We start from the raw sequence: 72,089 nt of genomic DNA on the forward strand, positions 1-72,089 counted from the left end.
GGTGTCACAGGATCTTTGGTTTTGGCATGCTTTTTTTTTGGTGTTGCTGGGTCAAATAACGACCTTAATGTTATCGATCAGTCACATTTGATCAACGACCTTATCGACGGGGTTGAACCACCTCAATCTTTTGTTGCAAATGAAGAACTCTTCAAGTACGGGTACTATCTGGTCGATGGTATTTACAACGAATGGGCTGTGTTAGTTCAAGCTTTTACAGATCCAGTCACCGACAAACGGAAGTATTTTACGAAGAAGCAAGAGTCTGCTAGAAAAGATATTGAAAGAGCTTTTGGAGCTATAAAAAAACAATATTATGTTCTGGCGAACCCGATACGTTATTGGACTCGGGAGAGGATAATGGACGTCGTCTACACGTGTCTTATCCTACACAACATGACGTTAGAAGACGAGGGCAAAGCTATATGCCAAAACTACCAAGGTGACATTCCGCCACAACCGTCCACAATCAGTGATCAACAAAAACTTCATAACATAGCAAATATCAAGAGCCGTGAGATACACGGGGATCTTCGACATGAGTTGGTTGAACATTTGTGGGCGAGGCGACCAGAGGATCTTGTATTAGATTAGTTTTATTATTAAATATTATTGTTTGTTTAATTTTTAGTATGTTTTTTTTTATTATATGAATTTTCAAAAAAATGTGTGTTTTTTTAAATAATTTTTGCGTTTTTTTAATAATACGTTTTTTTACTACATTTAAAAAATAATAAAAAAAAAAACCGCTCGCGCCCCCTCTCGCGCCCCTCCACACCATGTCCCGGGGCGCGAGCACCACTACCAACACCCATCTTATCAACTTTCTCTCTCTGCCACACGTCACAATATTATTGGCTGGCGCCCCCACTCGCGCCCCCTCTCGCGCCCCCCACACCCCTCAGCCTTAACAAGTCATACCATGCGTAATTGTTTGATTATTTACAAAATACCAAACTCCAATGATAACCATTGTGGGATACGACTTTGGTAAAAAATTGTTTTATGTAGTTCATCAATGGCTATTATCTAGGGTGGGTAACATTAAATAATATATATGTTTTTAATAAATTTACTAGGAGACATTGTATTAAAATATCACATGATATATATTTAAAAATAAATTATGTACGGTTAATGATAGTATTTTGGATGTTTATTTACACCCCATGTGTGAAATGTGTGATGTCTTATTATTTAATTACAAACAAAGTTTTTGAGAAGATAATCTAATTAAATTGTCATTGCTAATATGTGAGGATAACTCATAAAATTATACATCCCAACCTAATATATAACTATTCAATGTCACTTGTTATATTTATGTAAGTCTAACTTACATTTTTCTCGCTTATTTTATTTACCTTTAACCTCTTCATAATATATAAATGGATAAATTTGATATTAATAATTCAAACTATGACATACGGGACAATAATAGTTTAACTGATAAAAATGAAATTTTTACTATTGACGGCAAAAGCAATCTCCTTAGCATAATTCATAGATTTTACACTCACTTTACATTTGATTTATACTCGATTTCGCTTGTAGACATCAACACTCAAATCTTTGATAAAATATTTGAAGATTAATTGATTATGGATGTAATTGGATGTCTTGAATGTAAGTTGTTCATTTTATTTTTAACTTCATCTTCATTGTTCCTGTAAAATGATGTTTGACTCATGATAACTTCATGTTTTTGGTTTCATGAAAAGCCGCACTCCGACGTCAAGATGGTAGCGACGCCTGTGGTTAAAAATCAAACATATTTTAATGAAATTTTGAGGTTGAAAAATAAATGTATAGAGGCAGAATTCAAGAATGCATACAAAAAGTTTACGTTGGTTAAACATTTTAAATTTATTTATTTTATCAATAAAAATATTTTAAGCTTTTCTCAAAGTTTCTTGGATATAATAATTGCATGATGTATATGACATCGACCAGTTAATATGTAATTTGGATGTTTGATCTCAATATTCACCAGACCCGATATTTCAATATATGGACAATATCTTTAATCTCAATATTTTTCACCAGCCATACCAAAATACCGACTATGGCCCGCTACTTAACCGTTTGACCCTCTTAAAAAGCCTCTCTACATGTTTAAAAATTTTAATTGTTTATTTCACGTGTCATTTTCCCGGGTAGCATTCTAGTTCATTTGGCTGCATCAGGAGAAGAGGGGGGGGGGGGGGGGGGATTGTCTTCATGGCTTCATGGCAATGCAGCCCGACATATTTAATTTGTGAATTATATCGAACTTTATTTGCTTGTGTAGTTAAAACTTAAAACATCATATTGTTTGACAATCTCAATCTCATCCACCATATGCACACATGGGAAGTCATGTGTTTGACTTTCAGCCATTGCCACATCAAAACCAAGTAAAACTGCTTAAGTTTTGACATATTAGATTTTTTTATGTAGGTTTTAGATTATGCAAGATTCTAACATTGGATAATAGGCAAATAGCATAAAATTAGACTTCAATAATGAAACTATATATTACTAGCACGATATTTTGTGTAGCTTGGGAAAGAATATTGTATATTCAAATGTTCAAAACAATGATATAAACTTTACCGTTATGTATTAGGGGGGAAGGTTAACGTACAAATGAAATTAACGTGCTAAACGTGATAATCAAGTAGAGTAATTATGTATACAAGTAGAGTAATTATCTATGATGTAATTACATAATTACTCTACTTGTATACATAATTACTCTACTTGATTATCACGTTTAGCACGTTAATTTCATTTGTATTGGATCCAAACCCTATGTATAAATAAATTCGACATTTTTTTATAATAACTAATACTCCCTCTGTCTCATTTTAAATGTCTATTTTTTCATTTTTGGTTGTCCCAATTTAAATATCATTTCTATACATATAAATTCAATTTTCAATTGTGCCCTTACTATTACATATACCGGATATTTCAATTTCCAATTTTTGGTTGTCCCAATTTAAATGTCATAATAACTTAAAAGATATTATTGTTATTTTACAGCTCATAAAATAAAATGATCATACATTTCTTAATTTGTGTGTTTTGAAACCCATGACATTTAATATGGGACGGAGAGAGTATTATTGTATACACTTATGTTTTCTTGATTCTTATTTCTTAGAGCAAAGCTAAAATACTATACAGATTATGATAACATAATTACATAAAATATATCAAATCGGTAAACTTACACTACCTTATACTTTTTTAACATGACCTATTATTTTTCTTTGGGGAACTTATTCATATTCCAGTTATTTGCTTGATACTTTAAAGTAAGTGGAGCTATTTGTAAATACTAATGTACTAAAAGTGATTAAAATAACTAAATATAATACGAATACATGCAAATGTTATCCGGCTAAATACTTAAGGATGTGCTTGATTCTAATGATTAAACATAGGAATATTATCATCAATATTTTAATACATACACTATTTATTTTTCCTGAAAAAAATACACTTTAACATCATTTTAATATATTATAATCTGTAATCATGTTAGAACGAAAAGGCCAATAACCTAAATTTGCTATATCACAGTCTCTAAACTTATCAAAATGAACCTTCAACCAGTCAAAATTTGATGAAGTGAAATTATAATCTTATTTTGATCGATTTAGTGGTAATATATTTTTAACAACTATATGGACTTCATACAACCGCAATGGTATTGCTGGACTTTTTCGTGATATTTATTTATATTTGAGATTTTTTTTTTCACAAGAAATTGAAAGCTATGTCGCTTTTTTATTATATTAACCTTAAAACTTAACTATTACAGTTAAGCACCCTATAATAATAATAACAAAAAAATTAATTTGTATTATAGGCATGCATGAGTCAGTTTTGTGCTTAAACTGAACTAAAAGCTGACAACTTGATTTTTAAGTTTTAGAAAACGTACGATTTTAGTCTTTTTCGTTTTATAATAGGTTCCATTTTGTCGGTTTTACCATTCATGTTTAAAAATTTTGGGGTTAAAAAATAGCCCAAAGTAATTACTTTGGGCTTGATTTTTTTCGTTGTTTAATTAATGATTGTTTAATTTATGATTAACTTATTACACATTTGACTCCAAATTTCATGTGTTACACTTTTTATTAATTTCTTATAGAATAACTAAAACTGATTTTTTCAGTTCAATTTTTTAGGACTACACTAGTAAAATCGTCTTTTAATAAAACATAAACTAAATCACCTTATTATATTGATTCGATTATTTTAGTTTCATGCACTCATCTAATTTATAAAAATAATTGTGGACAAAGTCCTATTTTTTGTAATGCATATCTGTTAATGCCTTGAAAGTGGATAATCCGATTAACTTAACTAGAAACCGTTAGTGTCGTGATTTGATTACGAGTTAACTAAAAAGTAGACATAAATGAACGAGTCGGCTAAAAAAATAAAGGAAATTTGGATTTTAATAATTCCAACTTAACGTAGTTGGCCGATAATAATCCCAACTTTGAAAATAGCTGTCACTGATCCCAACTTTCACACTATTTGTTTTCATTGGACCACCGTTAAAAAAAACTTAACGGCGTTAAGTTTTTTCCAAATTTCAAACTGATATTTTAGGGCTTTTGATCGGAATGAGGATACGAGTCGATTGATGTAAAATTTACCATCAAACGGTCGTCCAAACGACTAAAGGATGCTTCAATTCCGATGTTTAAACTTTTAATTAACAAAAATCAAACTGTTTAAAGCGCCATTTCGAGTTAAGTGTTACATCAGTCGATTCATATTCTCATTCTGATCAAAAGCCCTAAAATATCAATCTGAAATTTGAAAAAAACTTAATGTCGTTAAATTTTTTTTAACGGAGGTCCGATGAAAACAAATAATGTGAAAGTTGGGACCAGTGACAGCTATTTTTAAAGTTGGGATTATTATTAATCAACTGTACTAAGTTGGGATTATTAAAATCTAATTTTCCAAAAATAAATAAAAACAACAAAAACATGCAAAACCCAACAAAGGAAGTGGTGACCCAACTTTAAGCAAACAAGAGTGCTGATTGGAGCCTATAAATATGCAAAATATTTGTTATTTATTCATTAACATATTTTAAATAATTATATAAACAGTGAAAATAAAATAACTTTGTAAAGTTATTTTGATGGAAGTTACAAAATATCTTTATCTTGTTAAATATTAATTTTATATCATGTAACATTAAGAACAAATAAATAAACTTCATAACTATTTTCAGAAGATTAATATCATTATTTCTTTCACTAACCAAAAAAGAACCTATAGAAGAAATATTATAAGGAATGTGACTCCTCAAACGTCTACCGTAACACCAACGCTTTGAAAGACCGTCAAATACGATTCGTTCGAATCCAATATGTCCTCCTTCTGCATTGGTGACACATGTGTGATCGTTTTGGTTGATAGAGCCAAAGGTATAGAGTATGAAGTTGAAGCATTTTTGTCATACATGCAAAACTTTTGTAGTTAAAACTGGTTTTGGTACCCGATTCCAAATTGAACAAGTCAAGATAGAGTTGCCTTTGGAATCTTGAATATTATTCCACATATTAATTGAGAGGTATGATATTGACTTTTGTCAAGGACATGCCTAATTCATATCTTTTTAAATAAACAATGACACGTTGGATTAAACAGAAGCTTGATTAAACACCCCCCGAGTCGTTTAACTTGGTTTTGAAAAGAAATTGTTGAAAAGTATTAATTCATTAGCAAATATATCTTGGTTGGTGTCTAAATTATTTTATTTTGGTTGTAGGATGTTAATTATTGATGAGGTAGCTGACTAGCTATGGGGCTTATATGACTGTTTTAAAAATTGAAGGGCTAAATTGGGCATTTGGAAGTTTGGAAAAGGCTGGAATTGCAGTTTTGGTCAAAATTTAGAGTATATAAACTCAATGGGTGTTTGGTAGCCTGATAATGATTTCATTACGAGACTATATCTAAATCGTTAGAGGTAGAGCATGCTTGGTTCATTTTTAAAAACATTTCCTAGTGATTTATGGAGCATCTTAATGAGAAAGTTACTGAACAATTCAGATGCTATCTCTTAATTGGTCGCCTCTTAATATCTCAACACAATATTACCAGACAACCACTCAAGTAAATTGTGGAAACATAAATATTATTTTTGAGGGTTTCGATTCTTTGTTTAGAATTTCCCTAAGTTTTACACCTTTCACTATGTGTTTTCTACTTCTCTTTCTCATTTTTGATTCTTGATCGTTACACATCGTAATAACCGTTCACAATATAGGTGAATCACAGTTGTATTTAAATTTAATAATCGGTCATTGTTCGTTGAATTTCTAACCTTGTCTGTTTATTTGAGAAATTTTCAAACGTTGTATATGAATAAATCTGTGAATTAATTTGTGTATTCACCCCCTAAATTTACAACCACCTCCCATATTAATAAATATTGTTTGTGCTTTGTTAACGAGTAGTTTGTTAATTTATTCGTGTTCATGCACATGATATCCAACACCAACGCGGTTGCCTCGATGCTTTGGTGGGCAAAGCCCAACTTCACGAATGTTGGTATACCAGTTTTAACCTAGTGTATCTAATAATATTGGTGCTTTTTAGATGATGGGACCATTAGAATGTGTTAGATTTGGCTAAAAAAAGGTATAACTCAAAACTAATCCATCCACATAGTTTACTAATAATATTATATACGGGTACCAATAGGAAACCACCTTACATGACAAAGAAAAGGATAGCATATTAATGGTCAAAATTTATAGGTCGGCGAATAATAACAGACAATATTTAGATCACTATATAAAATTACAAGAGACAACTTTAGCTGATTAATGTTAAAAATTAATCGGGCTACTTCTATTTTTAATAAAATAACTGAAGGCCTAAAATTAGTCAATTAAGTTTGTTTTTCTTCAGATTTATTCAATATAGTGCCAAAAAAAACTAAAAAAAATTCTATGCTTTGTCTTTGGGTTTGTGTTTAGTTTGATCACTCGTGCTAGCCTGGTTTTATGGTTTAGAATTTAGATGGTTAGCCTATTTTGTTTGTACATGTTTTGGTAGCTCTCTCCATCTTGGATACGTCTAGAGGTGGGTGTGATATAGGGGTGTTTGTGGTTGGTTTTGAACTTTTGATGGATTTTGAATTGAATCCAACAGAAGATCAAAATTTGGTCAAATTTGGTTTTCACATTTTTTAAAAAGTTGTTCGGCTTCAGTTTAATGTATCGAACCCCCTTCTCGCTCCCCGACGTTTTCGTCCAACCTTTGCCATCGGCCATAACCCGTTTCGGCACCGACAAGCAAACTCCAATAGATGTTGTACGCCGGATCTAAGTGTGTAGGCACAATTTCTAAATATCAGCATAGAGATTCTTGTTTAAATTACTACATATTAGGTTTTCAAAATTCTTAATATACTAACCATTATGTAATGTCCCAATGTCTACATAGAAAATGGTAAGCCACCTAATATTATTTGATGTGAGTATTTGACTAGAAGATTTTGATTCCAACTTTCACATAAAAGACAAAAAATTAGTAAATGTGTAAAAAATCAAATTGATCATTGAGAACAGATGAAAGAATTTTAAATAATCAAAAGTATAAGTTTGGTATGAGCATCTAGAGTACTTGACTCAATGATATATTCTCCTTAAGCTATTACATTTCTTATAATTATGCTTATTTTGGTACAAATACATACGTTATTCGTTTCTTACTTTTATAGTTTTAAGTCAATGATCATAGTATTTCTATTTAATATTATGACAATAAGGCTAAGGGTAATGGGGTTTGATTGAGCCCCAAGTGAGCCAAGCAAAATCTGACACGTAGGCGTTGATGTGGCACATGATCAAGCCCATCAACCAAGCCCTAGACGATGTAGTGGTCCAGGTGATCAGGGGCTTGATTGATTTTTTTATTTATTATTATTTTTTTGTTATATACACAAATATAAATTAAAATACTTCATTAAAACATAAATAAAAATGAAAATAAAAAGGAAAATAAAACGTTACATATAAATAGCGCTTTTATTTTTGTGTTGCCAACTCCTTCCAAATACGTTCTTTTTCTTCCTCCATTAGCGCTTGGTCGTATGGCGGTAGGTGGCTAAAGTCTTTGGCTAGAAAAGCCAAACTCTTGAAACGGGTTCTTTTGTGTCGAGCTTCACCAATCGATTGGAGGCCACTTGACAATTCCTTAATTTCTTTTTTATAGTCGCCATCAACAACCGTTTTTTTCCCACGATCCCTACCCGGAGGGTGGCTACAACCTTGGTATTTCAAATGACATTCGGACAAGTTTAGGTCGAAGTCAATATGATTCTCCGACCCGCTCGAAGAGACGTATGTGCCGGATGCACTAGTTTTTGTACGTTTTGCCCCATCGCCCATGTCCTCCACACATAGTTCAATCCATTTCAAGCACTTTCTTAACACCTCCCACAAGTTGCCATCGTCAAACGTCTTCACCACCCCATACCTCCGCAACACCTCTTGTTTCCATTCATCACAAGTGAATTGGTAAACCGCGAGATCATCGGACCCACTTGGCCGCATTCGATTAGCATTGCGGTTATGTATGTTGGTAAACAATCCTACATATTTACGAGTATCGGTCCACCGACCCGATATCATATTATCGATACGAGCCCTACTCCCCACTTGTTCATAAACACATTCCCGAACCTTGGCCCAAAAAACTCTAGCTTTTTGAAAGTCGGCTACAAAATAAATAACAAAAAATGTAATAAGTACACATAAAACTTAAAAGATATATTAAACAATAAAATTCACGAAATAATTTACCCGCGTTCCGATCTTGGGATATTTCAATCCAAGCTTTCGCCAACGCAAGCTTCTCTTCTTTAGACCACGGAGTAGTCTTCCGCTTCTCTGGTGCTGAAGGACCATCCGCTTCGCCGGTCTTCTTTCCCTTCTTTTTGTGGGATCGTTTTGTCGCCTCCGGTTGTGTTTCCGGGACCGAAAAATCAGGTTGTGACATCCCAATGAACTCTTGAAACGAATCGTTGTCCATGTAGTTACATTCCTCGGGAAATTGAGTGTCGTTGATGTTGCCCCAACCCGACATGGTTTGTAACTTGATAGATTCTAAAATTATTAGAGAGAAATGTAGTGAGAATGATGTGTTATTGTTATAAAATGGGGTAATTATTTATAATGTGTTATTTATTTAAAAAAAAAGAAAAAGAAATTAACTAGCCAGCGGCTAGTTTTTTGAAACCCACAGCCCAACGGCAAGTTTCTGTCCCGCGGTCACAGCCACGCCGCCCAACCGCGCCTGCTTTCACCTGAGGGGTGTAGCGGTGTTCGCGAGCCACGTAGGCGGCCGCGCCCACCGCTCACTCCCCACTACTCTCAGTCTAAGAAAAATAATATTTTTCTTAAAGCCATCAAAATTGTTGAGACGATCATGTAACATAATTTTACGTGACACAATTTATTTAATGTATCGTCTAATGTAAGTATTGTTTCATGTGGTGTAAGAAGATGTACAAATCACATCTCATTAGTAGAAGGATAGTGAGGGTTGCTGGTGAGGTCGGCATCACTTATTCAACATGTCTCAAGTTTGTGGATTCCATTGGCTTCACATAGCATAACCAGAAAAGGACGGTGACATGATCAAAGTACAACTACGAACTAGGAAAAAAAACAAGAAACAAAGGATACCTTTGGTTTTACACTCGGGACCAGTTACATATTCCACCAACTTTTCGACACATGAGATTTCGTATAGATACTTAAAACAACTAGGGATTCTAATCTATCCTTAAAAACAACTTTCAATGCGTAACTTAAATATTGAATTTTTAAGACTTGAGCTTTCGACATTTGTGTGTTTAAAATATTTTGTGTCTACCACCGTGTCACCAACCCTAGGATAGAATTATAAAAATAATTAAGTTAGTACTCCCTCCGTTCAATTAAAAGTGTCCACATTTTCTTTTTTATTTGTTTCATTACAAATGTTCACTTTCAAACTTTATTAGCTAATTTCCAAGTTTACACTTAAACACACAATTAACATTAATAAATAATATTTATGAACCTAATTTCCAAAGGTATTATTGTCATTTGGTATGCAAAAAAAAAAACAATAATTTAATTTACCTTAAACTTTGTGTTTTTTAAACTAAGACACTTTAAACGGGATAAAGGGAGTATTATTTTAGTCTATATATGTAATATCTAAAACACCCTCCCGAGACCCTGCTAATAGCTATGCTATTAATGGGATTTTTACTGGGTATGATTGATTGATTTATAAAATTTAACTAAACCGAAAAGGTTACATAAAACCAATGTTGTTATGATAGGACCGGATTGGCTAGTCGAACCGGTATTTGGTCCACCAACCGGTCCGGTTCTATGCAGCCCGTTCGGTTTCAGATTACCGGTCGGTTTGAACCGGTTCACCGGTCCGACCGAAAAACCGGCGCGGTTGAACCAGTTTACTATGAAAAACTTTTAATAAAAAAATGCTTTTTAAGTCCAAACCACCATTTTTTAAGGAAAATTGTTCGGCCGGTCCGACCGGTAAACCGTTTGCCCATCTTGTTTGGCGTCCGATTCGGTTATGAAAACATTGCATAAAACTGTACAATCATATGCCGTGTATAATATTTTGAGATTATAAGGTCACAAATAAAGTTGTAACTCACCCGTATCCAACCACATATAGCTTATTAATAATAACATCATATACCGGAACCAATATGAAACCACATAACGAAGACAACGAAAAGGATAGCAAATTAACGGTCAAAACTTATAGGTCGGTGAAGAACAATATTTCTAGATCTCTATACAAAATTAGAGGACACAAATTTATCATATTTTTGATAAAAAAAATAACCTCATACCTCTAGAGTCTAGACACCTGAGTAGATAGTTTTATTTTAAATGAGTTGAATTTTATGGCATGTGGTTTCACTTTTAAGTGATGATCTATGATTTGCCTTTGTCTAAGTGGTTAGTTGATAAATGATGTTTTTTAATTAGACTGTATTTTTAATCCAAGTTTTATCAAGCTCCTCCTCTGACGGGTTGGGCTGGGTTAGGCTGGGCTGTACCGTTTTACTATTATTTAATCTATAAAAATTATCACTTATAAGTACAAAGCAAACCATGATTCATAAGGCCTAGGGATATACATTCCTTAATATCATTCCACACATTCGTCATATCAGCCTCCCTCCCATCATTCAACCAAATAAACACATCATTCTCCACCATTTTATTATCTAATAAAAACTGAAAAAGAATAGAAAAACAATATTTTTTTTATTGGTTAACCCTCAAATGACGAGGGTCATTATGCTCAAGTCATGCATGACAAAAGGAGGGGGTGGGGGGTGGGGGGGTTGGTTCGGGGAGACCCCTTGCGTGAGGGAAGCCATGCCAGCTTCCATGTGGGACTACCCACCATCCACCTCATCTCTTGCGTGAGGTATACCGGATGGCCTAAACAAACAAACTATTGTTATCGACACACGCCAACCCAAAGAATGACAATTCACTTATAATTTGAAACAACAAGATGCAATTTCTTTTTTATGCACCATACATAACGCCATGAATATGACAAATCATATAAATATGGCACCACACCACATTTTATAAATCCACCCTTTCAAAGGTACTACAGTAGCTTAGAAAGAACGGTTTTGAACAAATGCTTAGCAACGATACGGTTGGTTTTCTCGGTAGGATGGAAAGAATCCCAGAAAACATATTTGTTGGCATCTGAGCAGGTAAATGGATTATATTGATTGCACATATATCCCATCTCAAACATTCCCGTTGAACAACATGCCACCGCTGCTGACTCGAATCCTGCGTAAAATTCAACAATGATAACTATATTGTGAGCTCAGTTGAAAAGTTCTAGTTCTTAACTGTTATTATTATTTAAAAAGACAAAATCCAAATCAAATATTTATGTTTTACGGTGTAGGTAGAGATACTGCAATGTATACATGCGGGTGGCGAAGCTTGGACTAAGACACCTGCGGGGGGGACTCAAAATGAATACAAGATTTCACAAACGATGGAGGACGGGCTCAAATTTTCGGCCGTAAACTGTTAAATTATAAGATATTTCGGACGAAAACGAACAAATTTACAATACTACAAAAAAAAACAGGGGGCCGCCACCCCCGACCCTAACTAACCTTCGCCTCTGTATACATGACTAAGAAAGCTCGGGTTGAACTAGGGGTCGTGGGGTCCGCCGACCCATCATAAAAATTATTGTATCACCAAAAAGTGTCAAATCGTGTTGCATTGGTGGGCTTTGGGTTTAAATCATTAGATCCGAACGCAACCGGTTAACAAAACAAGTCAAATGGGTTGAAGTGTTGTAACTTGTAAGCAAGTTTTAAACGTGTTAAATGAGTCGGCGTACAGTTTCTAGGTTGACCTGTAAAATCAAACGGTTTTAAACAGGTCAACCTAAACAGAACCCATTTAACTAAATGAATAGATCCAAACACGACCCAAAAAGAGAAGAAAAGATTACCAAAAGAAGACGGATTTCGAATAATTTGTTGTAAAATAGGATACGGGTTGGAAAACACGATCTTGCTCCCAGGAAGCTCAGCATTTAACCGTTTGAGTAAACCACTCAACTTTAGATTAAACACCCTGGCCACTTTGCTATACTTAGCATTGCATTTTCTTCCATTTCCAGTTATGAAACTCGTGGTCCGCTCCAATGGTAAACAACCCATAGGAGGAAGACCCCCGAGTGAAAGTTTTCTTGCACCGAGGCCGTAGAGCCTCTTGATAAGCGACCCGGCGATGTTGACTAGAAAATTTTGATATTGGGTGACGTTGTATTGGGATCTCCTTGTGGCAAGTGTGTAGTAGTTCTCAAGGAAGTCATTTGTGCCCATGCTTATAAGGTAGACTGCTTCTGATATAATGGTGTTGGCCTTTTTGACACCCAAATGGGCTCTTAATTTTTGCTGGTATTGCTTGTAGTACTTTACTTGCTTCCATAGAGGTATCACTGACTGTATTTTAAACAACCCATAAGTTTAGTGCTTTAGAGGATTAAAATTATGATGACCGATATTTAAAACATTTTTTTTATATATTTAGTGGATACATTAATAAAATATTCTGAAAGAGAACTAAATTTTGATATAAATACATGCTTTAAATATGCTAATGATTTTGTTAAAGAAAAAAGGTTAAGATTAAACTTACCGGAGCAAATTGGAAACATTAATTAGGAAAAAAAAGAGAGTAAAAACTCTATAATAATCAATAAAGTTATAAATTTTATAAATAGTAAAAGCAACAAAATATTTGAAAATTAAAACCTAAGAAAACATTAAACATTTAATGAAGTGGTAAGACCTTGAAACAAGTCTATTTAAAGCATGCAATTATATAAAAAATAAGTCTATTTAAAGCATGTAAATATATCACTTTTTGACTTCTTAAATATTTGCATACTATGGGGTTTGAACCCCTAACCTCATATTTCATATCTTAACACCTTACCATCTAGGGATTGCTATCCAATTGATATCAACATTTTGAGCTTCGGGATCGCTATGGTACGGTATTTGTATTTCCCGAATTTTTATCTTCAATATCGGTACCGTCTCGGTAGTGGTACCACACCGGTAGCGAACTTAATATTTCGGTACCGGTACCGGTACCAATACCAAGAATTTGTGATTTTTAGGATCGATATTTTTAATACTGATACCGGCCGGTAACGGTACAGTACCGAGCTCATCCCTATTACCATTTCATCTAAGCGGGAATGATATTTTTTTGACTTCCTATTAAAATTTTAAAATAATAAGAAAATACAGTAAATGTATTGGGAATTGGTCATATTGATTTTTAATAAACAGCCTATCTCATTTTGCAAATTGACTAAATTCATTTTTAGCCCGAGAAAAATGCCTATTACTTCAAAGGCTTATAAATGTATAGAAAAAAAAAGTAACAACTTTTCTAAAAATAACATACGTTGTAAAATGTAATCAACTAATTATACAACTGGCTATTAATGCTACATTCATTGCAAAAAATATGTACACATGCATCACATCTAATATAGGTATATATGTTTTATTATTCTAATTTTTCATAAAGTTATAACATTTATTATTAGGCAAATTAGCATAAAAATTCACATGGAGAAACTTACAAGTACATCAGAAGTAGCATTATCGTAACCGGTACCAGCAGAGGCAAAGCAAACACCAATAGCGAAATCCGAAATGTTGTAAGCAGGATCTAAGTAAGCCGGGACAAACTTCCAGAGACCAAACGATTCGGACATAAAATCAGTTGGAACACGCCCGTTTGAAAATCTTCCAGTAGCCTTTCCACCGAAAAAATCACGACCGTATGGATGGAAATTGCTTTTCAAAAGCGTTTCGATATGGTTGTTGTTGCCGGCATCCACCGAGGAGTCACCAAACACGATCACTGCCGGGACCTTGGCTCCGTTGGTGCAGATTTGCATGAGGAGCATAGCGAAAATAATGAAGGTTCCCATTTGAAGAATTTAAGGGAGAGTGCCTAGAGAAGAGTGGGTGTAGAGGTGAGTATAAATAAGAAGAAAGTGTGGAGTTTGTTGGAAATAATAAATGGCCAATTATATTATTGCACTTTTTGAGGTTGTAATTAATAAAATAATAAATATAGTTGTCTTTTTGACTTGTAATATATAAATATACTAGTCAATCTCTGGTCTTTAATTTTATCAATTTTAATTTCATAGGACATATATTCACCACAAGGATTGTTGGTACGTTGTTGGGGTGTCGTTTTTATTCGAAATTCGAATATTGAACTTGACCTGAATTAATCTGAGCTCAAATAACTTGAACCTGATTATATGGACTCCAAAACTCGAAGGTGGTATTCGATTCGTTAATTGAGTTAAAAACTATTTCTTTTGGAAAGATGATGATTTATTTTTTTTGTTTACACTTGATACGATTTGGCTTTGGATTTGTGTTTTTTTATTTGACATAAATAAGTCAATATATGTGTTTGAACCAGCGGCCACTATATCCCTCCGCCGCTGACACTGTTTGGTTGTACGAAAGTCAATTATATTAGATGGATATATCTCATATATAACAAAGTTTCTTAATTGTTTTTGGTTGATTGTTATCACTTTCATATTGTTACAATCTAGGGGTGTTTGGGGTTTTTTTAATTGGGTTTCAGGTTATTCAGATTTTATGTTTATTCTACCCTTTTAACGACCTAAATAAGATTCGGCTTAATCGGTTTTGAGTTATTTAGTTTCGGGTTTATTCGTATCAGGTTAATCAGTGTTCAGTTTCTAAGTACAAGTTAAAATGCATACTTTACAATTTAACTTAGCATGATGTTCATTAGATAATAAGTGCAAAATGCCAAATATAAAACTCTCATTATGATTATTCATTCAAACTTGTACAACAATTCGTTTCTTTTTGGTTTTATATTTAATCTATGGTATTGAATTAACAAGCAACAAGCGAACCCATTATCATTTAATAATATATATATATATATATATATATATATATAATCTATCTATAATATATATAAACGAAGACATAAAAATCTTACGTGTCGCTATGCGGTCGCTCCACCTTTTTTTGGAGTCACCATATTTGCTTCACTTTTAAATGGAGGCTTCTCATGCATTTGACCCGAATTTATGGGTATGGTCTTACCGAACCCAGATATTCCTTAAACGGGTTATAAAATCTCATTAAATAAAAAATTATTCTCACCAAATTATTGATGTAAAAATTCTATAAAATAGGATATACTAAAAATTAATATCTTATTTATTTTAAAAAAGATATATATATTATTTAAAATAAAAAACCAATTTTATAGTAAAAAAAAATAAACGGGTCTTGGATCTCATCAAACCATAAGTATATTATTAACTTTCATAAATATCATTTATAATTAAAAAAACCAATTTTATAGTAAAAACAATAAACGGGCCTTGGGTCTCATCAAAACCATATAGCTTTTAAACCGAGTTATAACATCTCATTTATTTGTGAAATAATTTATCATCAAACCATAAGTATATTATTAACTTTCATACAATAAAAAAAATATAAATTCAAAAAATAAATAAATTTTTAGAACAAACAATATAAAACACTCACCGTAATACGGGGGATAAAAACCAATATATATATATATTCAAATCCATTGAATATGAAAAAATTAGTTAAAACTTTTGGGTAATGATTTTTTATAAAAAGTTTTAAAAAAACTATAAAAAATACTGACAAGCATTATAAATGAACCAATAAAATATTAGTCTATAAAAAGCTGAAAATTATTCATATAATTGGTCAATAAGCCCAACCCAATTAATATATATATATAATACCTAAATAAAAAAAAACAATAACAAAGAAGCGACCAATAAATTCTGATCGCCTCATCGCCGGACTTCAACAAGACAACAAACGTTGGCCGACCAAAAAGTCACGATTTAAGATGTTATGAGACTAGCATCCAAAAGCGGCCAAACACTTGGTGTCCCAATCTTCTACTAGCGTAATGGTTTGATAATGAAACGTAGGTTTTGAGAACGTGAGGTGACAAGGAGTTGCGTCCACCAAGCGGCCAAACACTTGGTCTAAGAATTTTAATAATAATATCATTATCAGCCAACAATATAATACAATTCAAGTTGCATTAAATATTGGCAGGATACTCCCAAACATAAGAAGAAAATTTTGTTGTTGAGTACGGGATACGAATGTGTTGGAAACTGTCAATGAAACATATGTTGGATCGGATGGTCACCAGCCAACCACTACATGGACTATATGCATGAAATCATTGTATAAATACAGACGTGAAACACATTAAGTTTCTCATCTTTTTTCTTCCTTCATAATGGCTTCAAAGGCATTCCTTCTTGTGGCCCTAGCTTTTGCTATTGTTCTTTTGCTCATTACCTCACAACTCGATGCGGCTGAAGACTTAACGTCCAAACATGGCTGAAGACTTAACGTCCAAACATGATGGTAAGTAGCTTCATTAGTTAGGTTTTTAGCTTTAGTTAGGCCAAATGTTGTGGAGAAGTGATGTGGCATCACTCTCTGTCACCTCATCCATTTTAGCCACTAAAACTATTACACTCCTTTGTCACTGCATCTATTTTAACCACTAAAACTATTACACTCTCTGTCACCGCATCCATTTTAACCACTAAAACTTTTACGTTCATAAAACAAAGAGATAGGCGCCAAAAGGTGAATATATGCCTCTTTGGGCGCTAGTCTAGTTATGATGCCTACGGAAAATGCGGTTAGGACACATCTAATTTTTTCAACCAATCAAACTATCTCACTCTTACTTTCATAAAAAAAGGATTAAATAATACTTAACGACTTGTTTTAACCATTACACAGTTTTGATGGTTTAGTTAGTGAATGACCTTCCTTCTACGCGGCATTCAGTAGCAGTGATATGACGTCACTTTAATTAACCAACCATCATCCACAATACATAGTCTTAGTTTAACAGAACTATAAACTTCTGATTTGCAATGGACACTAAAATGCAGGTGAGGTTGACAGCCGTGACGATCATGGACATGGAGGATACCACCATGGTGGACATGGAGGAGACGACGATGACGACAATGATGGTAGTGATGGTGGAGGAAGATATGGAGGTTGTAGGTATGGTTGCTGTGGATGGGGACATTATCACCACCACCACCATCACGAAGGAGGGTGCAAGTGCTGCTCATCGTTTGAGGAGGCAACCGCTTATAAACAAACCAAAAACGGGTGAGAAGGTTTTATATATATGTAACAAGACTATAAGAGTGCCTTTGTAAACCATTTTCATTGAAAGATTGAATGATATTGTTGTATTTTGACGTATGTAATATATGTGTGATTGGTATATATGATTAATAAAAAATTTGAGCAAATTACCGAAAACGTCTTTTAATGTTAAATATTTAATCTTCAAAAATCACATTGAAAGTCTATAAGTAGAGGGAAATTAATGTATAAATGAAATTAGCGTGTTAATCATTTATTTAATTATTTTATGATTTAATTACATAATTACTCTAATTGTATATATAATTAATCTACTTGATTCTCACAATTAACACGCAAATTTTATTTGTATTCGATCCAAATTCATTTAATACATATTATATCGTTTTGATTTTTTTTCTTTTGCATTTCTTTTTTATTCGTTCCTTTAATTATTTTAATCACTTTTATCCTAAAACTAAATCATTAGTTAAATCAATTTACCCTAATATGTGATTATAAATCACAGGTTAACTTGCTGTAATCACATGTTTTCTTATTTTTAACCATTCAACATATTAACCAAATTAGTTATTTAATGTTAGTTTATATACGAGGGTCAAATTATTTTATAAATGTGGAATAAAAATGAGATTGATGAGAATGATTTTAAAAAACACCTCAAAAAAATTAATAAAAAAATCATAACTCAAAATTTAATAAAAAAACGAAAATATAAAAACACAAAAATGTTTCTACCGTCTTTCTCGTTCTAAAAAAAGACACAATAGTGAGTGAAAAAGAACATTGTGTCTTTTTGTTTATCACTGTGTTTTGTGATTTTTTTTCGTCATTGATTGTGTCTTTATTCTTTAACATTGTGTCTTTTTTCTTCTTTATATTATGTTATATTACTCAACATTGTGTTATATTTGGTTCGACATTGTGTTATATTTTGGATCTATTGTGTCTTTTATTCATTTTCGTCATTGTGTCTTTATTCTCGACATTGTATCTTTTAAAAACTATGTTAGAATAAAATTAAATTTTTGGACTCAAGTGAAGCATTAATTAAAATATAATATTTATTTAACGGCCCGTGATGAAGCTTCACCAACCCTTGCATGGCTCGACTCAACGTTTTTACACCCCTAAATCAAGTATAATTTAACTTGTTTTTTTTAAACAAGAAAAATATATAGAAAAAATTAGTAAACAAAAATAATATACTAAAATAAGAATCTATAATGAAAATTTTACATTTTATAAAAAAAATAAATTGATTAACTAATTAATATCTTTAGAATAATTCAGAATATAAAAGTGGAGATAAGAATTAAAAAAGAAAAAAAATTACGAAAAGAAAAAAAATTAAAAGAATAAAAAAGCAGTTTTAAAAACTACTGTAAGTCCTGAATAACCACAAACGAATCTGTTCGAACACAAATAAAGAGACAGAATCTCAAGCTTTGTGTGAATTGTAATTAATAATGAGTATGAACACGATCGATGTTCAAATGTGTGTTACATCAAAGCCCCTAATATCTTCTCTACAAATAAAGAGTATTACATTGAAACTCCTATTTATAGTATACAAGTATCTTCACAAGTATGCTCAAACACTTAAAAGTACCCCTTGATAAGCATCGGTCATAATTTTGGACAACCTTACCTTTGAGGCTTTGACATTGACCGATGCTATCAAAACCCAATCAATCAGCACTTCAGTTTAACCTTCTTTGCTTCTTTGAAAGATCCACGAAGTCTAGTTTACGGGGAAAGGTTTAATATGTACAAACTAACGTTTATTATTTTTATTATTAAGTAATTAGTATTTAGGCTAGATTAATTAGGATGTGAGTCATGGTTATTCATAAACGTCGTACCCTTTTACATGGGATGTATCAGATCGATCGTATTATGTTATGTACATGCGTTAATATATAATCCTTTGTGACCGTGATTACAATTGAATACAACAAATATCTCAATTCTCGGCATCTACTCTTCATGATTATAAGTTGATGAATATGATGTGATTCTTGATTTAAAATAATTATGTTTAGTATTGGTGGAGACGTGAAGAAATTACCATAGTTATATCACTTTAAGGAAAAAAAAAGAACGTTAAAAGAGAAGTAATTTTATTTAGATTAAAAAAACAAATCAGTTGGACCAACTTAATAAGGTAATGGATAAACTACTAGAAGTAAACGCAAACAGCTAAAAAAAGATGGTAACTTCTCAACAACTTTTGTTATTCATAATAACGTTACCCACAACTTGATAGCCAATATGACTATTAGACTATAAAGATGGTTACATAAAACTTAAAATAATTAAAAGCTAGAACTACACGTATTTTCAAACTTCTCTTTTATTTTACTGTGTATATACATAATAGCTGAAGGGGGGCAACGATCCTGTAATAATCAATTTTATATCCAAATATGTTAGTTGTTGTTTAATAGCTTTTCTTATTTTGTTTATATTTGTTTTGGGCTGGTCACCGAAGAGTTATGGGCTTAAAGCTGACGTCTTGGATTTGGGCTTGAGGCTGAAAGATTTGGATTCGGGCTTGAAGTTGAAGTTATTGGGCTTATATGCTTGCATTGTGAACTGTCAAGGCCTAACTCGGATTATTATTTTTCTTTCTTTCTTTTTTTTTTCTTTTTAGACCATCCGTAGTGGTGGCTTTATGGTGTCATAAAGCCTGGGAACACCACCCTCTTAGGCATTATGTTTGGCTTTTTGAACAAGGCGTTTCCTACATAACGCGCGTTTTGAGGGTTTATGTTATTTTAATTTATTTTATATTAAAGATGTAATGAATTATTATTTAAAAAACAAAAAGGTGCAAAAGTGATTGGACGCCACATGGCGCATAACTTCAAGGGTGGAGCTTTATGACTACACCCTGTTTTTGTTAAAATCCATAACTCTGACTGGACGCCATGTGACGCATAACATTCAAGAGTGGTGCTTTATGACTACATATAGTCTTACTTAATAAACCCTTTTTTTATCATAAAAAATAAACTGATTATAATAAAGTGACATTATATTTTCTTATGCCCTTACCATTATTAGCATGAGACTTGAGAGGAGGAAGTGGTTGAAGGAAATAGCGGACATGTTTTTAAATATTGCAACCAATTCTTATGATCCACATCATCCTTCCATTTAGAACTTTTTATTTTATTATTTAATTTAAGCATTATGTTTATTATATTTTAAATAATAATAAAGTTTTAATATCAATCTTGTTTTTTTTTCCCAAGATCGTTCCGATATAAATTATAACGAACATAGAGATGTTTTAAAAAATAAGAATTATCTTTGATCTAACTAGAGTTTATGGAATCGTGTTTGAATCAACATATTGGATGATGTATAATTATCGGTATTTGTTAACTTTTTTTGTGCATTTAAAACATAACTTAAAACTTGTGGTTGTTTGCTAACGTTATGTACTTCTTTTTTTATTGGTTTTCGAGTAGACTTGAAAAAAGTGAATGAAAAATTCTTTGCTTTTCATGTAAATTTTCTTTTCTAAAATTCTTTTCTTTTCGTTATTGAAGAGGTAGGTCCCAGCAGAGCCCAGTTGGACCCGCAAGACTCACCTCAAAGAGGGACGTCTGCGCAGTTGAACCCGCAAGACTCACCTTCAACAGGGACGTCTGCGCAAAGGCTAAACTTGCAACTCACCTTGAAGAGAGACGTCTGCGCAGAAACCAACTGGATCCGCAGGATCCACCATGCTCAGAGACGTGACGTCCTTACGCGCAGTACACAAGCTGTTCCCGCAGGAAAAGCCTCCCAATGGTCGACGTACTCTGCCTGTTCCCGCAGCAACGGATACTAGCCATCAGGGAAGGCTACCCGCGCAGCAAGGCTACACGCACAAGGCACTTAACTCTTAAATAATTCAGTAATGTCACCTGAAGAAGGAGTGAGCAAGCCGGGAATACTCCCGCCCAAAGCCGGGAAAACTCCCGCCCAAATGAGCCAGTCCGTACGATACTGGAGGATCTTTTGTACTGTACCTGACGAGGTATGGACAAAAGATCTGACCAAAGCTGCGACAGCTCACTGACAACAGTACAACGAGCAGCATGCTCTATTACTTAATGTCACTATCAGCCGCTGCCTACTCACCAACCTGTCGTAGCACGTGCATAGCCTGCAGTTGGTGGAAAAGGAATAGTACACAGCCGGCCTGGTCACTATCAGCCGCTGCCTACCCACCAACCACCAGCATGGCATGTGCGTAGCCCACAGTTGGCAGAACAGGAATACTATTCAGCCGGCTGTACCTTCTTGGAAACCTACCTTCGGCTATAAATACTCCAACACCTTGGAATGGTATGGACACATTATCTTATCATCTCATTATCTTATCTTCTCTAGCAATCTCTTAATATACACTTATATTCAAGAGCAATCTAGTCTGATTCTCACGCCGGAGGGTGGTCACAAGGAGGTACCCCCCCTTCTCAGTGACGAGCTCACGGTGTCTGTTTTGCAGGTCATCAGAAGAACCATCTTTGCCGGAGCTAACCCCTCGTGGGAAACATCTACTTAACCCCCAGATTATCCGTAATCTGCCCAGGGTCGATTAGTGTTTCTTCATTGGCGCCATCCGTGCATAAAAGCTAGAACTTGAATCTTTTTCAGTTTTTTTTTCAAAACTTCTGGAAAGATGGTTAACGTTACTCCGGTCCCAAGGCCAGGGAGTAACCAAGAAACCCCGGTAACCACAACCCCAGCTACTGGGGGGAACACCGGCGAATACACACATTTTACGAACACTACCCTGGTTACCCAAGCCGGGGCAAGTTCAGTAAATTTTACGAACACTACCCTGGTCACTCGAGCCGGGGCAAGTGCAGTAAACAATCATCCCCTGGGATTCATTGATACCTAGGCGGAAAGACGACAGCCGAGGTTCCCCCAACAAACACTTGATCAAGTTAAAGCGTGGGCGGAAGCACGTCAGAAAGAATTCCAAGCTGAGTTGGACGAACGCTTACGTTCACTCCAACAGGCTGACGAATTCAGAAGCACTCGACAACAGCTCAACATGAGCAATGACTGCGAGTACTTGGACGATGATTCGGAAGAATCCGACACCGACGTAAACTCTTGCCATAGGGCGAAAGGGAAGCGTAAGGAAACGGACTTCCAACCAAGAAGGAATTTTGGAGAAACCTTCAAACCAAAAAACGCGGGTGGAAACCCACGTGACTTCTCTAAAACCTTCAGACCAACCGCTGCAAATGCGGGAACCTCCAAGTTTGCAAGGGACATTGCAGAAGCAATCGCCCCAAGAAGTGCCAAACAGATGTCCAACATCGGCACTTATGATGGTATATCCGACCCAGACGATCATTTGAACAGATTCATAGTGGGGGCAACCGTCAGCAACTGGACGGAACCCACGTGGTGTTATATGTTCCAGATGACGCTGGTTGGAGCAGCCAGAGCGTGGTTCGACCGTCTACCGGTCCACCACATCTACGATTGGGCAGACTTCCAACAGAAGTTCAGCCAACACTTCAGTCAACAAAGAAAGTACACTGAAGAGCAATGGACAATCCTCAACTGCATCCGAGAGGAAGATGAGTCTTTACTTGACTTCATCACGCGCTTCAATTCAAAGAAGCTAAGTCTGGGCAGTATTAGCGAAGATCTTGTTTGCGCTGCTTTCATCTAGGGCGCGAAAGACCCAGAGCTCATCCGAACCTTAACGGGTAAAGATGGCATGCCATCCACATGGGATGCCATCATGACAGCAGCTAAACGCTTCGCGGAAACGGAAAAGCAACTGGGTAGAGATCTTCCCTAGAGCACAAATCTCTACACCCAGAAAACAAGAGAAAACAATGTCCTTACCGCCCGACTAAACAAAAAGAGGAAGTTAGGTATTTGGCAGTCAAGGGTAAACTTTGACACCTCATCCGGCTCGCACCCTCGGTTAGGCGGAAAGGATAACATGCGGTCGTCGAACCGGAACTCCAGATGGACGCCACTCACCAAAAGCGTCACCGAAATATTTGACACCGAGAGGCTCCCATGGCCAAAGGCTCCAATAATCCGAGAGCGTCACAACGCTGATCAGAGCAAATTCTGTGACTTCCACAGGACAAGAGGCCACACCACCGACGAATGCGTAGACTTGAAGGACATCGTCGAAGCATTTGTCAGAGATGAGACGCTCACGCACCTCGTGGCGTAATGAACGCTGAGCAGGCTAATGCGTGTAGAACCCCAGTTGGGGAAAAGACGGACGAAACTGCAGCTACAATGTTGGAGACTACATACTGCGTAAACAACGAGATTCCGAACCAAGTGCATATCGGCTCGATGGCACTCCCATCCAAACAACATGGACGGGAGCTCAATTACACAGTCTGCATGTAGATCAATTCCAGACTTGTAAAAGAAAAGGCCCAGAGCCACTTCTAATGGAAATGATTCTCCTTATCACATTGACGCTGATAATCTTACATTTATACTTATGAACTTTCCACACTGATATGCCGGTCTTCACCGCATACATAAGTGGGGAAGTAAGTCGTTGCGTGTGGAAGGCGGCAAAACCCGCATAAACACAAAAAACGGCCAACCTTCACGCAGGTCAGTTATAAGTAAAGTTGGGTCATCCCACTAAATGAAAGTGCCGGTCCTACCCGCACAAATCATGATATAGGAAACCGAACTAACCTATTGACAACCGCGCGTCGAACGGTTAATTTTTTCAAAACACTGATATGCCGGTCTTCACCGCATACATAAGTGGGGAAGTAAGTCGTTGCGTGTGGAAGGCGGCAAAACCCGCATAAACACAAAAAACGGCCAACCTTCACTCATGTCAGTTATTGGTAAAGTTGGGTCATCCCACTAAATGAAAGTGCCGGTCCTACCCGCACAAATCATGATAGAGGAAACCGAGCTAACCTACTGACAACCGCGCGTCGAACGGTTAATTTATTCAAAACACTGATATGCCGGTATTCACCGCATAAATAAGTGTGAAAAGTCGTTGCGTGTGGACGACGGCAAAACCTGCATAAACACAAAAAACGGCAAACCTTCACGCAGGTCAGTTATAGGTGAAGATCGGTCATCCTACTAAATGAAAGTGACGGTCCTACCCGCACAATCATGATAGAGGAAACTGAACACTAACCTATTGACAACCGCGCGTCGAACGGTTAACTTGTTCAAAACACTTGAAAATTTGCTAAGTTAAAGTATGCACGAGCGAATCATATATGGTTTATGCGGCAAAACAAGTGCCAAATTAAGCTATAATATGCATGAGCAAGTCATAACATCTATAAAGCAAGTCATCCAGTGAAAGTGGCGGTCCTACCCGCACAAAGATTTATACATTCCATAAAAATTCAAGTATTACAAGAATGGCCGGGTATCTATCCGCCTACAAGAGTGTAAATCTATACAAAAACAAACCTATCCTAACAGTGGGAAGGGATCTAAAGGTTCAAGCTTCAGGACCACTCCCTCCAAACCCACTTGTACCCGCACCATCAGTTGGCTGTGGCGATTCAAGGAAGGTCTTGAGAATGGTTAGCCCATCAGCAGCAGCAGCAACTTCGTTCACCTTCTCCACCACCGGGTGCGGGAAGGCAGCATACTGGTTCACTGCTTGGTCATACGCAGCTTCAGTATCTACATCATATAGAGGGAAGTTGGAAGGCGGGATGCCCTTCTCAACAAACCCTAGACCAAGCAAGAAGCCAGCCTTTTCTCCATCCTCATGAGAAGCGTTGAGGGCTGCGCTCATGGCATCGTCGTAAGATGTGTCCGTGAAGACCCGATGCACAACCTACAAAACAAAAAAACCAAGTATCAAAACCTTTTCTAAGTACAAAGAAAAGCGTAAAGACGTTATGAAGCTAAGCTTACCTGCGACAACGCTTCTCGAAGAAGCCATTCCATGGTAACCAGAGCCTCCTTGAGGGCAGCTTGAGCTTGGTTACGGGCGCGTTCGGCTTCACTTTTGTTAAGGTTGGCAAGCAACACTTCCTTAGCATCAGCCTCTTCAACGCCCTTTAGCTTACGCTCAGTATGGTCAAGCATACCCCTCTGGTCCAAGATCTCTTGAAGCTTTTTGGCGTCTTCCATGGCCAAGGCGTCATGAGCCTGCTGGAGCCTCTCTAGTTTGGCTTTGAGCTCCTCATTCTCGGCGCGCAGAGGCTCCGCAACAGCTTCAGCCTTGGTGGCCCTCTCGGTTGCGTTCCGCGCAGTTTCCTTAGCCAACCGAAGCTGTTCGTTAACAGCTTGGGTAGCCTTGGAACGGGCCTCGAGACGGGCCTGAACTTCAACCTCAAGGGCCTTGAAGGCCTTCTCCTTCTCCGCAGCAACGGCGGAGAGTCTCCTGTTCTCCTCCCGGATAGCCCGCGCCTGAGCCACTTCTTGGATACGAGCCGCCTTTAACTTGTCGTTTTCACGACAAAGCAGCTCGACGCGCGGCTGCATCCGGGCAAGGAGAATTCGAAGCTCGTTTGTCAGCCTACCCTCCTGGTAGCTTGACATAGCTTCCCCCAGCGCCTCACTTGGGGCGGCGTGTCGCGCCCACTCGACGCAGTCCACAGCCGTCCGAAGGGTTGTTCCTCGGCGGATGTTCCAACGTGGAACATACACTTCATTGGAATCCGACACTGCAAAAAACAAAAAGCAGTTAGGAAAAGATGATAGAAAACAAAAATATATATAAAAAGGCCAAAATAACCCTACGCACCTGTAGGGTCGACAGTAGGCCGGTAGCTGCCAAACCCATCACCCGAACCTAACGGATATCCATCCAAGAGGTCAGGCAGATGGGAAGGAGGCAGAGATTGGCTAGACGCCCCAACCCTAAACATACCTGCTGAACCGGCCGGGGGCGAGGTAGTCGCCGGTGCCGGAGGCACGGTCGAAGCCGCTGAGGTAGAGACCATCGGAGGTGAACTCACAACCGTGGCCGCCGCTGCGGAAGAACCCGCAGAAAAACTCACCGCTGGCTCAGTGAAGGACACCGTGAATATGGCACTGAAAGCGGGCGGAGATGACGTTACAGTTGGAACAATTGCCTCAACAGGATGAGCAACTGAACCAATACTGCAAACAGGCGCAGCCGCCTGGGTCGTCGCCTCGGGTAGGTTGACCAAACCTACCGTCATGGGTCCAGAACTGCTCCTTCCCGCATCACTTTGGAATGCAGTTGCATCCACGCCTGCATGAAGACAAAATAGTTAAATATAATGGCGGAAGGATATGCAGTTAAAGTAAATGAAAATTATACTTACGAGTTCTCTTCAGCTTGAAGGTTCTGATAGGCGAGGACGAACCCGATGGAGCCGGCCTCTTCACGCCGCTCACCGTCGTCATCCTGGGCTGCTCAGAGGTGACAGCTGTCTCAACCTCTGGAACAGTGGTCTTACCACCACCAGGGTTCCCCTCCGCCTCCTCGCTCTTGGTCTCCAAGTCAGACCGGTTAACCTGATCGGCGGAGGCAACCTTCGCCTTGCCCTTCCCGCCAGCAGCCTTCTTCCTCCTCGCGAAGAAAGGACCATCTGAGGATTCCTCATCAGAAGATGACAAGATTAGAGGAATTCCAGCAGAGGTTTGAGCATGGAGAGGGCGGGGGTTAAAGAGTTCCTTACCTGGCCGCGTGGCACTCAAAATCTCATGGCCCGGCGGGTAGACCTCCATAAACCGATCCGCCGTTTGCTCCAAGATGGGCAACTCGTTCTCATCAAGAGCACGGGTACCCATCCGAGCGGGACCACCAGCTTCCCGCGGATGCAGGAGCGATTGTAGGTCGTTTCCCTCTGAAAACAAAAGAAAAACAGTTAGAAGAAAACTTTAAATCAGCAAAGAAGATGAAGCATACCGTAAGGGATAGAGTTCAAACCGTATTCAAGGACGATGGGAACCTGTGGCGCCTCCGCCCCAGCATCCTTCCACACCCGGCTCATACCGAGCATCACCATCCCGGACTCCGCAAAGCGGTAAACCGGAGACTGGACCCGGGAAATCTTGGAGAACCATTCCGCCTCCTGGTAGTTGGAGGCGTGAAGGTTCGGGAGAGCTCTCCCGTTCTTGAACGTCATTGCTATGGGGACGACGCGAGCGGAGATATAGAAGAACTCCCGCTTCCAAGACCGAAGACTGCGCTCGGTAGCGCAGATCTTCAAACCCTTGATCCGAGTGACCAAGGTATACCACCCCTGGATGCGCCTCCAGGAATAGAAGGTCATCAGGCGGTCGACATGGGGCTCCACGCCCAGAATGAGGCACACCCATTCAAAATGGCGAACCTTAGCGATCGCCATCGGGTGCACCTCCGTCAGATGTACACCGTGTCTCTCCAGAACACGGTATACAAACTTCGTCAATGGGAACCTGAGATTCCCATAGATGAAGAATGCAGCATACACCCCTATTTTGCCCTTGGGGGCATCGTACACCGTCTGGTATGGCTCAGGAAACTCAGGCTCGAAAGGCTCGAGCATGAACTTCCTGACGATGTACTGATACTGGTCGACGGGAAGAGCACACTGGCACTCGCCAGCAGTACTCTTATCGTCCCTATCAGAAGTGGACGTCGGGTTCTCGGAATACACGTCCGACTCTTCAGCAGTAACTTCAAGATCATGAGAAGACATGTTGTGGAGGATGTAAAGAAGAACGATTTCCGGAGAATGCTCGACAGAAAAGTTAGAGTATTCGCCGGAAATCGTTTAGAAGAAGAAGAGAGGTGAAACTATGAGTTGAGATGCATCCTCTCCTCCCTTTATATACTCATCGCAATGAATGCGATGAATTTAATGCGGAAGAGAGAGGAAAACGCAGGTGCAATGAAACTATGACACGTGGAATATGCAAGCTGGCAACAACTGTTGACAGGACGAGTGCCGTAAACTTCGCGGCCACGCGCCCGAAAACTTGCGCCCACGCGCCTGAAAAAGCGTCTGGAATGACCATATACTGTCACGTCGCCATAACTTCATGCACGTCCTGAAACTGTCAGAAGAAACCGTCGGACGACGTTTCAACAGTTTGGACTGTTCTTATCCTTTCACCAACTCTTCAAATTTCAAAAAGATTCAAAAAAGATTTAAAAGTAAGCGGGACTATACCCCTTACCTTGGCAACCAAGTAACTATAAGACAGGTGCGAGTACAGTGTTAAGGCAAAACCCTTCACATACTTAGCACCTGCAGGGAATTGAAGCCAAGAATACCTCGGCAACCAAGTAACTATAAGACGGGTGCGGGTACAGTGTCAAGGCAAAACCCTTCACATACTTAGCACCCGCAGGGAATTGAAGCCAGGAATACATTGGAAGTAAAGTAACTATAAGACGAGTGCGGGTACAGTGTCAAGGCGAAACCCTTCACATACCTAGCACTCCGCAGGGAATTGAAACCAAGAAGGATCTTCTGGGCCATGATTGCGGAAACGGGAATAACATCCCCGCATAGCGGGAACGTCGAGAACTAGATTGTTTGAAGCTCCAAGATGGAATTGGTTGTTTAACATAATTGATCACTATGTTCAAAACTACCAAAACCTCAGGGAGAATCTACACAAGTGGAACTCAACGCTCCTGACTTGCGAGGAGGTTACAGACCTACCCGCATCATACCCAAAGATCAAGCAGAAAAGTCGGGAATTTCTGCACGTGACATTAGGACTTCCGCGTGAAGAATCCCCATGGAAAACTTTAAAACTAAACCCTTTTCAAAACCCTTTGCCTAAGTCCAAAAGTTCACCTCACTTATTAACAATTCATGAGAAGAACATTGAATTGGGGGGACTTGAAGAGGTAGGTCCCAGCAGAGCCCAGTTGGACCCGCAAGACTCACCTCAAAGAGGGACGTCTGCGCAGTTGAACCCGCAAGACTCACCTTCAACAGGGACGTCTGCGCAAAGGCTAAACTCGCAATTCACCTTGAAGAGAGACGTCTGCGCAGAAACCAACTGGATCCGCAGGACCCACCATGCTCAGAGACGTGACGTCCTTACGCGCAGTACGCAAGCTGTTCCCGTAGGAAAAGCCTCCCAATGGTCGACGTACTCCACCTGTTCCCGCAGCAACGGATACTAGCCATCAGGGAAGGCTACCCGCGCAGCAAGGCTACACGCACAAGGCACTTAACTCTTAAATAATTCAGTAATGTCACCTGAAGAAGGAGTGAGCAAGCCGGGAATACTCCCGCCCAAAGCCGGGAAAACTCCCGCCCAAATGAGCCAGTCCGTACGATACTGGCGGATCTTTTGTACTGTACCTGACGAGGTAAGGACAAAAGATCTGACCAAAGCTGCGACAGCTCACTGACAACAGTACAACGAGCAGCATGCTCTATTACTTAATGTCACTATCAGCCGCTGCCTACTCACCAACCTGTCGTAGCACGTGCATAGCCTGCAGTTGGTGGAAAAGGAATAGTACACAGCCGGCCTGGTCACTATCAGCCGCTGCCTACCCACCAACCACCAGCATGGCATGTGCGTAGCCCACAGTTGGCAGAACAGGAATACTATTCAGCCGGCTGTACCTTCTTGGAAACCTACCTTCGGCTATAAATACTCCAATACCTTGGAATGGTATGGACACATTATCTTATCATCTCATTATCTTATCTTCTCTAGCAATCTCTTAATATACACTTATATTCAAGAGCAATCTAGTCTGATTCTCACGCCGGAGGGTGGTCACAAGGAGGTACCCCCCCTTCTCAGTGACGAGCTCACGGTGTCTGTTTTGCAGGTCATCAGAAGAACCATCTTTGCCGGACCTAACCCCTCGTGGGAAACATCTACTTAACCCCCAGATTATCCGTAATCTGCCCAGGGTCGATTAGTGTTTCTTCAGTTATGTACTTACCTGTTTTGCTTCTTGCTAGCCATCTAACAATACAATTAAAGCAATAAGCTTTAAGTTCATATCCCCCATTCCTATTGGTTGATTCTCATACTTTCCATGTATATCAATGGCTTCTCTAATTTTTAAGTTAATAAAATAAATCAATAATATATTAAAATAATCATCAATGCTATTAAAGTATTATCTTTCCTCTTTCCTTTAATCTTTAAGTTTTCATTTTGAATATTCTAATTAATGTAATATTTTAAAATCGTAGCTATAGTTTTTATATACGAAATATTCAAAATTTCATTTTGAATATTTTATTATTTTTGGTTGATTTCATTCATCACCTTTGTTAATTTTTTAGATAATATATAATATAGATATTATTTGATATTTCATCGATAGACGAGATTACGTATTTTTAATATAGAGATTACGGATAATATATATATATATATATATATATATATATATATATAATATAGAGAGATTACCGATTTAAAATATTAAAATTTTGTTAAAATATTATATTTATTTAAATTTATCAAATTCATAAAGTTGTAAAGGTTTGTACCATTTATATTAAATTTAGGAAAGGATGACCCATTTGATTAAGGAAATGGTTTAATTACGAAATTTGTAAATTTGAATTAATTATTGTATATTCTTTGAATGTAATTAATTTGTAAATTTGAATTAATTATTTTATAAATTATGGTGTAAATTTGAATGTAAATTTGAATTAATTAACAATCATTAAGTTTTACTATAATTACGGATGTTGACCCATTGACCCTTTGACTTAATTACGGTCATTAAGTTTTAACAATTATAATACAAATCCATTGGCTTATTATTGTTTAACAATAACAATTGAGTTACAAATCAATTTTTGACCAATTGACTTATTATTGTAAACATTGACTTATAATAACGATTTAAAATAAAATTTACTAATTTTGTTACATATATATAACAAAATTAGTAAATTTTATTTTCACACCTCATATGAATTACATCTAACTACACTATTAAAACAATTGAGTTTGTGTACACTTGGCAATTTTTTTAATGGATCTACTCTATTATTTCTATATATAATAACCGCTTCTATGATTTTATTAACAATTAAATAATTTAAAAATAAATTAAATCTATCTATAGAGTTTCTTTGTATTAAAATAATTCAAAAGAAAAAATAAACACAATGTAAAACTTATCCAAAAAATTTTCTCTTTACAAAACTTCCTATTCACTCTTCATCCGTTACCACCATGTGCTCTCTCAAAATTCATTCACCCATTCAATCTCTCCCCTGCATAACGTATTCATAATCACCGCATTCAATTAGCCTTCGTTCGTTACCATCCTCCGCCTTAGGTATCCCATTCATGAGCTGACCATCACAGTATCTCGATTTCCCCCAGGCTTTTCTTTAACTTTTTTTTTATTATGTTTATGATTTTATAGTTTTAAATTGGATTGTGTTAGGGTATGATTGACTGAAATCCATAAATGTTAAAGCTTTTGATAGTTTATCTGTTGCCGACATGTAGCCCGACCACGTCTAGGGTTCAGACTTCAGGTGAGTGATTTGGTACATTTGTTGTTTTAATCGTTCCCCAATTTAGTTGTTTTGATCGGATTGAATTTGTAATCTCACTGCTTCTAATTATTTAATTTTGGTATTGTAACTTTGGTGATTCTATTGAAATTAACTTGTGTTTTCATAGGGTTTCAAGATCATCTCCATGACGATGAAAGATGCAGAGTAATCTCGTGGTAAACTGGTAATGAATAATTGTATTTGTCAAATAATGCCATTACATTCATGTCTCAAAACAATACTTTGATTAAAATGTTATTTTAACTTTTAACAGACAATACCAGGATTAAATTCCGGGTCGAAGTTGTTGATGGTGATGATGAATCATACGACCTCCAAGCCGAGTAATTTGTGTATATGCTTATCAGTTAGTTAGAAATCTGTTTAGTACGTTATATATCTGTTTAGTTATAAATATGTTTTTTTTTTCTTTACAAGTTACCTAATTCATGTAGAATGTGGCCAATTCTTTTGTAGTTCAGTGATGCTCCTATTGAAATTTTCAATTTTTCTCTTACAGTCTGAAACTTACAGATGGCTTTCTATCGATTATGACCTTAATGAGTTTGGGTAATTACGGGTCTAGGTCAATATAAGTTCTGGGCAGAATGTTCTCGGGTCAAAACGGGTCGTTCTAAAAAACATCAATTTGGTTCGGGTCAATTGTGGTTCTTAGTAACATGAGTTTTGATCAAAGAAGGTCGTTTCAAAAAGGAAAAACAGTTTGGTTCAGGGCTGTTCAGCCAATATAGATTCTGAACAAAATGGGTTCGGGTCAAAACTGATCATTTTAACGCAAAACATCATTTTGGTTTGGTTTAACTTATGTGCTGCCTAAGCATTTAACTTCTGCCCTGACTATCCAAATTCAATTCGGATCAGATTCAGATTAAATCCTAATAATCCGAATATAACCTAATAATCTTAAACCGAATAGCAATTTTTTTCTAATTTTTTTTCCTATCATTATTTATTAATAAGCAGGATTTTTGTTATTTATTTACAGTTTTCAGTTTTTTTGTTGTATATTGTATTTATGATCGGTCATATGTGATAGGGCTAATGATGCATACACCATACTGCCATAGGCACTATGAGAGTTCATATAATCTCATTGAAGAGGTAGGAACTCAGATTTTTTTTCTTAGACATTTTAAAGCTCGAATGGTTTATTTTGCGTTTGTTTGTCCGCTTGAATTATGTTTGGTTATGTAGGGACACTTTATATGGCTGAGGTTCAAGAGGCGGATGAAACGTCTCTCAAACTACTCACTCAAACAAGGTTGACCAAAACCAGCTGGCTCATTATGCGTAGCGTGTTTAGTTCATGGACTTTTTATTTAATTTGACCCTCAATTTCAAACGGTTAAGTAATACAAAAATTAGTTCACAATGAATTCTTCTTACGATCTCCTTTGTTTATGTGTTTTATTTCTATCAAAATTTTGTGTACACAAGCTTAGATTTAGTGCAACTATACATGAGTCTTTTTATTTTTGGGCCAAAGGCGAAATTTTTTTTGCCTCTATAAGAAAGATAAAGAACAAAGAAATAATGTAGCTTGGAAAATGAGAGTTTGCAAACACAATATAGAGCAAAAAGGAATGGCTTAAATATTAAGGTGGTATGACGATTTGGCACAACTAAAAAGGATGTATCTTGATGCGTCAAAAAATGAGTTATGTGACAAAATATAGGTTCCCATTTAAATTTCATTGCTAACGGGTCACTATTCATTTAAACCTGGTGTAACCGTGTCACACCCCAACCTACGGCGGAAATGTCGAGACGGACTGATTGCTCACAGCTTTTTAAAGTTACTATCATGCAACATTAAAAGTTTTAATATATATTTAATAATTTCAAACAATTATTCATATACATCAAATTTATAAATAAACAATTACATTTAACATCTAAAATTAAGTTCTTGTATCTTTTCTCTAACATGCATCCTAAGTTGCTTCAAACAATCTTGATAATCACGTCACGCGATAACCTGCATATGCGTTGAAAATAATAGTTTGTCAACACAAGGTTGAGTGAGCAACACACCAGTTTAAATGTACATATAGTATATAACAAAAATATGTAGTTGCAACAAGTCATATGAGAATAACAAATTAACCAAATGAGGAAGTATAACTGAAATGTCGAGAAGTACAAAGGCTAACGACTGGCGTATGATCATACTAGACTGAGAATATGTTGGATCTCTCCGAATGCGAAAGCATACAAAGCAAATAAGCACATAAACAAGTAAGGAATAAGTTTTTAACACATAAGACAAAGTTGCAGTTTTTGAGTATAAGTATGTATAAGAAATATTATTTACGCATATGTCCCCAAAACATTGAAAGCGGTAAAATAGGGGAATGTGGTACTCACCTTAGCAATAAGCAAGAGATAAACGAATAGGTAAGAAAGCGATAAGTCAGGCTCTTCGGGATTTACCGACGAGAATCCTAATTACAGTAATTAAGAAAATAAATGTGGATTGTATAACAAAGCTAAAACTAGATGGGGGTTTGGGATTCGATGATCGGCTGCGTTCTTGTGAAAGTTAATTATGACTTAGATTTATTATAAATTTTATTGCTTTTATCTACAACGATTTATCATAAGTAATATTATTTTAATTATACAAAATTACGTAAAAATACTTAAGTATTATTTATAGAGCTTTGGACAACTTATATAAAAAGATTTCAATCTAAAAATATGTTAAATGTATTTATATATATATATATATATATATTATTTATAAAGATTTTTTTTAAATGGATATTGTAAATATTAGAGAACAAATAATAATATCTATATAAATTATAATCTTTATATAAAATATTTGTAAATATATATATATATATTTTAGATTCAACCTATTTTAAATATTAAAACCTTTATAAATTTTAGTAAACTACATATATACATATATGCATGTATATACATATATACACACACGCACGTATATACGGTTCTTAACCGAGATTCGGAAAAAGACTAATAATTGTGTCGACTTAACAATATAAATTAATTATTTATGAGTTGTTAACATTTATAATATAATTTACTTGATTAATAAACTAGTTTAAAATGGTTAAATATAAAAAACAAACAAACATAAAAAAAACGAAGGCTGGGGGGTTCGAACCTGCGACACCCCAGTGGTCTGAACCAACAACGCCACACCCTAGCCATGTGAGCTAGGGTGTTAGTTGATTATAAACTGAAACGAATTCTCTTTAAACAGAACCAGTCTTGAACCAAGAACGCTATAAACCCTAGAATCGTTAATCAGCTTAATTAGTTGTTGATTGATAAATTAATTATAGGGTTATCGATGAGTGATGCACGAAGATCAAAACTATATATGTAATTACCTCTAACAACGATCAGAAGTGGATTAACGAGCTAGAACAGGACCGGCGGGTGGTGAGGTGATGAACCGCGCATAAAGAGACTGCTATAATCAAATTAAAGTTGGGGGAATTGTAGGTGACGGCTAGAGGATTGGATGTGCATATTTAATTGTATCAAAATATCTCTTTTATAAAGAATTGAAATTGGGTTTATAATCGGTTTGGTTATTAAGATAACGAATCAAATTGATATAATTGGAATACTAGTAACGTCGGTTAGGACGAGAATATCATAAACTAAATATTTACAAGATCAATTATCAATATAACGCGAAAATTGTGGTCCAAGACTTAACAAATTGGTAATCGGATTTGACAAACGGATAATAATTTGGGTTTGGGTCTTGATAACCCGTTTAAGGTATATGGGTTATAACAAAATTTCAGTTTAGTCCTTAGGGTTTAAGGTGGAAACAAAATGAGATAAAATTTTATAGTTTGGGCTAAAAATGTCAAAACAATAAAGATATATTTATAAATAAATAAATAATAAGTTAATAATAATATATTAATATTTAAACAAATTTAAACTTGATAAACTATAAGGCCCCGTTACCGATAGCCCTACTTTGGTGTTGGATTTACTCATAAACACAGTTCTAAATCAGAGTTAATTAAAACATTCGCGGAACATTAAAACTTCAACCATAATATGTTACATAACATTCAAATCTTGTCTTATAAAACATTCATAGTCACTTAAGACAAAACATAGTATTTAAAACATCACAACATTTCTTCGAGATGCCAATCTCTTCGATTCCATGCCATGTGTCTTCAATCATGCTAGCTGCCTCAACCTATTTGCCTGCATGCATACTAAAAGTCAGCTACGCTGAGTGAGTTCTAGTTAATCACATAACTTACTTTACATACACATACACGTGCCCGTAGGTACGCATTACATACTTAACCTGTCCATCAATCTTTCATACACATACATATTTAACCTTACGTTATAAAGAGCATTCGCCCTACATACCTCGGATATTATTAGGGTCCGGTACCCTCCATCCTCGGATATTATTAGGGTCCGGTGCCCTCCATCCTCAGATATTATTAGGGTCCGGTACCCTTCATCCTCGGATATTATTAGGGTCCGGTACCCTTTCTTCCATACCTTTTTAACATACTTTTCTATATACATAATCATAAGTTTCATACATACATCATTCATTCTTCATCTTACAACATACATATAACATCAACCATTTCCTGGCAATACATGCAATTCCGAAGATCGTTCATGTATCGACAAGAAACCATTCATACATTTCACATAAAACATATATGGCATACACTTATCACTTAGGATAAGTGTATTAACTAATCACATCGAGTATGCACACAGCCCCGAAAACATAACAAGGAATGGGGCTAGAAACTCACCTGAAGTCGGTTACGTTCACCGTTAATAGTTATTCCTTTCTTCAGTTGGGCACGGCTAACTGTATAACAATTACTCGTATCAATTATCTATCACTAGCCATATCACGTTTCTATTCTAATTATAACCCCCAACGGACGGGGGTCCGGGGGCAGCGCCCCTGGCAGCGGGGTCTAGGGGCAGCAGCCCCTAGCAGGGTCCAAGGGGCAGAGCCCCTGGCTGGGATCGAGCTGTGACGGGTGGTCAATGGGACAACCCTTAAGTGATTTAAAGTCGTTATAATCATGTTTTGAATTGGTTTATTTTGTGGAATTAGTTGACTATGGTTACTCATATAATTGCAGGTAGGAGAAGACAGAGGATGTAATTACGAGAACGTGGGCGAAAACGGAGTTGAAACGAGAAAGTTATGACGAAAACAAGGTGGCTTTGTTAAAAGCCACCGTAGCTTACGGTAGCCACCGTAAGCTACGGTGGGACCTGATGAAAATGACACCGTGTGGCAGTTTTAAGCCACCGTAAACTTTTTAGAAGCCACCGTAGCTTACGGTGGGACTGACGCTGAAACTTGTAACAACCTTATAAACTCGTTTTAGGGTTGGCTTTTGACATCCCAATCATTATCTTTCATCTAAGGACGACCTAAGGGAGATTTGGAGGTGCCATAGCTTAATTTTGAGTGTGGTAATCATTAGAAACTCTATTTTGATTCGTATTCAAACTATAATCGAAGGGATAACGAACCGAATCATGCTCGGCTAAACTCCTTCGTGTTTTCCCTCGGATTGTAAGGTTTATTATGTTTGTTTGGTTGATTGTTTACACAATTTCTGAGATAATATTTGATCTTTTTGATTTCGTTATTATGGTGTTTGTGTATTGGTTGATAGATTGTTAGTTTATTGATTTTGTGTTCTAAACCGTCAGTTCTTGGTTTTATAAGTAATCGAGATTAATCGGGAGGGATTTAGGGTTGGATAAACTAATTGGTTTTTGAGTGAGCACCTTGCGTTGTATAATCCAAGTACTTGATCCTCAATTATCGCAATCGTTTACATAAACACGAACTTTGTCTATTGTTCATCTCAGTTAAACATCAACTGTAACAATCATGGAAACCTGCAACCGAGAGAAGACATATTTTCTCATATTGATTAAAACTTGTTTATGTGCTTTAGTTCTTTTTGTTTAAAAACCAAACAACCAAATCTTTGAATTTATTTCTGCACTTAGATTAATATAGTTTAATTATAAAGCTACTTAATAACGCACTTTCCACAAACTCCCTATGTTCGATACCCGCTTATTGCTATCTAATTAGTTGTATTCGGTTTATTTTTAGTGAGTCTTCGACCTCACGTCAAAAGTTGGCGCCGTTGCCGGGGAGTAGTGTGCAACGTGTGTTAGCTTTAGTAGTTTTTGTGTTATTTTCGGGTTTATGCTGGCTGTGTTAGTGTGCAGGTACCTACAGGTGTATGCATACTAGAGGCTCTAACAGGTCATCACCGCTAGTAATTGATCCCGAGATTGACAGAACACTCCGAAGAAACCGAGTCTTACTTAGGGAGAATAAGCTTCTTGGTTCTCCAACCGCATCAAACAACATGGATTCACCATTTCCCCCTTCAGGTCAAACAAACCCAACTACACCTCCACCAAATCCACCTCCACCGATCACTACTACAACATCAAGTGATCAACCACCAACCACAACCGAACCAATCACTGTTCAATACACCTATGCAACATCATCCATATTGCCACCTATTACCAACCTTTTTCCTACTTTTGGATCGTCATCATCCCAACAACATCAACAACCAACCTTTCAACAAGCATAATCAAGTTACCAATATCAACCCCAACCTTTTATGCAACATTCAAGATCACAAGGTGACGGTTATGGGTTTGATAGTGAATTTGAGGGGTATGAAGTGGAAGGTTACTACGTGGGAGGTGATGGAAGCAAAAGGGTAAATCCGGGAACTTTTGGTTATGGTCAATGGCATCAACCGGAACCGTTGCAAGAGGTTAATCGACAACAACCACCGGCGGTTGTTCAACAACAAGCTCAACCACTGGTTCAACAACAAGTTCAACAACAACCACCGGTTGTCGTTAATCAAGTTCAACCGCCACCGGTCATTCAACAACCGCAAGGGCAACCTCAAGATCAACAATTCCAACCACAAATGCCCCAACCACAGTTTCAACAACAATATGTGCAGCCAAGGCCTGTTTATAGGCAAATGGGTCAACCAAGAGTACCAATGGGGGTACCAAGAAGGCATGCAAGAGAGATGGTAAGGGGAATTGAAGCCCATTTTCGACCCATAATTACCAATAATCCGTCTCCGGTGGTTATCCCTCTCAATAATCAAGGGAGGACATTTGAAGTAAGAACAAATTCCCTTCAAAGTCTTCCGAAGTATAAAGGTCTAGCAACGGAGGAACCTTACTTTCATTTGGAGGCATATGACTCAATCTGAAACACAATTGGGGGTCAAGGTTTTACATCGGATGAAGTGAAATTGGTATTGTTTCAGTTTTCATTGGAAGACAAGGCAAAGAGATGGTTTTACACTTTGCCTTCCGCGTCTATTTATACTTGGGCCGGAATGCAACAAAGATTTTTGGAAGAATTTTATACGGCCCAAAAGACAAACGATGCGAGAAGAAGTTTGAGAACCTTCCAACAACAAACGGGGGAAATGTTTCATGAAGCATTCGAGAGGTTCAATATGATGATAAAGAATTGTCCTCATCATGGTATTGCGCTTTGGGAATTGTTAAGCGGGTTTCATGAAGGGTTGAGTATGGAGGATGAGCGAGATTTGCGGTCGATCACTAATGGTACATTTGGTACCAATTATGAACAAGATGATTGGGCGTATTTGGAACAAATGGCGGTGACCTCAAAGAGAAAGGCCCAAACCGGACGAAGAGCAAGATCGGCGATTGGTAGACCGCAAGTGCAAGCCATGGAAGAAGGAAATGTACAAACCACTAATCAAGTCATCAATGTTTGTACAAATTGTAACGAATTGGGTCATGCAATGGAAGTATGTACGATAGGTCAAGCACCGGTAGATGAGGTGAATGCACTTCAAGGTGGAGGTGATAGGAATTACAACATGAACTCCAACACCTACCACCCCGGGTTAAGAAATCATCCGAATTTTTGATATGGAAATCCGGCCACTCAATCTAACCCGAATTTTCAAGGAAATCAAGGCAATTATGTTCCTCGCCAACAATATAATAACCAAGGTAATTTTCATGGTGGGAATAGTCAAGGGTTTCAAGGTCAAGGGGGTGGTGGTCAAAGTGGGTCAATGGGTCAATGTTCGTCAAATGGGAATGAAGTTATGGACATGTTAAAGATGATGCAACAAGACATGCAAAGGAGAAATCAACTTGATGAAGTGCGCATGCAAAAGGGTGAAGTCCGTGACAAAGCCATCCAATCATTGACCACTCAAATGGGTCAACTTGCAACCGATGTGGCGAACTTGAAAAAAAAAACAGCTCGAGTTTAAAGAAGGGGAACAACGTGCATATCAATGCGATAAGTCTTTTACCTAATTTTGAATATTCTAGTGTTCAAGTTGACCCAACACCACAGTTTGTTGAGGGGGTGGTGGAAGATATTAGTGATGAGATTGAAAATGTGGTTAATTATGAAACAATTTTTCAATATAACTCTGAATTACAACCGAATGAAACATCTTTTTGTGAAAATTGTTCTTGTGATAAATGTTTAAATGACAAATTAACCAAAATAAGGGATGAGAGGGTTGATAATAATATTATCCCGAGTAAACTTCAAGACCCAGGAGTGCCCCTTTTATCAATCCAAATTGGTGAATTTGAAACTAATCGGGCACTGCTAGATCTTGGAGCTTGTGTTAGTGTCATGCACGGTAGTTTATATGATCAGTATGAGTTTGGTCCGCTACAAAAAGTAAACACCACCGTGGTTTTAGCGGATCAAACCCATACACTTCCCCGAGGCATGCTAAATAATGTGATGGTACATGTGGAGGATTTCTGTTACCCAGTTGACTTTTTAGTACTTGATTATGCTAAAAATGTAACTAACAGGCAACCCACAGTCATATTGGGTAGACCCTTCCTTGCCACTTCACTTGCAGTGATTGATTGTGCCAAGGGGACACTGGGAATAAAGTGTGGGAATCGTGATAAACGATTATTATTATTTGAAAATAATACTGACTCTTTTGTTGACAAGGAAAGCCTAGAGGCGGATTTTGTTAACAAGTGTGTATCCTTGAGCAAGGATCACACGAAAGTGGAGTGTTTTGTGTTTGACAGGTTAGTTGTGAAGAAAGAAGTTGAACATCAACAGAATGAGAAGGCGGCAGAAAAAGGTAGCCGACCAAAAAAGACGAAAATGAGACATCCACCTAACCTAAATCATCCATGGTGGAGGATGAGGATGTTCGGGCCTGACCCTGGTTTGCCGGAAGACCGACAACAATTGCTTGAAAAGGGGCGTGCTTATAACGAGAAAGCTACACGGGAGTGGGCCAGTCACCCACCTTGAATGTCTTAAAAGTTTCAAAAAGGTGGTAATTGTACATTTTGTATATATTAATTTTTAATTTGCATTATAATTTCTAGTTTGTTTGTTATTAGTGGTATTTTACTACCATCTTAGCAAAAACCAAGTGTGGGGAAATTCTTATGGATTTCTCTTCGACACTGTGTTGGGAACAACCCGGGTTTTTCATGGAAGGAAGTAGAGTTTTACTTAGTAGTGTCTTTGTTTTTATTTTCTCAAAACCATACATTGGGGACAATGTATCCCAAGTGTGGGGATAAGGAAAATTATGTTTTAAAAAAAACATAAAAAAATCAGAAAAATCGAAATTTTTTTTAAAAAAATTTGTTTAAAGAAACCGGAAAGTGGTAAGATGGCGGGATGAAGTTTTGGTCTCTTTTCATGATCACAATTCCCTAAATAACACGTGCCTAGTTGTTTTAAAAAAAGGAGATTATGTAGTTTTCTAACCAATAGCATGCTTTCGGTGTAATAACTTGCATAACACATTCGTTTACACTTGAGAATTGAGAAAGTATTGGTTGGTGAGACGGGTGATATTCTCCTATAGAACTTGTACAATTAGTGCATTTCGAGATCTTAGCTTGGCATGAGTGCAAAAGTGATAGAGGCACTTAGGTAAAGCCTCATCTGGATGAGCGAGAGTGTGGGTACTGGGTGTTGGGGCCTCATACATTATACATATGAGGATGGTTATGTGAGGGGCGGGGGGTTGGTTCCTTTAGAAAACTTTATTGGGCCTATTCTTTTATTTGATCAACCCTGGTGTTATATTGCAAAACGATCCGACTTAATAGGTTTCTATGTGATTGTTTTAGTATTTATCAGTTAGATATGTGAAGCATTATGTTTATCATGCTGGTATGTAATGTTCAAGTATTATATTAGTTCAAAAAAAAGTTTGTATTAGAGTTGCAATGTTTATGTATGCATGGTTCAAAGTATTATTTATTGAGTGAAAAAAAAGAAAAAATAAAAGGAAAAAAAAGAAAAAAAAAGAAAAGAAAAAGATAAGTTAGTGATGTTTATAGCTGTTTATTTTATTGTTTACTTAGTTTGTTTGTAATAAGTCGGATCGGATCTCTTGAGCTACTTTCAATATTCCCTTCCATACCCTTACACTTGGCCCCATTACAACCCGTTTAAGACTATCTTGATTTGTATTCATGTCAAATGCAATTACATAGGTGGAGATTTGATGATTGTACAAGCGTATGCGAGGAGAATTGATTAGATATGAAATGTATGGATGATCACCAAGGAAAAGTTAATGTGTAAATGTAGTTATGTATAGGTAAAAACCGAAAGCATGTTAGGTTTGGTTAGAAATCTTCGGTTTAAATGGAACATCAAATGAACTAGTGCACCCGATAAAAATAAGGGAATAGGGTATGACTTGGGACCGTAACTGAACCGGATTTATGGTAAGATTGGTGGATACAAGTTGAATGTAATAGATAGTTTGTTTTGAGATGTTGCTTGGGGGCAAGCAACGTTTAAGTGGGGAATGTGATGGATGGTTCATGGGACAACCCTTAAGTGATTTAAAGTCGTTATAATCATGTTTTGAATTGGTTTATTTTGTGGAATTAGTTGACTATGGTTACACATATAATTGCAGGTAGGAGAAGATAGAGGATGCAATTATGAGAACGTGGGCGAAAACGGTGGAGAAAACGGAGTTGAAACAAGAAATTTATGACGAAAACAAGGTGGCTTTGTTAAAAGCCACCGTAGCTTACGGTAGCCACCGTAAGCTACCGTGGGACCTGATGAAAATGACACCGTATGGCAGTTTTAAGCCACCGTAGGCTTTTTAGAAGCCACCCCAATCTTATAAACTCGTTTTAGGGTTGGCTTTTGACATCCCAATCATTATCTTTCATCTAAGGACGACCTAAGGGCGATTTGGAGGTGCCATAGCTTAATTTTCAGTGTGGTAATCATTAGAAACTCTATTTTGATTCGTATGCAAACTATAATCTAAGGGATAACTGTAACATCACGTAAATTTAGGGCCAAAAATGTCAAATTTCCAAAGTCAAAGGACCAATTCTGCCAATTTTCAAACTCCAGAGACTAAAATGTAAAATATGTTTTATTTACCCATCGCGCTACGCAACAGGATCAAGAAAGACACCCATCGCGTACCGCGATGGGGTGTCTGACACAACGTGACACGTGTGCCACGTGGCACATGGTGGCAACGCCTGTTGCCACGTGTCACCACGTGGCAATGCGTCCGCCACTTGTCACCACGTGTGGCGGCGCCTGCCACGTGTCGACACGTGGCAGGTCTAACCGCTGACTCGGCAACCCTATATCGCGATACGCGATGGGGGAGCCAGGGAGCCCATTGCGTACCGCGATGGGATCCAGTTTTGGCTATAAATAGGGCAGCCACGGGATTTCATTCTCACACAATTTTCACACACATACTCTCTCTCTAACTTTCTCTCACTACCTCGAATTACGTGCCAACGATCCCTCTCGATAAACGTGCCCCAAAACCTCGTTTTCCGTGCTCGTTACCCTGATTTCTGTGCCACTTTCCGTGACGTTCCGAGTTTAGAGGAGGTGCTGTCCGACGTTTCGACATTTACCTCGAAGTGCGTGCCAAGGGTGTTGGTGTCTCGATAAGCGTGTCAAGGGGTTGATCAAGAGAGTGTTGATAAGAAGGATAGAGTCGAAGTGCTGCCCGAGTGAAAAGGGAATATTAAGCCAAGCAAGGTAGGCAAAATGCCCGACCAAAATAATATTAAAATATTATAAAGGCTTAATACCCAAGTCAATGTTATACTCGATGATAAACAAGGAAATATATAACAAAGAAAATAAAGAAAAAGAAATGAAATATATAAGAGTATATATATATAATTATTCTTTGTTATAAATATATTATTTAGGTATAATGAGTATGCTTAAATAATAAAGAAAAGAATACGTTTCTTAAAGAAGAAGAAACGTCGGGTTTTATGAATAAACTAAAGGTTTATGAATTACTATTAAAACTAAAGGTTTTAAAGTAAAAAGAGATTATGAACCAAAGGTTCATCGAGATGATAAGACTAAAGGTCTTAAGCCGGATCATGTATCCGACTAATGAATGTTATACTCGTACTATAGGTGCGAGATAGCGAAGGAAAGACATACGGACGGTGTTGGAAGCCGATCCCATTGAAAGGTGAATACGCCCCACTTTTACAAACTTGTTTTCAAACAACAAACGTGTTATCTGTAAAACTTTACATGAGGCTACGTGTCTCTAAAACCATTATAAATAAGAGTATAAGCCAGCCTTCAAGCTATGGTATACGTTTGTCTGGATCCTTACATATGTGGAATGCGGTGGGCACATCGCACCACGCTTGGTCACGACCTCCAGCCACGATGGGCCGGACCTAAGTTACGTCCGAGTGGGGAATGGCCGTGTGTATATTTATGGTACCTAAGTTATGTCATAAACACTGCGGTGTTTCGCTGAGGTGACCTAGTGCAGAGACTCGAGTTTATGATGATTGTTTTAACTTGATTATTCCTAAGCCAAGATGGGCCGAGACTTACGTGGTCTCGAGGGGTAAATATGTAAAGAAAATATTTTAGCGTTAGCATATTCATCAACATTCGTTGCTGATGTATTTTAATAACATTTTACAGGTAATCAAGATTAGAGCTTGAAGGACGAAGAAGCTCTAGAATCCGATGGCTCGGATAATTTTGTGTAAATATTAAAACATGGTGGTTTTGTAAACTATAAACAAGTAAATACTAAACGAGACTTTTGTCTCGTCTTTTGTAATGTAAATATTTTATATTATCGATCCTTTGTTTTTATAAAGACTTCCGGTATAACCCGTTACTCTGATTTATTTACAAACATGGTACCAACTATGGTTCACACTCCTAGGCCTAGAATGGGGGTGTGACAGGTTGGTATCAGAGCTATCGATCTTAGCGAATTGGGTATCATAAAACAATACCCAAGCTTCGATTCAAGCATGGGAAATATTTACTTGTTTATTTGAACAGGGATAAGATTGGTTGGTAACCCTTTCTTTCCCTCTCTACAATCTATACCACCCAAAAGATGACTTATGAAGAATTAATGGAATATTATGACAAGGAAGTAAGAAGAGCAAAGAAATATTACAAATTTCCACAAGGCGTCATGAGTAAAGATTACTTTGAATCATTCTTCAACTAAAAACACAAACAAAACCCCAACCCAAGTCCAATCTACCACCTAGACAACACTCCACATGAAGTATACCAACCCCCATGGCATTCAAGCTATCAACCATCAAGCCTTCCAATGTACCAACCATCTGAAATACCGACGTATCATCCTACTGAGATTCCCACTTATCATCCATCCGGAGGTCCAACACATTTACCACCAAATCCTCTTCCTTCATACCCTTTCCTCTCCAATTTACCAATCAAGGAGGAACCGAAATCTTCTTCATCCGACTGGATGCAATGCCACTCCGATCAACGAAGGTGGTATACCGGCACTTCAACTATGGATACTGCAAATTCTCACATCAACAAGGAAGGATCGTCTAGCAAACCCAAGATGAGGGTGACTATGCCATATGAGAAGATTCACATGCCGACAATGAACAAGGAGGAACCAGAAGAAGAATCAGAAGCGGAACCAGAAGAGGAAACCGACCCCGAAGAATATCCGGACAATCCAAATGGAGTAACCACACCGGAAGAAGAACAACACTCCACCCCAAGCTATGGTTCTGTCGATCCATACATGAAATTTCTCCAGGAACTCAAGGCTAAGGCGTCATCAAGCTTCCCACCATACCAAGGTGAGATTCCATCCCTTGAAGAGCAAGCAAAAGAAATTCAAGAACAAAATGAGGCTGCCAATGCTTTCTTCAATTACCAATCTGATGAGACGACAACTCCATACCCTGATCCCAAGAACCACTACGAGATTGTGATGATGGGTTATCGCGACCCACCTCCAAGATACGGGTATCCGACTGACATGCCTCAGTCACAGGAAGAGCATTTGGATCGAGCCCTACAAGAGACAGATGAGTTGAGGAAGAAGATTCATGTTGATGGAAAGAAAAAGAAGAAGATGGGAGACAAGCTTCTTCGCAAATGCAACATGCTCACCAAAGTTGTGAAGAAGTTTATGAAGGATTGAGAAGAGAAAGTTTATGTGTGTAAAATAATTTGTATGATATGTGTGATATATGTATCATATGTGATAAAGATAGGATCTGTAAGTTTGTTGTAACGATAATATACATATCATTTATGATATGTATATGAATGTGAAATAAATAAAACTTGTATAATAAGAAAAGAAATGTGTTAAATTTTAGATAAAAGAAAAGATTAAAAGAAAAAGAATGTATAGACAAAGTGATAGTCGTGAGGCACCCCGAAAGGAAGCCGAGAAACGTGAAATGAAAGGGAAGGGTCCCGAGAAAGAACGAGAGGAACCAATTCCCGACAAATACATGAACCAAATACAACAAATGATTAGAAAAGCTGTAAGAGAAGAATTTGAAAATCGATCCCAAACGAAACATTCCCAATCTATTCATTCTTCTCGAAAATCTGTTTCTAAACCTTGTACTCGACCTTCACGTGAGGAAGAAAGTGAGCATGATTCAAACGCCGATGAGAGTGTTAGAAAAGAATTTAAGAAATTAAAGATTAGTGGATGCTCGTTCAAAGACTTTAAGTACTACGGGCCAAAAGAATTTCATGGCGACAAAGGAGCCATCAATACCGTAAGGTGGCTCGAAGAGATGGAGACGATCGTGATTACGATCAAGTGTTCGAACGAAGAAAAGATTCAATACTCTGCCCTGATGTTCAAGGGCGAAGCACTGGAATGGTGGAACACACTGATGATGAGTAGAGGAAGGGAAATTATGTATAGTTTGTCATGGAACGAGTTCAAGGAGTTGCTAATGTCGAAATTCTGTCCGATGCATGAGACAGACCAGATCCAAACCAAGTTTTTGGCTCACAAGGTTGTTGAAACGAACCTTTGTGAGTATAACACGAAATTCCACGAGTATTGTCGTTTAGTTCCCCAGCTGGTTACCCCAGAGTCCAGCAAGGTTACACGTTATATATGGGGACTACCTCGGGAAATTCGTGACATGGTGAGGTCGCACTTGCCTCAAACCGTTGACTCCGCGATGGAGTTAGCAGGATACTTGATGGGCGGAATGATCTGTAACAAAGAGGAAAACAAGAAGGTTGTGACGACACATGACTCCAGGAAAGGTGGAGATACCCGCTTCAAGGGTAAAGATCAACGAAAGTTTAGTTCCAATCTCGACATCTCTCAATGCAAAATCTGTAAGAAATATCATAGAGGTAGATGCAACTTTGTCTCACGAGTCTGTGAATCATGTAACTGATCCGGCCACTCTATGGCCGATTGTTGGAAGAAGAAGATGACCTGCTACAATTGTAAGGAGATGGGGCATCTTAGCTTCGAGTGTCCCAAGAATAAGCCCGCGATTGGTGGTGCGGGAGGTAGCGGTCAAAAGAATGAGCCCAAGAAGGGCAATGCAAGAGTCTTCGTCCTTGATACGAAGAAAGCGGCCGACACACCGGAAACTATCACCGGTACGTTTCTTGTTAACAACTCTTATGCTAGAGTCTTGTTTGATTCGGGTGCCAACTTAAGTTTTATAGATTATAAGTTTTGTAGTCTATTAAACGAACCTTTAATCAAACTCAATAAAACTCTAAGGTTGAGACCGCTAACGGCGAAACTGTCAAAATTACCGAAGCTTTAGAAAACGGAAAAATCTTATTAGCCGGTTATGTTTTGCCTATTCTATTGTTACATATGACTCTTGCTGGTTTTGATGTTGTATTGGGTATCGATTGGTTATCCGATAACCATGCACGTATTCTTTGCAATAAAAATACCATTGAACTTAGAGCCCCTGATAAACGAACAATTCGAATTGAAGGGGATAAAGACGCGGGCCGAGTTACCCTAATCTCCATGATAAGGGCTAACAAATGTTTAAATCAAGGATGCTTAGCATACATGGCCTACGTCACCGAAGAATTAAAGCCCAAAGAACTTAAAGACGTTCCCATTGTTTCTGAATATGCCGATGTATTTCCCGACGAACTCCCAGGCATTCCTCCCGATCGTGAAGTAGAGTTTAGGATCGATCTCATTCCTAGTACTGCTTCGATCGCCAAGGCTCCGTATCGCCTCGCGCCAACCGAGATGAAAGAACTGAAGAAACAATTGGACGAACTTCTCGAGAAAGGTTTTATACGACCAAGTTCATCACCGCGGGGAATGCCGATACTATTCGTCAAGAAGAAAGATGGATCCATGCGTATGTGCATCGACTACCGAGCTCTCAACAAAGTTACAATCAAGAATCGATATCCACTTCCCCGAATCGACGACCTATTCGATCAACTCCAAGGTGCTAGCTATTTTTCAAAAATCGATTTTCGTTCCGGCTATCACCAACTCAAAGTTCAATCCGAAGATATTCCGAAAATTGCTTTCCGAACAAGATATGGACATTATGAGTTCACGGTTATACCGTTTGGACTTACTAATGCCCCAGCTGCGTTTATGGACATGATCAACCGAATCTGTAAGCCTTACTTAGATAAATTTGTAATCGTTTTCATCGACGACATACTCATTTATTCCAAGTCCAAGGCCGATCACGAAGTCCATTTACGAAATTTACTTGAAATTCTTCGAACTGAGAAGTTGTACGCCAAGTTCTCGAAATGCGAGTTCTGGTTGCACGAGGTGCAATTTCTTGGTCACATCATAAACGTTAATGGTATTCAAGTGGATCCCACTAAGATTGAAGCAATCTCTAAGTGGGAAATCCCAAAATCGCCAGCCAAGATTCGAAGTTTCTTGGGATTGGCCGGCTATTACCGAAGGTTTATTGAAAACTTCTCTCGAATTGTTGTTCCCTTAACTTCTTTAACTCGCAAAAACGTCAAGTATGAATGGGGCGCAAAGCAACAAGAGGCGTTCGATATACTTAAACAAAAGCTTACCCAAGCACCTATACTGGCCTTGCCAGAAGGTACCGAAGATTTCGTTGTCTTTAGTGATGCATCTCATTCCGGCTTGGGATGTGTGCTAATGCAACGAAAGAAAGTTATCGCTTACGCGTCTCGTCAACTCAAGGTGCACGAGAAGAAATATAAAACTCACGATCTAGAGTTAGGTGCCATAATCTTTGCACTAAAAATATGGAGGCACTATCTATATGGAGTAAGATTTATCATGTACACCGATCATAAAAGCTTGAAACACATCTTTGAACAAAAAGAGCTTAATATGCGCCAACGACGCTGGATGGAAACTCTTAACGACTACAACTGTGAAATCATTTATCACGAAGGTAAAGCCAACGTTGTGGCTGATGCCTTAAGTCGTAAAGAGCATGAAAAGCCAAAAAGAGTCCGAGCATTAAGGCTAGAACTTCAAATCGATCTTATTGACCAAATCAAATCTACTCAAGCTCAAGATATCCACGAAAACAAGATCTCCGATGAAAAACGTAACGGCACCATTGACTCGTTAGTCAAAGGTGACGATGGTATCCTTAGAATGGGAAACCGGATTTAGGTACCAATCATTGGGGACTTGCGTGAGAAAATCATGAATGAAGCATATAAAACCAAGTACATGATGCACCCCGGTAGTGACAAAATGTATCAAAACCTTAAGTTGAACTACTGGTGGAATGAGATGAAAAAGGACATCGCTTCGCATGTTGCGAAATGTCTAACCTGTCTGAAAGTCAAGGCTGAACATCAAAAGCCTTCGGGATTGCTTCAGAAACCCGAACTTCCCGTATGGAAGTGGGAGTTAATAACCATGGATTTCATAACCAAACTCCCAAAAACGACTCGTCAACATAACGCTATTTGGGTAATTGTGGATCGTTTAACAAAGTCCGCACACTTTATACCTATCAATGAGTCGTACTCAATGGATAGATTAGCGCGTATTTATGTAAAAAACATCGTTGCTTTGCATGGAGTACCACTATCAATAATTTCCGATCGAGACAGTCGTTTCACGTCTCACTTTTGGAAAAGCTTCCAACAAGCTCTTGGTAAAAAATTAAACCTTAGCACTGCCTATCATCCACAAACCGATGGGCAAAGCGAAAGGACAATTCAAACGTTGGAAGATATGCTCCGCGCTTGTGTGATAGACTTAGGTGGAAGTTGGGATGACCACTTACCCCTAATGGAATTTTCATATAACAATAGTTACCACACGAGTATTCAAGCCGCACCATTCGAGGCGTTATATGGTCAAACATGTAGAACGCCTGTGTGATGGTCTGAAACCGAAGACAATCAATTATCTGGACCCGATATAGTCCAAGAAACCACCGACAAAGTTCTTCAAATCCGCGAACGACTTAAGACGGCACATGATCGCCAAAAGAGTTACGCCGATGTCCGTCGTAAGCCATTAGAGTTTAGTGTCGGTGATAAAGTTCTTTTAAAAGTCTCGCCATGGAAAGGCGTAGTCCGCTTCGACAAGAAAGGCAAACTAAGTCCACGATTCGTTGGACCCTTTGAGGTACTTGAACGAATTGGTACTGTCAGCATACCGTTTGCGACTACCCGAGGAAATGCAAGGGATACACGACGTATTCCATGTTTCAAATTTGCGTAAATGTCTAGCCGACGAATCTCTTTCGATGCCCTTAAAAGACGTAGAAATCAATGAGAATTTAAAATTCATAGAACGTCCCATCGAAATTGAAGATTCAAAAACTAAGAAACTAAAAAGACGAACCTTGAAAATTGTGAAAGTAAGATGGGACTCACGAAGAGGGCCTGAGTATACTTGGGAACTCGAGTCCGAGATGAAAAAGAAATACCCCCACTTGTTCTCGTAAACAATCTCGAGGACAAGATTTATTTCAAGGTGAGGAGGATGTAACATCACGTAAATTTCGGGCCAAAAATGTCAAATTTCCAAAGTCAAAGGACCAATTCTGCCAATTTCCAAACTCCAAGGACTAAAATGTAAAATCTGTTTTATTTACCCATCGCGCTACGTGACAGGGTCAAGAAAGACACCCATCGCGTACCGCGATGGGGTGTCTGACACAATGTGACACGTGTGCCACGTGGCAACACGTCCGTCACGTGGCACGTCTAACCGCTGACTCGGCAACCCTATATCGCGATAGCGATGGGGGAGCCAGGGAGCCCATCGCGTACCGCGATGGGATCCAGTTTTGGCTATAAATAGGGCAGCCACGAGATTTCATTCTCAAACCTCATTTTCACACACATACTCTCTCTCTAACTTTCTCTCACTACCTCGAATTACGTGCCAACGATCCCTCTCGATAAACGTGCCCTGAAACCTCGTTTTCCGTGCTCGTTACCCCGATTTTAGTGCCACTTTTCGTCGACGTTCACGACCTCCAGCCACGATGGGCCGGACCTAAGTTACGTCCGAGTGGGGAATGGCCGTGTGTATATCTATGGTACCTAAGTTATGTCATAAACGCTGCGGTGTTTCGCTGAGGTGACCTAGTGCAGAGACTCGAGTTTATGATGATTGTTTTAACTTGATTATTCCTAAGCCAAGATAGACCAAGACTTACGTGGTCTCCAGGGGTAATTAAGTAAAGAAAATATTTTAGCGTCAGGATATTCACCAGCATTCGTTGCTGACGTATTTTAATAACATTTTGTAGGTAATCAAGATTAGAGCTTGAATGACGAAGAAGCTCTAGAATCCGATGGCTCGGATAATTTTGTGTAAATATTAAAACATGGTGGTTTTGTAAACTATAGACAAGTAAATACTAAACGAGACTTTTGTCTCGTCTTTTGTAATGTAAATATTTTATATTATCGATCATTTGTTTTTATAAAGACTTCCGCTATAACCCGTTACTCTGATTTATTTACAAACATGGTACCAACTATGGTTCACACTCCTAGGCCTAGAATGGGGGTGTGACAATAATGAACCGAATCATGCTCGGCTAAACTCCTTCGTGTTTTTCCTCGGATTGTAAGGTTTATTATGTTTGTTTGGTTGATTGTTTAGACAATTTCTGAGATAATATTTGATCATTTTGATTTCGTTATTATGGTGTTTGTGTATTGGTTGATAGATTGTTAGTTTATCGATTTTGTGTTCTAAACCGTCAGTTCTTGGTTTTGTAAGTAATTGAGATTAATCGAGAGGGATTTAGGGTTGGATACACCAATTGGTTTTTGAGTGATCACCTTGCGTTGTATAATCCAAGTAGTTGATCCTCAATTATTGCAATCGTTTACATAAACACGAACTTTGTCTATTGTTCATCTCAGTTAAACATCAACTGTAACAACCATGGAAACCTGAAACCGCGGGAAGACATATTTTCTCATATTGATTAAAACTTGTTTATGTGCTTTAGTTCTTTTTGTTTAAAAACCAAACAACCAAATCTTTGAATTTATTTTCTGCACTTAGATTAATATAGTTTAATTATAAAGCTACTTAATAACGCAATTTCCACAAACTCCCTGTGTTTGATACCCGCTTACTGCTATCTAATTAGTTGTATTCGGTTTATTTTTGAGTGAGTCTTCGACCTCACGTCAAGCTGCCAGGTCAGCTTGGAAAAATTTTATTTCCATTAACCGTCGTAACACATTTTCCATTACAATTTTGAATAATTAATTAATTCGCTAACTCAAAAGTTCAAGGGCGTAATTGTAATTAATTTATTCTTTTCTAAGTCCGGGGACTGTTCTGTCATTTTATCAAAGTTTAGTTCGTTATTAAGCTCTTTAACGAATTGGGGTTCATTCGTTACTTCTGTCTCCCATAACGAATTGGCATTTTTAGCGAATCGGACCAAATTCGTCTAGTCTGTTTAACGAATTGAACTCCTTGGTGAATTGAACCCTTATGATGAACCAGTCCTCATAACGAATTAAGCCTTATAGCGAACTGGTCAACAGACGAATTGAACTTAACGAACTGAAGCTAGTTCGTCAGTCTTTCCTTAACGAATTAGTACATGAATCAAAGCTAGTTCTTTAGACCTCCGTCAGCGAATTAGGGTTAGGTCAGGGAATGTCAGAACATTCCCTGACACCTCCTTACCTCGTATTAACTTTTCCGGCGCTGGAACGGAAAGCTGCCGGAAAACCGCGAACACGTTGGAAAAACGAGTTTTACCTCGTTTTTCACCGTTTTTCGTCCCGTTCGATCCAGATCTGAGCTAGGGTGACCCCTAAGCTCATCATAGGTTCGGTTTATACCCGATTCCACCCGGATCTCGTGACTTAAACGGTTTAACGGTGTCGGCTCGTCGTTTCGTGACTATATCTAACGGGTTAAGGTCATACAATATTAAACTATCATTACCTCGGGTCGGTGCTCGGTTTCCTTCTTGGTTTCGGCTAGAGAAAAGGGAAGAACTAGAGAGAGATCTTAAGTGTGTATTTTGGGTGGTGTATGAAATATGTGTGAATGAGTATTAAATAGATATTAAGGGTTTATATATTTATGGATCATGGGCTTAAGCCCATGGTCTTTCCTTCTTTCTTTCCTAACCCAAGTCCATAACCCATATTCATTTACCCAACACTAGCCCAACTCGTATTCTATTTATCTAAACCGATAACGACCCACTATAAAATAACGAAATTTATTTTATTATAATAACCAAAAGTAGGATGTTACATAAACGAAATAACCCGAACATTAAACCGAGTCGGGTAAAAGTTTAAGTTCGAAAACCAGAGTTGTTACAAACCGGGTCACCAAAAACAGAATCAGTTTGTCGATTTTGAGATTGATACTCACAGAGGTAGTTTTAAAAAAACTTTCTTTTGAGTCAAAGTGGGTCCGGGCTAATACGTGTTGCTTTAAAACATATCAATCCGGTTCGGGTAGAAAAAAAATATCAATATGGCTCGGGTTGATACGAGTTTTAAGCAAAATGAGTTCGGACCAAAACAAATCATTTTAAGAATGTATGAATTGGCCCGGGTCAAAATGGGTGTTTTTAAAAAAGTATCAAATAAAAGGATTGATAATAATACAAATGTTCATTTGTATCATTCAAGACCTAGGTTAAGGTCCAAGTGTCCTAAGTATTGGCCAAATCGTCTATGGATCGGGAACCGGTACATGTACTGCCACTTTACTGTTTTTTTATTTTTTGTTGATTTACGTTATTTAAATTGTTATGAAACTAGGGATTAATTTTGCCTTCAATTACTTTTTAAATAACCTTTAACAAGTATTTTATTAAAATGAGTCTTTAAGAGTTAAAATGATTGTCAACATTAGCATTATCAAAATGACGTTAAGATGATCTCTGTTGATTTGAATATAGAAGTTAGACTAAAGTGTCTTATCATTTAAATGTATCTGCTTTGTAGGTTATGGCCATTATGTTAGCCGGTTTTGGAATGGTTGCTTCATACCAGGTATGTTTTTTTAATCATACTATTATTTAACATACTTGTGGGGAATGCTTAATGAAATGTTCATTTTTTTACAGAAATTCACAATTCTTCAACGGGTATGTGTTTTGATCGTTTTCGTTGCCCATAAGTTTATTTTAATGTTTATAAATGATTTTTTATCTTTATTTAAAAATAGAATACAGGTCACGCGGGGTCCAATGCATCGCGAGGTTGCTTTGCGGTGATGGTATGATTTTGTACTTTAAAGACGTTAACAACAAATCTTGAATTAGTTTTAAAGAAAGGTAACAATTTCAAACCGTTTAGTAATGAATGGGTCAATTTTGGTAATGAGCCAACCGGGGTAATATAAAAGAATGTTTTTCTTATAGATATAGTGATTTCTACATTTTTAACTTCATTTAAATAAATAAATTAATATTTTGCACAGGAGTGATGATGGTGATGCACATGCTATGCTGCTGTAGATATGGTTGATGGGTAACTGGTTTGGAAAACATTCACTTATTTCTTTTTCAAGTGTAACTTGAAATAGGAAATAATCATAAAACGTTGTTTTGTAGTTATAAAATCTACATGTGTTTTATGACTTACATTATCAATAGCTGTTTTTTTTGTGTATGGATAAGCAAAATCTGGTTTTGATAATCTTATTGTAAACCTAATGATAGACTTGCATTGTTCTTGAATAAGGCTGGTGATTTAATCCTTGAGGAGTTAACAACCGCAACTCATTTACTGTACCGTTAAACACTTAGCTTTATTGACCGGTTTGTATCATGCAATTAGCATACTGAAGTTCTTTTGCGTTACTATCAGGGGCGGACCCACATAGTTCCCATCGGGGTCCCGGGACACCAATGTTTTTTAAAAATTACTTAGAGACGATATATTAAATTTTGTAAGGACCCCATAAAAATTAATACTTGGAACCCATACTATTAAGGCTGAACTAGTCTAGTGGAAAGTCCCTTGTTTTTTCTTTGAGAGGTTGCAGGTTCAAGCCTCACCATACCCAGTTTTTGTTGTTTTTTTAATATTCTAGTCAATATTAGTTATTTAGTTAGGGTATTTGTGTTTTTTCTTTAGTTTATCCCATATAACCATTATTACCATGCAACATATATAATGACAACATGAGTTTTACATATACTTAAATTATTTATCTTGTGTATGTATATTATAATTAATCATTTATTTGTGTAAGAGTTAGTTTTTCATGTCTTGGTTATTCATGTAAGACCATATATATATAGTTTACGCTTATGTTTTTCGGGTATGAATAAAAATGAATTAAAAGTGTATGTTCTATCTAGTTTCTAATCTATATTCTTTCTACTTACTCGTTTCCGATGACACCATATTTTCGTGTTTTATTATGTTCCTCCTCTCGACCCGACCCGAATAACGACCGACCCAAAAATTTTGTAAACCGGAAAAATTGGGACCCCATTGACAAAAAATCCTGGGTCCACCACTGGTTACTATAGAATACTAATTCCTTTAAAATGTTGAAAAAACTACCTGGTGATCTATTTTTATGCATAATTAATAATTGTTTCATATTATCACATATGCCTCATGTTTATTTTCATGTTTACTTCAATCATATATATATATATTGTGTATGTGTTTTTTTAATTGATATTGTCTATATTTTCACCCGTGACATGCACAGGTCAATAACCTAGTTGCTTAATAAAATACCTCCATTCCAAAAATTAATAATAACCAAACTGTTATTGTTTTTGGTTCCTAGTTGCATTTGAAAAAATCAAATATAATAAAGACAGTAACATTTCCTTAATAAAAAAAATCATTGATGATACTGGATTTTTTAAACAACGCATTAAGCTCTATATATTATAGTTTCTCCACTAGTTGAAAGCTAATTAGAAACAAATCTATTGATCAACAGGGAAAAGAAGATAATGGATTTATGATGCCACACTCGCAAGAGTTGACGAAAAATACCATTTTACGCAATCTAGACCATAGGCGCCCTCCCGAGTTTACTTAATGAGAGAAAGGAAAGGAAAAGAAAGTTTTTGTTTCCTTTCTTTTCCATTTCATCTCCTTTCTCTTTTTCTTTCTTCTCAATTCTTTCCATTTTGAAAAGAAAGTTTTCCACCTACTTTTCTTCTTTATTTCTCCCTCTTTCTTTTCTTTCTTTCCATTAATGAAACTTAGGAACACACTATTTTTATCTTTCTTTTCCTTTCTCTCCTAAAAAAAGCTAAGGAACACATCAACTCTTTACTTTTCATTCATTTCTTTTCCTTTCTCACCTTTATTAACACTCAGAAACACAGCGTAAGCGTGGGAGTGGAGGCGACGTGGCCAAAACCTACGAGCAAAACACCACACAACCCATGTGTGGTCCAATGTAGTGGGAATTTGACGTAACAAACTTCATAAGAAATACAAAAAGCATTTGCTATTTTAGTAATAATTTCATTTACTAACTAATTTGGTTTTTTCTATTTCTGACTGTTTACTTAAAAAAAATTAAATACACGTATTCATTGTTTAGAACTTTTTTAATGAACACTCCAATATCAATTATTTACATATCAAATGGTCGAAATAAAGTAATTTTTGGTTTTGTAAGTGGCTTTGACACGTGCATCTGCAAGTAACTTTGGTGCAATATATTTGCGCACTTAACCACAGTGAGCACTAGATATTTAATGTCTCGGGTTGTAGTTTTATATATATATTTGTTGTTTAGTAGTTGCTAATTAAATATATAATCGAAATCTAATTTAACTATTGACAGGAAATGTTTATTGATGCGTGCCTCAAACTCCAACTCCAACTCCAACTCCAACTACAGTGTCACCGCACCACCATATTTTTTTAACTCCCAACTGGAGATATATATGGAGATATATATAGAGAGTAATTACTGATTAACTCCCACCTCAACTAATGAAAGTTTGGCTACAAGCTTATCAATTTGCATTAATTTTTTTAACGGCGATATATAGTAAGAAACTAGCAAAATACTTACAATGATAAACATAACATACAGTGATACAGCGAAACATAAGCCAAAGAAAATGATAACTAAGTCACTAAAAAGAGAAATTACACCAACTATTCTAGGCCACTAGGTTTTTTAATTTTTTTTGAATCACTTTTTCATTTCAAGATAAGTTTTACACCAGTCGAGTCGTATCATTCTTCCAATCAAAAGCCCGAAAACATCGGTTTGAAACTCGGAAAAAAAACTTAACGACGTTAAGTGGTTTTTAACGGAGGTCCATTAAAACAAAAATAGCTTAAAGGTTATCGCTAGTATTGATTTTTAAAGATAGGATTATTATTGACCAATATAAGATTATTTATTTTTAATTTCCCTTTAACTAATTAAGGTATATGCACTGACTGTCTTGTATATATATATATTTAGTTACCAACTTACCATACAAGGGGGTGTCCTTTTGACATAACCCCTCTAACTTTATTGGTTAAGTTTGGTCATTTGTGTTGCACATAGTGTAAGTTGGTCTTTTTACTTTGTGCACTTAAAAAATCATTTATTAACTTTAAAATAAACTAACCTTAACAAAATATCTTTTTACCCCCAACAAGTTCTCTTCCCTAACCCCGACCACCACTCCACCACCGTACGTTGTTGCCGGCCACAGATTCCTCCTCGCCTGAACCGCCTCGCAATCATCCGAATTATCGCATGCTTTAATCCTAGAATAAAAATAAATATTTTTGAAAACAGTAATTGAAATACAATTTAGATTGTAGTTGTTCTATAACACATATCGTGTCAGGTCTCCTTTTTGTGTTGGCTTAAGGTTGATAAAGAGTTTGGTTACATATGTTTGCGCATTTTCTCGCATTCATTAAAAATAGAAAAATATCCTTATTTTACACGACATCAACATCAAGCATATATAGTCTTCCATACATGTCAATACTTATTTATAAAGGAACAAGTGTAGCACATATTTCTTCACCCTTCTTCCACAGATCAAACCAAAAACTCGAAATGTTTTCAAAGAGATTCCTTCTCGTGTTTATCGCAGTTCTTCTCGTCACTTTTGAATTCACTTCCGCTAAGGAATTAGCATCCAAACATGAGAGTGAGTCCATGCCATCATTTTCACTACAGAATTAAACTAATATAAGTTATCAGCTTTTAACTCTATATTATTATGTTAACTATTTACAAATTTTCATCATGTTGATCTTCATGAGATCATGATGCAGGTGATCAGGTAGAAGTTGCCAAGTATGATATTCATGATGTTCGTAAATACTACGAGGAAGGAGTTGGACGTCGTAGGCTTACATATGATGGTGACACTTATGGTACCTCACAACATACAGGGCGCTACTCTCTTCCTCCGGGAACACCTTGCTGTAAAGGTATGCACAAATGTGCATATAAACAAGCTTATGAGGCGCAAAGTCAGACTCGGAACTAATCAAATCATCATGTTCTTTAAAAATAAATTACGCGGTTCTTAATTCCCCTATGTACAATATAAGATGTTTTAAATGTTTTCACTCTCATGTGTGCCCTCTTGTCATTTGTTCATAAATAATATAATTAAATACGTACCCTTAAATGCATACACATACTGGCACACACAAAGCAAAGTACAGTTAATCTAACCAACATAGGAAGAATTAGCATACAAGCGTTCCCGTATCACAACCCCTAAGACCATGAGTAGTCATAAAGCCTCACATCCAGGCATTATGAGACACGTGACGCCTAGTCAGAGTTATGGTTTTATACAAAAATAGAGTGTAGTAATAAAGCCTCCATAATGTCTCATAATGCCTCAAACTCCATTATTTTATTATTATATTTTTGCCTATGACCTGCGTTATGTACAAAACGCCAAAAAAAAAACTATAATGCCGGGGGGAGGGGGCGGTGTCCCTCCGGCGTTTAGCACATAACGCCCCTCAATATTTGCCACTACGGGTGGTCTAAACACAATATGGAGCATCCTCTGTCTCGTTACTTGCATGTACAACTTAATCTAAGGGGCGACCTAGCGGTAGAGTGTCTTCTCTTTATCTAAGAAGCTGTCAAGGGCTCAAAGCCTATAAGGTGCGTGTGCCGGTGATTAATAGGAGTAGATTATGAGCCGTTCTAAATAAACATATTTATGGAAGATAAATACAAATGACAACGTACAAGTGCCGGACGGGATTTAAATGCATTATTCCTTACTAACGATTATTTGAAGCTCTGATGATTCATGATTTAATTATGAGGAGTGATATGTGTTGGAAATTGACATTCTGAATGGGGTTTCTACTTACCGCAAAACATGATGTCTCAGTAACTTTGTATAAAATATTTTTTATGCGGAGTAATATATAATTACTATAAACAGAAGTTATTATTTAACTGAAGGCTAGAAACGTGTAATAGTGATATATAAGTGGGAGATTTCTAAAACTCTTTCTTTAGTCGCATGTAGGAGGTGTTTGGGTTTTCTTATTTTTTACCTTTTTATAACTTATTAACTTTTATAAGTTAAAATAGTGTTAGGGTAAAGAAGAAAAAAAGAGTTTCTTATATGTTAAGATGGAGTAACTTATGAAAAACTCCATATATAAGTTATAAGGAGGTGCAAATGAGGAATCCCAAACACCCCCGTAATAAGTTGGGACTCCTCGCACACGTGCACGCGCATGCATTGGCGATTGACATAATACGGCGCTTCGGTGTTTCACTTTGCATAATTGAGGCGATCCATATTTATGTTTTTTTACTGACGAGTCGATTGAGTACGTAGTAATCATGTTGCTCATGCTGCTATGTACCGAGGTGACGCTGTCAGAGAGACACCTTTATGCTTTTTCAGTTTTTTGAAGTTTTTTTTGAAAAGAGGACTTCATTATAAACAAACCGAACCCGAAAACCGGGGCGGAGAACAACCCACACACACTTACATAATTACAAATCTACACCAATCGTTCCAAAGGATATTTTTAAACTTAGATCTATGCTTGACCCAAAAGAAGCTCAAGGCCTTGACTTCACTAAAGATATCTTCCACTATCACTTGCCTGCCCAAAAAACCGCCTTGTTCCTAGCCTTCCACAAACACCAACACGCGATAACCATGATGCCTTGCACTGCTATTTTCTCAACAGCTCCAAGTCTGCTATGACTGTGTATCTCCACCAGGTCTCTGAACGAGAACGCAAAAATGTTCGGAATATGACACCACCCACTAACTTTTTGCCACAAAATAATGGCGACCACACACGAAGTGAAAAGATGAGTCACCGATTCCTCCTCACTCCCGCAAAGAGAACAGAGACCATCCCTAACCGATATGCCTCTAATCAACGCATCCTTAGTTGGAATTCTATTCATTTCGTCCCTCCAAACAAAAACATTACACTTCAACGGAACCCATTTACACCACTCGATCACAAAACGATTACTAGAAGTTGTGCAATATGATAACACAAGCTTTGCAGACTTTACCGAGAAACCGACTGGTCCCCCAACCATCTCCACCCGTCAACCCTATCGTTCAGGTTTACCGAGTTCAAGCAGATTAGGAGATCATAAAATTCCCTTCTCTCGTCTTCCGAATCAGGATCGTGTCTCCACAACCACCCGTCCCCTCCCTCTAACCGATCCCAGATAGAACAAGTTTTGACCACCTCAAGTTTATACAAATCAGGAAAACGATATTTCAGCGGGATATCGCTGAGCCATGGATCAAGCCAGAACAAAATCGCGTCTCCTTTTCCCACCATACCTTTAAAAAAATTCGCAGCGACCTGCTCGAGCCTACCGGTTTATCAATGCACTTCACTAAATTATGCCAGACACCTCCAATATATTTGCAAACCGGGAGAAAAGACCAACCGGAGCCACCCGAGTGAATAGCCTCGACCACTCTCACCCACAAGTTCTCTTTCTCACTTTTAAAACGCCACCCCCCATTTGCACAAAAGAGCCATATTTATCGTTCTTAACTTATTTAAACTCAAACCCCCGGTTTTCTTAGATGAGGTCATCCTATCCCAAGCCACCCAATGGATTTTTTTTTCTTCGCTCGTGCCACCCCATAAAAATTTTCTAATCATGCCCTCTAAATCGTTGATCACCTTCTTAGGAGCCTTATACAGTGATAAGTAGTAAGATGGGAGACTATCGAGAACCGAACGAACCAAAATTATCCGACCCCCAATAGATAAAACCTTAGCTTTCCAAAGAGAGAGACGCCGTTTAAAAACTTCATACGGTGGGAGCTAATCAGTTTTTTGAAGTTGGTTTGATGTTAATAACATATATCTTCTCATTGGTGACTGAAGAAACACTAATCGACCCCTGGCAGATTACGGGTAATCTGGGGGTTAAATAGATGTTTCCCACGAGGGGTTAGATCCGGCAAAGATGGTTCTTCTGATAACCTGCAAAACAGACACCGTGAGCTCGTCACTGAGAAGGGGGGGGGGTACCTCCTTGTGACCACCCTCCGGCGTGAGAATCAGACTAGATTGCTCTTGAATATAAGTGTATATTAAGAGAATGACTAGAGCAGATATCAGGTATATGATATAAGATATGAGATAAGATTAGATGATAATACCATTCCAAGGTGTTGGAGTATTTATAGCCGAAGGTAGGTTTCCAAGCAGGTACAGCCGGCTGAATAGTGTTCCTGTTCTGCCAACTGTGGGCTACGCACATGCCATGCTGGTGGTTGGTGGGTAGGCAGCGGCTGATAGTGACCAGGCCGGCTGTGTACTATTCCTGTTCCACCAACTGCAGGCTATGCACGTCCTCCGACAGGTTGGTGAGTAGGTCAGCGGCTAATAGTGACATACAGTACAAGAGCGTGCTGCTCGTCATACTGTTGCCAGTGAGCTGTTGTATCTTTGGTCAGATCTTTTGTCCATACCTCGTCAGGTACAGTACAAAATATCCTCCAATATCGTACGGACTGGCTCATTTGGGCGGGAGTTCTCCCGGCTTTGTGCGGGAGAGTTCCCGGCTTTGCTCATTCCTTCTTCAGGTGACATTACTGAATTATTATGAGAGCTAAGTGCCTTGTGCGTGAAGCTTTGCTGCGCAGGTAGCCTTCCCTGATGGCTTTTATCCGCAGCTGCGGGAACAGGCAGAGTACTTCACCATTGGGAGGCTTTTCCTGCGGGAACAGCTTGCGTACTGCGCGTAAGGACGTCACGTCTCTGAGCATGGTGGGTCCTGCGGATCCAGTTGGTCTCTGCGCAGACGTCCCTTTTAAGTTAAGTCTTGCGGGTTCAACCGCGCAGACGTCCGTTAAGGAGTCTTGCGGGTTCAACTGCGCAGACGTCCCTTTTCAAGGTGAGTCTTGCGGGTCCAACTGGGCTCTGCTGGGACCTACCTCTTCAAGTCCCCCCAGTCCAATGTTCTTCTCATGAATTGTTAATAAGTGAGGTGAACTTTTGGACTTAAACAAGGGGTTTTGAAATGGTTTTAGTTTTAAGGTTTTCCATGGGGATTCTTCCCGCGGAAGTCCTAATGTCACGTGCAGAAATTCCCGACTTTTCTGCTTGATCTTTGGGTGTGATGCGGGTAGGTCTGTAACCTCCTCGCAAGTCAGGAGCGTTGAGTTCCACTTGTGTAGATTCTCCATGAGGTTTTGGTAGTTTTGAACATAGTGATCAATTATGTTTAAACAACCAATTCCATCTTGGAGGTTCAAACAATCTAGTTCTCGACGTTCCCGCTATGCGGGGATGTTATTCATGTTTCCGCAAGCACTGCCCAGAAGATCCTTCTTGGTTTCAATTCCCTGCGGAGTGCTAGGTATGTGAAGGGTTTCGCCTTGACACTGTACCCGCACTCGTCTTATAGTTACTTTACTTCCAAGGTATTCCTGGCTTCAATTCCCTGCGGGTGCTAAGTATGTGAAGGGTTTTGCCTTGACACTGTACTCGCACCCGTCTTATGGTTACTTGGTTGCCGAGGTATTCTTGGCTTCAATTCCCTGCAGGTGCTAAGTATGTGAAGGGTTTCGCCTTAACACTGTACTCGCACCTGTCTTATAGTTTCTTGGTTGCCAAGGTAAGGGGTATTTTCCCGCTTACTTTTGAATCTTTTTGAAATTCGAAGAGTTGGTGAAAGGATAAGAACAGTCCAAACTGTTGAAACGTCGTCCGACGGTTTCTTCTGACAGTGTCAGGACGTGCAGGAAGTTATGGCGACGTGACAGTAGATGGTCATTCCAGGCGCTTTTTCAGGCGCGTGGGCGCGATTTTTCGGGCGCGTGGCCGCGAAATTAATGGTACGCGTCCTTTCAACAGCTGTTGCCAGCTTGCTCTTTGCCACGTGTCATAGTTTCATTGCACCTGCGATTTCTCTCTCTTCCGCATTAAATTCATCGCATTAATTGCGATGAGTATATAAAGGGAGAGAGGGTCCTTTGTAATCCACACTTTCACTTCTATCTTCTCCTTCTAAGCGATTTCCGGCGAATATTCTTTGAAATCGTTGTCTTTCTTCCTTCCAGAATGTCTTCTTTTGCCGAGGAGTCTGACATGTTCGTCGAGAATCCGTCGTCTACTTCCGATAAGGATGACAAGAGCACTGCTGGCGAGTGCCAGTGCGCTCTTCCTGCCGAGCTTTTTCAGTACATCGTCCAGAAGTTCATGCTCGAGCCGTTCGAGCCTGAGTTTCCGGAACCACACCAGACGGTGTACGATGCCCCCAAGGGCAAAATAGGGGTGTATGCTGCATTCTTCGTTTATGGGAATCTCAGGTTCCCATTGACGAAATTTGTATACCGTGTCTTGGAGAGGCACGGTGTGCATCTGATGGAGGTACACCCGACGGCGATCGCCAAGATCCGCCACTTTGAGTGGGTGTGCCTCATTCTGGGCGTGGAGCCCCACGTAGATCGGTTGATGACCTTCTACTCCTGGAGGTGTATCCAGGGGTGGTACACCTTGGTCAATCGGATCAAGGGGTTGAAGATCTGCGCTACCGAGCGCAGTCTTCGGGCGTGGAAGCGGGAATTTTTCTATATTTCCGCTCGCGTCGTCCCCCTTGCGATGACCTTTAAGAATGGGAGAGCACTCCCCGCCCTTAACCACCAGGAGGCGGAGTGGTTCGCCAAGATCTCCCGGATCCAGACTCCGGTGTACCGCTTTGCGGAGTCTGGGATGGTGATGCTTGGGATGAGCCGGGTGTGGAAGGAGGCGTCACAGGTTCCCATCGTCCTTGAATACGGTTTGAACTCTGTCCCTTATGGTATGCTCTGTCTTCTTTGTTGATATAGGTTTTTCTTCTAACTGTTTATTTTTTTATTTCAGAGGGGAATGACTTGCAGTCGTTCCTGCAGCCGCGGGAGGCTGATGGTCCCGCTCGGATGGGTACTCGTGCTCTCGATGAGAACGAGTTGCCCATCTTGGAGCAAACGAGGGATCGGTTTGTGGAGGTCTACCCGCCAGGCCACCCTGTTCTGAGCGCCATGCGGCCAGGTAAGGAGTTATTCAACCCTCGACCTCTCATTGCTGAAACCTCTGCTGGAATTCCTCTAATCTTGTCATCTTCTGATGAGGAATCCGCAGATGGTCCTCCGTTGGTGCGGAAAAAGAAGGCTGCGGCTGCCGGCGGGAAGGGGAAGGCGAAGGTTGCCTCTACTGCCGATCCGGTGAATCGGTCTGATTCAGAGACCGAAAGCGAGGAGGTGGCGGGGAACCCTGGTGGTGATAAGACCACTGCTCCGGAGGCTGAGACTGTCATCTCCGAGCAGCCCAGGACGACGGTGAGCGGCGTGAAGAGGCTGGCTCCATCGGGTTCGTCCCCGCCTGTTCGCACCTTTAGGCTCAAGAAAACCCGTAAGTACAAACTTCCTTTACTTTTAACTTCATATCTTTTCACCATTATACTTATTATATATCGTCTTCGTGCAGGCGTGGATGCTACCGCATTCCAGGGTGGAGCGGGGAGGAGCACCTCCGGACCCATGACGGTAGGCTTGGTCAACCTACCTGAGGCGATGACCCGGGCGACTGCGCCTGCTTCAGTTGGTTCAGTTGCTCACCCAGTTGAGCCAACTGTTCCAACTGTGATGACCTCTCCGCCGGCTGTCAGTGCCATATTTACTGAATCTTTCACTGAGCCGGCGGTGACTATTTCTGCGGGCACCTCCGCAGCGGCGACCACGGTTGTGAGTTCACCTACGGTGAGTTCACCTCCGTTGGTTCCTACCGCGACGGCCTCCACTATGCCTCCTCCGTCGTTGGCAACTACGGCCGATCCGTCAGGTATGCTTGGGGCTTCTCGCCAACCTCTGCCTCCTTCCCATCTGCCTGACCTCTTGGACGGATTTCCCTTGGGTTCAGGTGATGGGTTTGGCGGCTATCGTCCTGTTGTCGACCCTACAGGTGCGTAGGGTTCTTTTGGCCTTTTTTTTTTATATATCATCTTTTCCTAACTGCTTTTTGTTTTTTGCAGTGTCAGATTCCAATGAAGTGTATGTTCCACGATGGAACATCCGCCGAGGAACAACCCTTCGCACGCCTGTGGAGTGCGTGGAGTGGGCTCGTCACGCAGCTCCCAGTGGTGCGTTGGGAGAAGCAATGGCTAGCTACCAGGAGGGTAGGCTAACCAATGAGCTTCGGATTCTCCTGGCCCGGATGCAGCCGCGCGTCGAGCTGCTTTGTCGTGAAAACGAAAAGTTAAAAGCAGCTCGTATTCAAGAAGTAGCTCAGGCGCGGGCTGTCCGGGAGGAGAACAAGAGGCTTACCGCAGTGGCTGCAGAAAAGGAGAAGGCCTTCAAGGCCCTCGAGGTTGAAGTTCAGGCCCGGCTCAAGGCCCGTTCCAAGGCTGCCCAAGCTGTTAACGAACAGCTTCGGCTGGCTAAGGAAACTGCACGGAACGCAACTGAGAGGGCCACTAAGGCTGAAGCTGTTGCTGAGCCTCTACCCATTGAGAACGAGGAGCTTAAAGACAAGCTAGAGAGGCTCCAGCAGGCTCATGTTGCCTTGGCTATGGAAGACGCCAAGAAGCTCCAAGAGATCTTGGACCAGAGGGGCGTGCTTGACCATACCGAGCGGAAGCTAAAGGGCGTTAAAGAGGCTGCTGCAAAGGAAGTGTTGCTTGCCAACCTTAATAAAAGTGAAGCCGAACGCGCCCGTAACCAAGCTCAAGCCGCCCTCCAGAAGGCTCTGGTTGCCAAGGAATGGCTTCTTCGAGAAGCGTTGTCTCAGGTATGCGTAATTTTATAATATCTTTACGCTTTTCTTTGTAAATAGAAAAGGTTTTGATACTTGTATTTTTTCTTGTAGGTTGTGCATCGAGTCTTCACGGACACATCATACGACGATGCCATGAGCGCAGCCCTCAACGCTTCTCATGAGGATGGGGAAAAGGCCGGCTTCCTGCTTGGTCTAGGGTTCGTTGAGAAAGGCATCCCGCCTTCCAACTTCCCTTTATATGATGTGGATACTGAAGCTGTCTATGACCAAGCAGTGAACCAGTATGCCGCCTTCCCGCATCCGGTGGTGGAGAAGGTGAACGAAGTAGCTGCTGCTGATGATGGGCTAGCCATTCTAAAGACCTTCCTTGAACTGCCACAGCCAACTGATGGTGCGGGTACAAGTGGGTTTGGGGGGAGTGGTCCTGAAGCTTGAACCTTAAGATCCCTTCCCACTGTTAGGATAGGTTTATATTGTATAGATTTATATTCATGTAGGCGGGTAGTTACACGGCCATTCTTGTAATGTTTGAATAATTATGAAATATAAATCTTTGTGCGGGTAAGACCGCTACATTCACTGGATGACTTGCTCATGCATACTTTAGTTTAAATTAGCAACTTTCCAAGTGTTTAGAATAAGTTAACCTTTGAACGTGGTAGATAATAGGTTGAAGTTTTGCTTCCTCCTTCGTGATTGTGCGGGTAAGACCGTCACTTGCACTTAGTAGGATGGCTAAACTTTACCTATATCTGACCTGCGTGGAGGTTTTCCTCATCTTTTCGTTTGAAATTTTTTAAGTGTTTGAAATAAGTTAACCTTTGAACGTGGTAGATAATTGGTTTAAGTTTTGCTTCCTCCTTCGTGATTGTGCGGGTAAAACCGTCACTTGCACTTGGTAGGATGGCTAAACTTCACCTATATCTAACCTGCGTGGAGGTTTTCCTCATCTTTTCGTTTGAAATTTTTTAAGTGTTTGGAATAAGTTAACCTTTGAACGTGGTAGATAATAGGTTTAAGTTTTGCTTCCTCCTTCGTGATTGTGCGGGTAAAACCGTCACTTGCACTTGGTAGGATGGCTAAACTTCACCTATATCTGACCTGCATGGAGGTTTTCCTCATCCTTTAGAAATTTTCTAAGTATTTTGAATAGGTTAACCGTTCGACGCTCGGTTGTCAATAGGTTAGTTCGGTTTCCTCTATCATGATTTGTGCGGTTAGGACTGGCACTTTCATTTAGTGGGATCACCAAACTTTACCTATGACTGACCTGCGTGAAGGTTTGCCGTTTTGTGTTTATGCGAGTTTTGCCGCCTTCCACAAGCAATGACTTCTTTACACTTATTTATGCGGTGAAAACCGGCATCAGTGTTTTGAATAAATTTACCGTTCAACGCGCGGTTGTCAATAGGTTAGTTCGGTTTCCTCTATCATGATTTGTGCGGTTAGGACCGGCACTTTCATTTAGTGGGATGACCAAACTTCACCTATGACTGACCTGCGTGAAGGTTTGCCGTTTTTTGTGTTTATGCGGGTTTTGCCGCCTTCCACAAGCAACGATTTCCCCACTTATGTATGCGGTGAAGACCGGCATATCAGTGTGGAAAGTTCATAAGTATAAATGTAAGATCATCAGCATCTATGTTCTAAGGAGAATCATTTCCATTAGAAGTGGCTCCGGGCCTTTTCTTTACAAATTTGGAATTGATCTACATGCAAATTGTGTAATTGAGCTCCCTTCCATGTTGTTGGGATGGGAGTGCCATCGAGCCGATATGCACCTGGTTCGGGATCTCGTTGTTTACGCAGTATGTAGTCTCCAACATTGAGGCTGCAATTTTATTCGTGTTTTCCCCAACTGGGGTTCTACACGCATCAGCCTGCTCAGCGTTCGTTACGCCGCGAGGTGCGCGAGCGTCCCATCTCTGACAAATGCTTCGACGATGTCCTTAACGTCTGTGCATTCTTCAGTGTTGTGGCCTTTTGTCCTGTGAAAGTCACAGTATTTGCTCCAATCATTATTGTGACGATGTCGGATTATTGGAGCCTTTGGCCATGGGAGCTCCTCAGTGGCGAATATCTCGGTGACGCTTTTGGTGAGTGGCGTCCATCTGGAGTTCTGGTTCGACTGTACGTTATCCCTTCCGCCTAACCGATGTTGCAAGCCGGATGAGGTGTCAAAGTTTACCCTTGACTGCCAAATGCCTAGCTTCCGCTTTTTGTTTAGTCGGGCGGTAAGGACGTTGTCTTCTCTTGTTTTCTGGGTGTAGAGGTTTGTGCTCTGGGGGAGATCTCTACCCAGTTGCTTCTCCGTTTCCGCAAAGCGTTTAGCTGCTGTCATGATGGCATCCCATGTGGATGACATGTCATCTCTACCCGTTAAGGTGCGGATGAGCTCTGGGTCGTTCGCGCCCTGGATGAAAGCAGCGCAAACAAGATCTTCGCTAATATTACCCAGACTTAGCTTCTTTGAGTTGAAGCGAGTGATGAAGTCTGGCAAAGATTCATCTTTTTCTCGAATGCAATTGAGGATTGTCCATTGCTCTTCGGTATACTTTCTTTGTTGGCTGAAGTGTTGGCTAAACTTCTGATGGAAGTCTGCCCAATCGTAGATGTGGTTGACCGGTAGACGATCGAACCACGCTCTAGCTGGCCCAACAAGCGTCATTTGGAACATGTAACACCACGTAGGTTCCGTCCAATTACTGACGGTTGCCCCCGCTATGAATCTGTTCAAATGATCGTCTGGATCAGATATACCATCGTAAGTGCCGACGTTGGACATCTGTTTGGCACTTTTCGGGGCGATTGCTTCCGCAATGTCCCTTGCAAATTTGGACGTTCCCGCATTTTCCGCAGTTGGTCTAAATGCTTTTGAGAAGTCACGTGGGTTTCCACCCGCGTTTTTTGGTTTGAAGGTTTCTCCAAAATGCCTTCTCGGTTGGGAGTCCGTTTCCTTACGCTTCCCTTTCGCCTTATGACGAGGGTTTGCGTCACTATCGGATTCCTCCGAATCATCGTCCAAGTACTCTACGAATTCATCAGCGTGTTGGAGTGAACGTAAGCGTTCATCCAACTCAGCTTGGAATTCTTTTTGACGTGCTTCCGCCCACGCTTTAACTTCATCGAGTGTTTGGCGGGGGAGCCTCGTTTGCTGTCTCTCTAACTGGGTATCGGTGAATCCCAGTGAGCGATTATTTACTGCACTTGCCCCAACTCAGGTAACTGGGGTAGTGTTCGTAAAATTTACTGCACTTGCCCCGGCTTGGGTAACCGGGGTAGTGTTCGTAAAAACTGTGTAGTCGCTGGTATTCCCCCCAGTAGCTGGGGTTGTGGTTACCGGGGTTTCTTTAACCATCTTTTCAGAAGTTTGAAAAAAAAAACTGAAAAAAGAATAAGTTCTAGCTTTTATGCACGGATGGCGCCAATGAAGAAACACTAATCGACCCCGGGCAGATTACGGGTAATCTGGGGGTTAAATAGATGTTTCCCACGAGGGGTTAGATCCGGCAAAGATGGTTCTTCTGATAACCTGCAAAACAGACACCGTGAGCTCGTCACTGAGAAGGGGGGGGTACCTCCTTGTGACCACCCTCCGGCGTGAGAATCAGACTAGATTGCTCTTGAATATAAGTGTATATTAAGAGAATGACTAGAGCAGATATCAGGTATATGATATAAGATATGAGATAAGATTAGATGATAATACCATTCCAAGGTGTTGGGTATTTATAGCCGAAGGTAGGTTTCCAAGCAGGTACAGCCGGCTGAATAGTGATCCTGTTCTGCCAACTGTGGGCTACGCACATGCCATGCTGGTGGTTGGTGGGTAGGCAGCGGCTGATAGTGACCAGGCCGGCTGTGTACTATTCCTGTTCCACCAACTGCAGGCTATGCACGTCCTCCGACAGGTTGGTGAGTAGGTCAGCGGCTAATAATGACATACAGTACAAGAGCGTCCTGCTCGTCATACTGTTGCCAGTGAGCTGTCGTATCTTTGGTCAGATCTTTTGTCCATACCTCGTCAGGTACAGTACAAAATATCCTCCAGTATCGTACGGACTGGCTCATTTGGGCGGGAGTTCTCCCGGCTTTGTGCGGGAGAGTTCCCGGCTTTGCTCATTCCTTCTTCAGGTGACATTACTGAATTATTATGAGAGCTAAGTGCCTTGTGCGTGTAGCTTTGCTGCGCAGGTAGCCTTCCCTGATGGCTTGTATCCGCAGCTGCGGGAACAGGCAGAGTACTTCACCATTGGGAGGCTTTTCCTGCGGGAACAGCTTGCGTACTGCGCGTAAGGACGTCATGTCTCTGAGCATGGTGGGTCCTGCGGATCCAGTTGGTCTCTGCGCAGACGTCCCTTTTAAGTTAAGTCTTGCGGGTTCAACCGCGCAGACGTCCGTTAAGGAGTCTTGCGGGTTCAACTGCGCAGACGTCCCTTTTCAAGGTGAGTCTTGCGTGTCCAACTGGGCTCTGCTGGGACCTACCTCTTCAGTGACCTATATATGAGCTCCACTTGAACAACTTGCTATTGATCAGTAGTTGCTATATTTTATTGTTTTAAATTATGTTCAATTTGATCATATTTGAGCGATACCAAAATTAATAGGTAGATTATTAGAAATTTATAAATATAAAACAACTAAGTTATATATAAATTAATTAATCTAATCTATTATAACCTAATAGAACCATTATCAA

The 72,089-nt window shown here is 38.9% G+C and overlaps 1 protein-coding gene and 1 long non-coding RNA gene across 2 annotated transcripts; one reads left to right on the top strand and one right to left on the bottom strand.

The window, feature by feature from the left end:
• Positions 1–11,464: 11,464 nt before the first annotated feature.
• On the bottom strand, positions 11,465–14,750 carry LOC143536104 (GDSL esterase/lipase At2g04570-like). Its single transcript, XM_077030173.1, has 3 exons — positions 14,224–14,750; positions 12,571–13,066; positions 11,465–11,885 (listed from the first exon to the last, which is right to left on the bottom strand). Exons 1-3 carry the CDS (start codon positions 14,575–14,577, stop codon positions 11,692–11,694), a joined length of 1,044 nt encoding a protein of 347 aa, XP_076886288.1. The 5' UTR covers positions 14,578–14,750; the 3' UTR covers positions 11,465–11,691.
• Positions 14,751–32,029: 17,279 nt separating this feature from the next.
• On the top strand, positions 32,030–32,683 carry LOC143536105 (uncharacterized). Its single transcript, XR_013135828.1, has 3 exons — positions 32,030–32,304; positions 32,453–32,509; positions 32,600–32,683. It is a non-coding gene; the product is annotated as an uncharacterized LOC143536105 (long non-coding RNA).
• Positions 32,684–72,089: the final 39,406 nt, after the last annotated feature.

This window comes from Bidens hawaiensis, unplaced genomic scaffold (assembly GCF_021521415.1).
Source record: "Bidens hawaiensis isolate Kalapana, Puna unplaced genomic scaffold, B.hawaiensis_p1.1 tig00010738_1, whole genome shotgun sequence".
Classification (NCBI taxonomy): domain Eukaryota; kingdom Viridiplantae; phylum Streptophyta; class Magnoliopsida; order Asterales; family Asteraceae; genus Bidens; species Bidens hawaiensis.

What these genes read in the sequence shown, in the direction of transcription:
- LOC143536104 (XM_077030173.1), bottom strand. Translation starts at nt 14,577, where the DNA reads ATGGGAACCTTCATTATTTTCGCTATGCTCCTCATGCAAATCTGCACC. An exon ending in ATGCTACTTCTGATGTACTT is followed by an intron (nt 13,067 to 14,223) that starts GTAAGTTTCTCC and finishes TTTAAAATACAG; the next exon opens with TCAGTGATACCTCTATGGAA. An exon ending in TCGAAATCCGTCTTCTTTTG is followed by an intron (nt 11,886 to 12,570) that starts GTAATCTTTTCT and finishes AATTTTACGCAG; the next exon opens with GATTCGAGTCAGCAGCGGTG.